The sequence below is a fragment of the Artemia sp. Qi Xiang Cuo genome, chromosome 2 (assembly GCF_049724085.1).
Source record: "Artemia sp. Qi Xiang Cuo chromosome 2, ASM4972408v1, whole genome shotgun sequence".
Taxonomy (NCBI): Eukaryota; Metazoa; Arthropoda; class Branchiopoda; order Anostraca; family Artemiidae; genus Artemia; species Artemia sp. Qi Xiang Cuo.
Genome location: NC_142795.1, coordinates 14,515,433 through 14,578,944, shown reverse-complemented (window position 1 = coordinate 14,578,944; position 63,512 = coordinate 14,515,433). Strand labels below are relative to the sequence as shown.

Here is a 63,512-nt window from a genome sequence, read left to right as displayed (position 1 = left end):
TTAGACTCAATAATCCATAAATGTGAGAAAGCTCCTGTTTTTCAAATTCTCACTGACAAAAACCACAAAACAGACGTAAAAGTGAGAAAGTTCCTGTTTTTCAAATTCTCACTGACAAAAACCATAAAAAACATCAATTAAAGTGAGAAAATTCCTGTTTTTCAAATTCTCACTGACAAAAACCATAAAACAGACATGAATTGCTGTTGACATCCATGAAAAACATCAAATAAATTGACCAACACACATAACCATCCAAGAAAACATCCATAAATGTGACAAAATTCCTGTTTTTTCAAGTGAGAAAAATACTGTTTTTCCATTCTCAGTGAGAAAACCATAAACCACGTGGTTCTATGCCCAAATAAGGAGTCCCGCCCGGAGTATAAGATAGCTCTCTACTTCCCTATAGCCAATCTCATTTCTGTTTCTCTTTTTCTAATATTACTTACTTTCAAAAAGCCATATGATTATATTATATTGTGTTGTTTTTGGCTCCATTTCGCAGATGGTGGAAAATTATGAAGATAGCCAAATTTGAACTGTATTTCTATTGACAAGAATAACGATAAAATATAATTAGAAAATAACCAAAAAAAATGAGGGCGATTTTGAGCCAGTGTGCAAAAGAACTGAAAAAAAGAACGATATTTCGGCAAGGACCTCCGATAAGCTGACCTCAGTGCTAAGAAAAAGAGTTTGAAGTGAATTCTAGTAAAGTAGAAGAAACACTGAATTAAAAAAGCAAAAAAAAAAACAAGCCAGAATGAATTTGAAACTATTCACAATTTAATAGTCTTTCATATATCTTTCACTTATTTTGGGTTTTTTTTTTTTTTTTATTTATTGTGTCATGCTTTGTTGGAGCTGACTACACAAAGGATTTTTTTTATAGCGCTGATGAAAGCTTGGCGGAGATCCTTGCCGAAATATCTGTTTTAGTCTTTTCGGTTCGTTTTGTTCACTGGCTGAAAATCCCCGTCGGATTCTTGGTTATTTTTTAGTGGTGTTTTCTCTTCTTTTCTTTTTTATCAAACGTCATGTGTAGCCAGTGTTGTCTTAGAAAGTATTTACTGCTTGCCTATTCTAGCATCAGTTAAATAAGCAGTTTTTTGGAAATTTCACTTTCCCCTTTTAGATCTTCTGTTACTAAAAAAAGAGACGGTTCACTTTTCTGCTTTTAAAATTTGTTTTTCCTCTTTTTTGTCAAATCTTCACAATGTTTCTTGCCCCTTTTTGTCGAAAGCGCATATCAAAATTTTATATTAATTGTTCTTATCTCATCCATCTTCATATTGGTCGTGGCAACGACGTGAATAAAAAATTAAGACAGTATTTTGTGTAAGAAAATACGCGACTTTGACCCTCTAAAGCCACAATCTCACTTCTGTTTCCTTTTTCTAATTAAATAAAAAAAAAAGTTTTTTTTAACTGAAAGTAAGGAACGACTTTAAAACTTAAAACAAACAGAAATTATTCGGTATATGAAAGGGGCTGCCACCTCCTCAACACCTCGCTCTTTACGCTAATGTTTTTTATTGTATAAAAAAACAGAGTTGTGAGTCAGTCAAACTTTAGCGTAAAGAGCAAGGCGTTGAGGAGGGGGCAGCCCCTTTCATATACGGAACAATTTCTGTTCGTTTTAAGTTTTAACGTCGTTCCTTACTTTCAGTTAAAAAAAACTTGTTTTTTTATTTAATTTTTGAACATTTTTGAATTAATGCAGGTTTTGATTTTAGCTCACCGTACATGAATAATTACAACAAAATTTTCATATTATTTTTGCTTTTATTTGGTTAAACGGCTTTCTCGAAAGTTGTTTAATTTTATTTACGAACGTTTTTATTAGTAATAAATATACGTAACTTACGAATTAACTTACGTAACGAACTTCTATATTCCAAGGCTGTATCCATGGGGGAGGTTACCCGGTTTGAACCCCCCCCCCCGAAATTTTTGACCGAGTCGAAAATTAGTCTAAAAAATACCTGTAAAGACAAAACCACGGGATGCTAAACAAAGTCCACGGGAAAAAATCGGGTACCCCCCCCCCCCCCGAGAAAAAATACTGGATCCGCTCTTGCTCTATTCATATATTTTTATACGTATGTTAGGGTGTTCGCCCCCTAGTCAATACCTTGCTATTTAAGCTAAAGTTCAAATTTTGTTCCAATTTTTAAAAAATGACCCCTTAATCACAAAGGTCGTTAATTAGAATAAATAGCTCTTATGAAAGTACTAAAATAATTTTTGTTTAAAGAGCGAGGTATTGACTAGCGGGTGAACCCCACCATATACGCAACAATTTCTGTTCGTTTTAAGTTTTGATGTTGCTCCTTACTTTCAGTTGAAAAACTTGTTTTTTTTTAATTTAATTTCTGATCTTTTTTTAAATAATGCTGGGAAATGCGGCACCCCCTTCATAGCAATGTCCCTTCCCCCATGAAAACTTCCTTCATGGAAAGATCCTCCCACATTTTTTTTGGTCACTTAAAAAGGGCACTAGAACTTTTAATCTCCCACGATATTCTAGGACCACTGTGTCGATACGATCACCCCTGGGAAAAAAAACAAAAAAAACAAAACAAAAAAACAAATAAACACGCATCCATGATCTTTCTTCTGGCAAAAAATGCAAAATTCCACATTTTTGTTGATAGGAGCTTGAAACCTCTACAGTAGGGTTCTCTGATACGCTGAATATGATGGTGTGATTTTCATCAAGGTTCTATAATTTTTAGGGGGTCTTCCCCCTTTTTTCTAAAATCAGTCAAATTTTCTCAGGTGCGTAACTTTTGATGGGTTAGACTAAACTTGATAAAACTTATATATTTGAAATCAACATAAAAATCTGATTCATTTGATGTATCTGTTGGTGTCAAATTCCGTTTTTTTAGTTTCGGTTACCATTGAGCCGGGTCGCTCCTTACTTGCAGTTCGTTACCACGAACTGTTTGATATTACTTGCTTTCAAAAATCCATGTAGCCTACTAATTGCAAATTCTTATAAATGCGAGTATAAGGATATTGTGTTGTTTTTGGCTCTTTTCCTAATGAAGGACAATCATAAACACTACCCTCATTCAAGCGCATGTTTAATGTAGTATCAATAAAAAAAAGTGGTGGGTGCAAGGTATACCCCCCGGAAATTCCTCCTCGCAAAATTTCCCCGCATGAAAAATTGAGTAGATTCAGAGAAAGTACAAATTATTTTTGTTTTGACTTGATATTTGTATTCCGTGACCACTTACAAGTTCTAAATAATTACAAACGACGTCAAACAGCCCCACACCTTATAGTCACCAATTCGTAATTAGTCGACGAGAAAAGCACCCTTATTTTAGTGGAATTTCATTGTCAATTAGTCTAAAGAGCCACTGAAAACGAAGGGAGTAAATTAGTATTGAATAAAAAAAAGGCAAGAAAGAAGACAATTAGAAGAGGTAAGAAATGAATAAATCAATGAAAAACTCCGTAGGATCAATTCCTGGAATTTTTGAAAACAGATTAAATTCAGGGAAGACTTTACTAAAGAGGTAGAAAAGTTACCATCTCTGCAAAAGGTTTATAGTTCTTAAAAGAGTAGATTCTAAGGAAGATTCCCAGGTATTAATAATTTTGTTTGCCTTTAGGGGCGATTATTTTCATATGTGGACACACATCGTCATCGACTCGGCGCAAATTACTTACAGCTTCCCGTGAACTGCCCGTATAGAACAAGGGTTTCAAACTACCAGAGAGATGGACCAATGACCTTTGCTTTTGAAGATGGGGCTCCAAATTATTTTCCTAACAGCTTTAGTGGACCTAAGGACCTTAAGATGTACCTAGAGTCCAAATTTCCCGTTTCTGGCGATGTTACAAGGTAAAAGTTATTAATTTCTCATTTACTTGCGTTCAATTGAACTTCAGCGGTTCGATTAAGCTATTATTATTTTTACCATAGTAGGCAACGCCGTCTATAAAATTTAGAACTTTGGCCTTGTTTATCCCCTTGTAATAAATAATGATGATAAATTAGATAATTGTATGTTATTTATAGTAGTATTAAATAAACAGAAACAAGTTTTTTTTTAATCAAAATTATATATTAAAAACGTATCAAAATTACTCCGCGTATAAGGGGGGCAGCTGTCTCTTTACCTCCCTCCCCCACCCCCCGCTATTTGAAAATGTGAAGCGACTTTATAGGTGCAAAAAATGTAGTTAATGAATGATTGCTAGGACTATATTTACCGGTTGCCTTTAAAATACTTGATTTGAAATATTCTTGTATAAAGCAAATGCGTGAAATATTGTAAAAAATACTTTTTATCCCATCCCAATTGCCCTTATAGTTGAGCAGTCGTCCTTAGAGTATTCAAGCTTTCAAACCTTACCGGAAGAAAAATTAAAATTTTAGCGTAAAGATTTAGGGGCTATGGAGAGGGAAGCCCACTCCCCTTGTATATGGAATAATTCGAGTAAAATGGCGGATTTTTGTAGATAGGGGCTTGAAACTTCCGCATCAGGGTTCTCCGATATACTGAATTTGATGATGTAATTTTAGTAAAGGCCAGTGGCGGTTTTGGGTGTGTTTGGTTCTTTTTCGAAAATCAGAGAAATCTTCGCAGGGCCTAACTTTTTTAGGTTAATTTTAAACTTGATGAATTTTGCATACTTAGAATCACGATAAAATTTAAAATTCTTTTAAAATTGAATTTTTTTGACGTATATATCGTTATCAAAGTAATTTTTTTTAGAGCTTCGGTTACGATTATCCCGAGTTGCTCGTTACTTACTGTTCGTTCCATGAATTTTTTTTATATTGATCTTTAGGATAATTGCTGGCTTTGTATTGCTGTATTGTTATCGTATCTTCTTCTAGGCATATTTTACGAGATTACCTCCCATTAGGTCTAGTTAAATATATATAATCATATATATGGAAATCTCCTCTCCCTAACACAAAAGTGGAATTCTTACAGAAAGACCGTTTCTTGGGCATATCCCATTGTACAGGGCATCCCATTGATAGAGGATAAGTCGTGGTTAGGTCTTAGGAGATTATGTATGGATTTCATCCTTATTACATACATACCGTTTTTAGCTGATATGAGGATATTTAGGCTTAAGTACGTATTTTATCTAACCCTGGTTTAACCCAATTTCCGGTGGCATTGCGAGCTAACAACATCTTATTTATTTTGTTTCGTAGCATCATATACCTGTGTAAAGAAAAGAAGGTAGGGGTAATCGCCCCCCTCCTATAAAGCCTGACAGACGACGATACTAAGATGTTTTAAGGAAAGTGTGTTGGAATTTGCGAAGATCTGAATAGTCGGTCTTGAAAATTGATTCTTTCATTATAAAAGGTCCTAAACAATCCGATGTCGCCGTCCTCCTGAAGCTGTGGTCATGGTTGACTTGTGTGCGTAATTTTACATTGGAGGAAGTTGCTTATCTTTTGTTTGAATTTACGTTTTAAGTTAGTTTTTTTTGTTGCCATATTTTCAGCACTTGTACTAGGGTGATAATTTTGTATTGTTTCGCGACTTACATTAGTTTTTACTAATCTTTTTCTTAATTTGCCAAGTAATTATACAGTATTCAGATATTGCGCATGTATCCACAAATGGAGAAAAAACAATATCTTTCATTGACTGTATCAATACATAGCCAAACTTCGCTAGGTCGATCTTAGGGATTGTTAGAAAACCGTGAGTTAAACACAGCAGAAGAATTTTCCTTTTTTTATAGTTATATTAAACCTGTAGCCTCTAACAACTCCTATGAAATACTTAGTTTCTTACTCGTATAAATTTTTATAGACTCATTTGAAATTAATGGGTGTTTTCTTATTTTGAATGAGTACAACAAAGAGATTTTTTCACGAGTATATTGTGAAAATTAGAGTTTCGGTTTCAAACAGTTCGTGGTAACGAACTGTAAGTAAGGAGCGACCCGGCTCAATGGTAACCGAAACTCTAGAAAACGGGTTTTTGATACCAATAGATGTATCAAAAGAATTAAATTTCAATGCTAATTTCAGATATATAACTTTCATCAAGTTTAATCCTACCCATCAAAAGTTACGCGCCTGAGAAAATTTGGCTGATTTTCAAAAAAAGGGGGAAAGACCCCCTAAATGTTATAGAACCTTAATGAAAATCACACCATCATATTCAGAGTATCAGAGAACCCTACCGTAGAGTTTTCAATCTCCTATCTAAAAAAATTTGGAATTTTGCATTTTTTTCAATAATAAAGATAACGGATGCGTTTTTATTTTTTTTTTTTTTTTTTTTTTTTTCCAGGGCTGTTCGTTTTGACCCAGTGGTACTAGAATATAGTGGGTGGGCTCATTCGAACGAAAATTAAAAGTTCTAGTGCCCCTTTAAGTGACCAAAAAAAATGGAGGGCAACTAGGCCCCCTCCCACGCTTATTTTTTCCCCAAAGTCACCCGATCAAAATTTTGAGAGAGCCATTTTGTTCAAAATGGTATGAAATATTATGAATCGGTCTTTGAAGGTGACGTAATCCCCCGAATGTCCCAGAGGGAGGGCTAAAAGTTATGAACTTTACCCAATGTTAACAGATAGTATTGGTTATTGGGAAGTATACAGAAGTTTTCAGGAGGTTTTTTTTCTGGTTGTGGTAGGAATGGGTGGGTCGGGGGTTATGTTGGAGGATCTGTTCATGAAGGAAGTTTTCATGGGGGAAGGGAAATTGCCATGAATGGGGTGCCGGACTTGCCAGCATTATTTATTGGTTATTTGGAAGTATACAACCATTTTCAGGAAGGATTTTTTCTGGAGGGGGGGCTAAAGGAGGGAGTAACTCTGGAGAATATTTCCGTAGAGGATGTTTCTTTGGGGTAAGGGACATTTCTATGAAGGGGGCGCCGGATTTCCACGCATTATTTAAAAAACGAGCAGAAATTAAAAAAAAAAACAAGTTTTTTCAACTGAAATGTAAGAAGGAATATTATAACTTAAAACGAACAGAAATTATAACGTATGTGAGGGGATTCTCCCCCAAGTTAATACCTCGCTCTTTACTCTACAGTTTTTTTTTAGTGCTTTCAAAAGAGCTATCTATTCTAATTAAACGGCCTTTGTGATTCAGGGGTTTGTGAATCAAAATTTTTTTAACTTTTAGCGTAAAGAGCGTGGTATTGATTAGGGGGCGAACCTCCTCATATACACAATAACATGTACGCAAAGAAAAAACAATGAAAAAACAAGCGATATGGCTCAATAGTAATCGAAACTTTTAAAAACGGAATTTTGCTGTCAATAAATGTATCAAAAGAATGTGTTTATAATGCTGATTCTAAATATATAAATTTTATTAAGTTTAGTATTACTCATCACAGGCTACGAGCCTGAGAAAATTTACTCGATTTTTTAAAGAGGGGCCCCTAAAAGTGAAAGGATTTTAATGAAAATCACACCGTCAGATTCAGCGTATCAGAAAACCTTATAACATAGGTTTCAAGCTCATATCTGCAAAAATCTGCAACTTTGTATTTTTTGCCAGAAGAAAAATATACGAATATAGAAGTTAGTTACGTAAGTTAATTTGTAAAGACATCCATTTAGCAAAAGAAAAAGTAAAATTTTTATGCAAATAAAAGCTGCATTAACTAAAAAACGATCAGAAATTAAATTAAAAAAATAAGTTTTTTAAACTGAAAGTAAGGAGTGACATTACAACTTAAAACGAACAGAAATTATTCCGTATATGAAAGGGGCTGTCCCCTCCTCAACGCTTCGCTCTTTACGCTAAAGTTTGACTCTGTCTCACAACTTTATTTTTTAAAGCACTAAAAAACTTTAGTATAAAGAGCGAGGTGTTGGGGAGGAACAGCCCCTCTCATATACGGAATAATTTCTGTTCGTTTTAAGTTTTAATGTCGCTCCTTACTTTCAGTTTAAAAAACTTGTTTTTTTTTTATTTAATTATTGACAAGGCCAGCTCTTTATCTTACATAAAAAAGGAATATGTGCCATTTACGCTTCACTTTCAACGTCTTATACAGTCTTACATAGACTGCTTATGTGCATAGGAACGAATGCACCGCCATGTTGCAGTATGACCTCTGACACTGGAAGACTGTACACTTAAATGCGGCACGATGTGAAATTGATGGGCCATGTCTATAGCTTACCAATAATTCTAAACTAATTGATTGTCTCAGAATTTTCTCTGGATAACATGTCAGCCTTATTTTTATAGGACATGACTTTTCTCCGTTATGATCTGTTACCTAATAAGGGCACTAGTGGTTTTAGTTTCCGTTTGAATGAGCCTTCTCCTGATATTTTCTAACCACTGGTTCGAGGCAACCGCTCATGGGAAAATAAAATAAAAAAATAAATGCGCACCTGTTGGGGCCCCGTGCCCCTTTTTATCTGATAAATGTCTCTTTTCCTTTTTACATAGATATAGAGATTTTATATAGAGATTTACATAGAGAACTACAAGATACTTTTTACATAGAGACGTACAAGATACATGGCAAATAGATATGACAATGTTTCATATGTCTTCAGTTCCGCTTATCGCTGTTTTAGCGTTATCTTTCGGTATTTGTAAGCAGGGCCTTATCTACTAACATTACTTGTTCTAGTTTAGTTTAGAGATGAGGGGGGGGGTCAAAACTGGTAGTTTTTATAACTAGTTTTTAAATCACATTGTTTGTCGAGAAACTAATGCACGTATTTTTAACCAGGTTCATACACAGGGGTAAGTCAGACCCGTTTCCAGTGTGTTTTTTATGCGCCTGTTTTTTTAAAGCTTTTTTGAATTTCTGTGTCCTATCCAAAATAAATTTCGGTACTTGTATGATATACCCCCTGCAGCTCAAGTTGTTCATCCATTGGCGCACTGTAAACTGGGTTCTTTCGCTAGTTTCTTTCAACTTAGCTTGAGAAAAGACAAAGAGAATTGATAGAATAGACTGGCAATATATAATTTTGGCTATATATTTGCACATTAGGGGGGATGGGGTAAAGTATTGGGACAGTGTGAAGTCAGAAAACAATTCTTACTTCATAATATCAGAATAATTGTAGTTAACACATTTTGCATGCAGACCCGCTGTACTTTACCCCCACCCCCCTAATGTGCATATAATGTGAAAATTAGATTTTTATCATACTATGGTATATTTTATTAAGATTAACCTAACTTCACTTTTTGAGCTGCAGGGAGTACCTAAATTTCAGTGCAAGTTCCTGTTTTCATCATGTGCTTTTGAATTTAATGGTTCACACTGTCCAAAATGCGTGACTGTAACCATGGTCTATTACCCAATCATATAGGCTAATATATGTTTGGGCTAGTATAGGCTGCAATAGGCTAGTGTGAGCTGCATCCTAGGGGTTCTGATGCTTGAAAAGCCTGCTGAGATTTTGTTAAGTCATTAAAACAAAACATGAACTTAGGAAATTAGGAACTTATGTTTATCCACTCAGCGTAAAACAAATATCTTAATTTCTGTATTTTCGATTAAGGACCTCAGCATGCTTGCTTTGATATTTGATCCAATATGCTCTGTCGAAAGAGAGGCTAAAATTATATTAGCCTACAAGCCTTATAATTTTTTCATCTAGCCCTGACTGCAGCCCTGGTGGGATTCGTGCATTATAGTATTCAAGGGATAAATGATGAATGGGAATTAAATAATTTTTATGAAATAAATACGTACACCCCCTGTTTCGTATATAAATCAGACAAATTCCCTATTTTCGCTACAATGTTACTTGGTACTTTTTAAGGCTTGTGATGCGGGCTTTTAATCATTTCCAGTTGAATATATTATTTATTCTGATTTTTTTTTTTTTGCCCTAATTTTATCAAAAATAGCAAGTGCCTTTGTATTGTTTTATTATGCTAGCTTCGTTTAACCACAAAATGTTTTGTCATGTTTACTTGAATCTGCGAGCTCCGCGGTCTTGAGTAGTTTTAAAATTGATCAATAATGTATTGTTGCCAACCGCGGAAGTTCCGCTTTGAGATTTGCTTATGCGCCGAAAAGGAGAGGAGACAACGATCGCGCTTGTGAATTTGCCAAACCTGTTTCCACGCGGTAGTTGTTGTTTGCTCGCGCTATTAGAAATTAAATTTTGTGAATTCTGTGATTTTAAATTTTACAAAATGGAATCCAAACGATTAAGTGAGGAGAATATAGATTTCCGTGTTAAAAGAGCAAGGAAAGTTTTGTCGCTTGATCAAAAAGTTGAGATATTGAACCTTATTGCAAAGGGTGAAAGTTATGCAGCCGTTGGAAGACTCATAGGAATAAATGAGTCGTCTGTGCGAACAATTAAAAAAAACGAGGCAAAAATTTTGGCATCGTACGCCGGTGATTTTGTGCACGTAGTTCAAGATTCGAATGTACAAACTATGGAGAAAACCGTTTCGTCATGGATAGGAGAACAGATGCAAAGTGGAATCGGTTTAACTAGTGATGACGTAATTGATAATGCAAAGCATGTATATGACCATATTGTCCAGACTGCAGGAGCTAGTCAATCTCCTAGTGGCTTTGAACCGAATCAAAACTGGTTTAAAAATTTTTTTAAGCGTATAAATTTGTCTAATACAGCTATCGCTAGTGACGGTGACTATGAAGTGGCAAAGGACTTCCCAGCTGAATTTAACAATTTTATAGCAGAGAAAGGCTTTCAACCGGAACAGGTTTTTAGTGCTAGTGCAACTAAGTTCTTTTGGAAGAAAATGCCCGCTAAAACTTATATATCTAAGGAAGAGCAGAAATCTTTTGGATATAGGGCGTCGAACAATCGTGTCTCACTTCTATTCTGTGGAAATGCTTCCGGTGATTATTTCATAAAACCAATGCTTGTTCATAAGTCTGCTAATCCTCCTGAATTGAGAGGCAAAAATAAAGCACATCTTCCTATTTATTGGTCTCACAATCGAAAAACTCTTGTTACAGCAGTTTCATTCATATCTTGGTTCAATAATTGCTTTGTACATGAAGTTGAACTGTATTTAAGGGCCAAAAATCTTCCATTTAAGATACTGTTAGTCCTTGATGATATTTCTGGCGTATCTAAAGACTTTGTATATGCACATCCTAATGTGGAACTGATATTTCTTCCATCGAATACTGGCTCTATTCTCCAGCCTATGAATCAAGGAATTATATCAGCATTCAAATGTCACTACATTCGTCATACTCTTACTGGAATTTTGGATTTGGTCGATAAAAATTCGGTCAACACTTTCGCAATGGAATGGGAGAGATACAATATAGCAGACGCAATTGTTAATATGAAGTTTGCTATTCAGGATATTCAACAGTCGATTCGAAATCGCTGCTGGAAAAAATTATGGCCTGAGGTTGTTAATAATTCGGATGAAGAATCGCAGTCCGATGAGATTTACAAGATTACTCGGTTGTTTCGGGCTGTGGGAGGGGATGGATTCGAGGGTATCGAGGAGTCTGAAGTTGAAGAGTATCTCGAGTCCCATGGAGAAGAAATAATCGAAGAATGTGTTGAAGGATTCATGGATGCACATTTTGACGACAGCGTAGAAGAAGATGACGCCCCTCTTCCCCAGTCAAAACTCACAACAGATGTTTTAGGCAAAATCCTACACACTGTAAAAGAATTGACCGATCTTGTGTTTGATTGTGACCCTTTTATGGAAAGAAGTTGTAAGTTCAAGCGGGAGTTACAACAAATAATTAGCCCATACAAGGATTTACTCAAAGATATGCAAATTCGACAAAGACAGTCGATTTTTAATTATGAAAAACCTAAAGTTTGTGTTCCTGTTATAACGACGATTGTAAGTACACCTGAGCCAGTTGCACATAGCTTCATTACTAAATATGAGCCAAGTGACCCTTCGCCAGAGCATCAGTGACTCTTATACTGTGCCTTTTCTTTCATTTTTTGTTGGTAAGTAGTTTTCTTACTTCCTTGTGTAGCCTACTTTTCTTAGTAAATTTTGGATAAAGGGCTCTTGGCTATGTCTGAAGCAACAGAGTTAGTTAAATTACTCGATGCCTTTTTTTATGCTCTTTCCAAATATAATAATCATTTTTGTAGGAAATGAATTTTACCCCCACCCCTATATACGAATTAAGGGTATACATTTGCACATTAGGGGGGTGTGGGTAAAGTTTCAACTTACCTCCCATTTAAATCAGAAATAAAATTTGCCCCCATCCCCCCTACTGTGCAAATATATACCCTGAATTGGTACATATAGGGGTGGGGGTAAATTCATTTCCGACAAAAATGATTATTATATTTAGAAAGAGCATAAAAAAGGCATCAAGTGGTATATTCACTTTATTTGTAAGTCAATAATTTGATTTGGTAAAAATTTACCGGTCCTTTTAAATAGCTACCTCTACCCCTTATCCCTCTAAGGAGCACAGATGTTCGAAGAACTTGGACAAACTATGAAACTTTCAGAAATTGGTCTACACCATACACAAGGACTAAGATTGTTTTGAGCCTCATAACTTGTCCAATCCTGGTTTATAAGGTTTTAATGAATTTGAAAAATATGTTTTAAATTTGGAAAAAAAAACCTAGTATGGCTTAAATTCTTATTCAAATGACTAAAATTGTGGTTGTAGGTCGGCTGCCAGACCAGGTCATCTTAAGTGATGAGGGGCGTACAGTTTAAGCCAGTTAAATTTCCTGTGACTGGTATTTGATATAAATTTGAGGGCATTAAAAATTTGTTTCCCATCTCTATCAAGAAGAGTGACTTGTAAGGATAAACTTGATGAAAAATTTTAAATTTAAGAGATCAAATTAAATTTGTAGTCAGTCTGACTAATAATATTTTGAACAAATTTAGTAAACTACTGGAATTTACCCAGAGAATTTTGGGGGATAGGTTGAGGGCCCCGGTAAATTTTTGATTATCTCACTAATTAGATAGCTAAGAATTTAACATACCTTTAGAATCATAATTTCCTTCTGGATCCAAATTTAACATTCATTTGCGTTGAAAATTAACTGTGTCTCGCCCACCTAATGTGCAAATATATGCCGAGAGTAGTATATATGCCCAGTAGTAATATATATATATTTTTTCATAAGCCACTCTTTCCTCCAAATTGATGTAATAGTTTGTCAAAATAATGAAAGATCCGTTGCATATATACAATCCAATGTATATATCTATCTTATGGGGTGGGGGTAAAGTTCATTTCCGACACAAATGAATTTTGTATGTGAGTTCAAAATGAAATCGGTATTATTTTAAATCACTAAAATCTAGTGTTTTTTTTTTTCACGGTGACAACCGTGCTTGTGTTGCTTAGTATTCTTGCTTCTTTTTTTTTGTTGGTTTTTTTTTTTTTTTTTTTTTGTTTTTTTTGTTTTTTTGTGTGTGTGTGTGTGTTGTTTTTCGTAGTTTCAGTGGGCTTTGACAGTTGATATCAACTGTTAGCCGTTTTGTAAGGAAAAGTACAGTTTATTGTTCAGTTATGCTATTTAGTAAGAACAGGCAAAAAGAAAATTCCTGTTATCTCAATATTCGGGATACTTGATAACACAAAAAGAAGACTTCTTCTTTTTTGCTATTGTTCAAGTAATGCAGGAACGATTCTAGGTGTATGAATAACGGCTGTACTGAAATAAAGGCAGTTTTTTTGCGAAAAATCGCATCTTACTTTAGTCCAGTCACTATTTACACTTGAAAAAAGGGTACTGTTCTTTTAGCTCGAAGCCACTCGAGAAGTGAAGTTTGGTTAATGTTAATGAAATAAAACAAAATATGATGAAAATATAATAGTTTCGAAACAAATTTCGGCTTTGGGGGGGTGGGGGGTAAAGCAAAGCATATATTAAATACGTAACCTAACATAACCTAGATACCTTTCCCCCCCTAAACCCTAAAAAACTAAAGTCTAAATATTTTAAACGCAATCAGAAACCAGTGTTTGCAATCCTCTGCATAAGAAATCTCCGTTGAAATTACCTGTTTGACTAGTTTCTTTTGTCATCTTCGCTGCGTGGATTCGAGCTAATAGAACAATACCAAAAAAAGAACTGGCACTATAAATTTCCACTCGAATGAGCCTCTTAAATTTTATGCCTTCCATACAAAATGGCAAAAAAAAACATATTGAAAGTATATTGTTCTTTACCAACAGCCCCAAAATTGGATAGGCCCTACTCTGTTTCCCTTGGTCGCTCCTCTGTTTATGCGACCTTTGTATTTGTCTGTGCTTCCAACATCTTTGCTTTTCTAGTTCTTACTTCCCATAAGCTTCCACTGGTCTGGCAACTGTCTAAATGACACAAATTACGAGACCACTTCGTCGCCAAAAGGCTAAAATGAGTAGCACCCCCTCCCTCATCAAAAAAAGAATAACTAGGGAATTTAGTTTTACTTCCAACTAGTTTTGGCTGAAATTCTGTAACCCCTTCTGCAATAGGTCCTGATGACATATATTTACGGGGTATCTCTCACTGACCTCTTCTACGTAAATCAGGTCGTGTTCTGATCCTCAAAAAGCCCAACAATTCCAAGAGCTCTTCATTATAAGAATTTATTCTAAAAAAATTGATCAAGTTTCTTTAAGGTTTGACAATCCAGTCAGGGAATGTCCTGATTACAAGAATTTATGAATTCCCCCTTCCCCAAAGGGGTTACAGAATGTCCACATACCAAAAGGCATGAATAAGACACCAGTTTTAACTTCTCAAAAAGCTTAATTAAGTTCGCTAAATTTTTCACACATTTTAAGTAATATTTCATCAAAGCTTTCTTATGTAGAGTTTATATATACTGATAACAAATCCGAGGTTAACACTGAAAAAAAGGGGCCAAGTACTTGTTTCAGAACAGAGATTATTTTATATCTTTATAAAAATAATGAGTAAACCATGAGTAATTTCCATAATTCGTGACACTTGCTCAAGGTACTGCATGGATGATATCAACACATATAATATCATCAAACCTAAAAACACTCCTTTATAAACAGATACTGCAGCATTGTGGCTTCAGGGAATCCTTACTTTAGGGAAGTTCAACCAGGACTGGTACATCAAGTGAGGTGAAAAAAGGCAATTCATTCGAGTGAAATAAAAATAATCAGCTAGGACTATCTTAGTGACTATCAGCTAGGCCTATCGAATGAAATAGTTTTAATGGTCGTATTTTAGTGTGAGTTTCTTTTATGTTTTCATTTGTTTTGCTGAGGACGGCCCATGGATATAGGGTCAAAATATTCATTTAGGGTTAAGGTTCCATTGTCTTAAGAAAAAAAAATTCCTGTTGTTTCTACTTGTTGTTTGTATTTATGCAACTTTTTCAATTGTCTGTAGGCTACTGGCTGCTGGCAGGCTATGTCAATTCCTGGTTCGGTCCTATTTTGGCCCAAGGGAATCCTTACTTGAGTGCAAGAACTAAGAGCAAACATTTTCACTCAAAATTTAAATTTATTTCAATGTTCTAAAATATATATATTAAAATCTGAATTATAACTGTTGACAGCCAAGCTGTTGGTAATTCAGCAACGTTTTCTCTTTACTGCCTGTTTGTGATCTGTCCAATTCCAATTTAGGTCAAACTAAAAAAAAGTCAAACAAATCAGTTTATATATATTTTCAAAAAGGAAAAAGGACTACACAGGGAAATTATTTCTTGAAAAGAGTATTCATTCAGATATTTTTTATTTCTTTTTGTTTGCAAGCACATAGTGTTGCCAATGCTCTTCCATGCTTACCTCATTTCTATGAAAATATCAATTTTCTCAGAAAAGGAAACAACTAGTTTCGGGACTTCACTATTGGTCATAAATAGTAATTATGACTTATGAGTTGTGACCAATTTGTTATGACCAATGAATCATGACCAATACAAAGTCCCGAAATTTGTATTATGACCAATTTTATTATGTATTATGAAAATGTATTATGACTAAAAAATGAAGTATGGCCAATATTGCCTATTGGTCATAAAGACTATTTGGCAAAAAAAAAAGATATTTGGCATCTACGTCAATTTGAGAGGCAATAGAAAAAAGTACACGGTTTGTAAGAAATTTGACACACCATGTTGACATATTTCTTAAATTTAAACACGAACACGAATAATTCCTTAGGATGATATCACTTTAGCAAATTGTGTGAATTTTTTTTAGTTAGATTATTTTGTGCAGCTTAAAAAACTGCATGTGAGGGTAGCCTTAACTGAATTTCAGTCAGAATAAGATCCCCTTATTTTTTTTTGTGTTGTTTTGTTTTCCTTCTTCGTTTTTGTGCTTAACCCGCATTAACACTAAGTAAAACCGCTTAAATTTCTAGTTGTTTCTAGGTATGAGTCAGGTGAGGAAGATAATTTCAGTCAAGCTCGGGTATTCTGGAGAAAAGTTCTCGGCCCTGAGGAAAAGAAACGTCTTGTTGCTAATATTGCTGTTCATTTAAAGAATGCACAACCCTTCATCCAGGTTTGTTTGTCTAAGTTTTTAATAAGTTTCTAATGTAAGTTCTAGTGTGTTTGTAAGGACCCCTCCCCCCTCAGGCTTAAGGGCATTCTGCTAATCACATGTTATTATAGGCTATTCGTAATGCGAGAGCAACTGTAACAATAACAGATCTCGCAATTTTTTGAAGTATCAATTTGTACCTAATTTATCATTTGCAGAAATGCAAAAATATTTGTAGAGGTGGCGGAAGTCTGAAAAAGGTGTTTTTTTTAGAGCGGTGGTATATTTTTTTGTGAATCACAATTGTGCTAGCTTATGATATTTTTTATTTTACATGGGGATGGTGGGAGCTTCCCTGCGACTTAATACCCAGAATACTGAAATAACTAATATGGATATTCCCAACACTTTATTTTAAGTCATTTTTCATCTAATTCTTCTGTTCCTCTTTCGGAAGAAATAGAACGTTTTGCTGCTAATATAGCTGGTCATCTAAAAAATTATAATACATTGGCCTGCTGTACACAAGAAAAAAGCGGCGTAATAAAAAAAATGGCACTATACACATTTAAGCTATATAGACAGAGCACACGCTCACACACAGTGTTGACAGCATCGATTCTAGATAGTAATACGAGTTGATAGACTCGCAAAAAAATTTGCTTATTTTACGGACTACAAATTTTTGATTCAGTAACATCTAGGAGGTCGAGTACATCAAACCCTATGTAGCAGAGTCGCTTTTTTTCTAAGAGTTAGCTACAAAAGGAAATTAAGATGTTGCATAATACCAATCTTACTTTTTGCTTATCATTTGCTCCCATTCAATCCCACAAGTGGAATATATACCTAATATGAGGTAAAGCACCAAAAGAATACAGATTAGCGAATAGACGCTTGTCAAAACAAACTTCAAACAAACAAGTTTCGCATATCTTGTGCGGATAATACCCGTGATCTGATCACAAGTAAGTGGACGCGTGCTTTTTAAAATTTATAACGTAAATGAACGCCTTGGCACCGAAGTGCAAGACTGAAAATTCTCTATTAAAGAACATTTACGGAAATTAAATGCATGAAACTGAGTTTTTGGGGTAGTTGCTTGGAAGCCCTGACACGTACGAAAATTCACGGAAATTAAATGCAAGAAACTGTGATTTTGGTGCAGCTGATCTTTGCCCAATCACTTAAGAAAATTTGCAGAAATAAAATGCAATAAACTGTGTTTTTGGTGCAGTTGTTTGTATGACCAGACTCTTACGAAAATTCACGGAAAGTAAATGCAAGAAACTGTGTTTTTGGTGCAGCTGCTCTTTGCCCAATCACTTACGAAAAATTTACTGAAATTAAAGGCAAGAAACTGAGTTTTTGGCGCAGTTGCTTGTATGCCCTGACTCTTACGAAAATTCACGGAAATTAAATGCAAGAAACTGTGTTTTTGGTGCAGCTGCTCTTTGCCCAATCACTTACGAAAATTTACAGAAATTAAATGCAAGAAACTGTGTTTTTGGGGTAGTTGCTTGTATGCCCAGACTCTTACGAAAATTCACGGAAATTAAATGCAAGAAACTGTGTTTTTGGTGCAGCTGCTCTTTGCCCAATCACTTACGAAAATTTGCAGAAATTAAAAGCAATAAACTGTGTGTTTGGTGCAGTTGCTTGTATGCCCTGACTCTTACGAAAATTCACGGAAATTAAATGCAAGAAACTGTGTTTTTGGTGCAGCTGCTCTTTGCCCAATCACTTACGAAAATTTACAGAAATTAAATGCAATAAACTGTGTTTTTGGTGCAGTTGCTTGTATGTCCAGACTCTTGTAATCAGAAATAAGGTAGTCTAGGTTCGATTGCTGTGTAAATAAATTGTAGTTTATCAGTAATAGGTCATCAGCGTAAGACATAAAGCTAAAATCTTAACCATCAACATGCACAGCCATTTATCCAGGTTTATTTTATCCTAAGATTTTTCTAAACTTCTAATGAAGGCAATTATTTCTAGTCGCATCGAGCATCATTATTTTCTACTTCTTGCTCATTTATGCCTAACTAAGAGCAGTAGTATTAATTTCTGTTCGCTTTTAGTTTTAATGTCGCTCTAGTTTCGATCGAAAACATTTTTTTTTTGTTTTTTTTTTTCATTTATTTTGTATTTGATTCTAAATATCATATTTCGGGAATGCTCATACCGGGAACAAAATGTTGACGCGTGATCCCGATTGGATCTATGACTTTCAGTGACAATGAAGTCTCATGTTTGAATCGGTTAAGTGAATGGAGACTTACACAGCCATATATAATTTGAAAAATTGGGAAAATTGGAAATTCTAATTTTTAGTGAAATTTTTAGCCCTCAGCATGTAGTTATGCAGTTTTGGTTGTAACGGGTGTCAATTTAAAAAATAAGAAACATGTCTGAAAAATCAATAAAAAAATTACTAGCAACATATTACACCAAACAACTTAAAAATGGGCACCTGCTCTTTGAAGGTGTACTTGTCGTTAGAAATTAGCTTATGGTTAATGTTTGAAATTTTGCGAACGTAAGGCGTTGTAAAATTTAACTAATTAGTTTTGCTTGTTAATTTTCATGGTTCATCGTGACGATAATGACGAAAATGTGATGCTGCCCTAAAAATGTCATAATTTTTCAATTTTTCAAAAATTTCAAAATCTGAAAGAGTCAAAAAGAATGATTGAGAATTTGAAAGAAAATGACCTTAGAAAAACGTGGTTTTTAGGTATGAATAAACCAAATATATGTCTAGGGGCCCAAAACAGTTTCTATTCTGATGTCCTTTGTTTTTTAAGGACATTCAAGTTTACGCTTCTTAATTGGTGATTTCTACTGAATGCCAGAAGTCTTTCCATCTTTTGTCATTTCTCTTCGTCCCTTGTTTGTAGTTTTCAAGGTGTGTTTTTGTTTCTGTCGTTTCTTTTTTGTTTTTCTTGACTTTTACTCTGTCTTTTTCTGGGCTCTGCCCAGATTTTTGTGATGGGTTATAAATAAAATGATGATGACGATGATTAATAACATAATTTCCTTGAAAACAGAAATTTTTTTCTGTAGAAGAGGTTCATTACTCGAGATTAGCCACCTTTGAGAATGACCATTAGGCTGGACCTAGCTGTTCTTGTAACCAGGAGATTCTCTGACTCCCGACCAAATAGATGTATTTGCCAAGACAAAATATTTGGTGATAAAGTCGTTTGTACAGGGCAATTTCATGGAATGAGAGCCACAAATAGCAGTAGTCTTAAAGTCGGGGACCGAAGATTTCAGCAATTCGAAGTGGTTGAATTTACTTTGATTTGTGAGCATGCCCTAAAATTGATTGATAGCCCTGTCAAATTCATGTCAAGATTCAGAAAAAATTTGGCTTTTTGTTTGTCCAAAATATTTACAATGCTTGACCCTTCAGCAATAAGTGTTTAAGATTCTCCGTGGGGTTCAAAAAGCTGTTTTCAAGTTTTTATCTTTAACCTCTCTATCTATCCAAAACTGATTAAGGGGTTATATTAGTGGCAAAAGTAAATTGCTAAGACTTTTCACTAAGAACTTGTACAACTTCCATGAATGTCATGGTGCTGGTAGGTCTTTTCATGATCCCACCACCGCACTGTTCCCACTTTCAAGGTCTGGAAAATCTTGTGAAGGCTGGTTTTAATAAAAAAAAAAAAAAAAATCATGGCTGGCACTTGAATTTTAGTCAGGTTTAACTTTTTAGAAAGATTCTTGGCCCCGGGAAAAATAAGTGTATTGTTGCTAATATTGCTGGACATCCCAAAAAATACACAGGCATTCATCCAGGTTTCTAAGTTTCTAATGAAGGCAGTTATTTCTACTCGGCCGAACATCATTATTTTCTACTTCATGCTCATTTATTCCAAAATGAGAGCAAAAGACTTTCTTAAGGAATAAAGAGAAAAGCTTCGTGCTTCTTCTTTTTTTCATCTGCTAGTATCTTAATTTAGGTTTGTTGTAGTCTCTACTGTAGGTTTCTGGGCCTTTATTATGAAAGCTTTAATAATTTTTAAGTCTACTTGAGCATTCTTTGTTCAGAATCAGGGGGTAAAAAAAAAAAAAAAAAAAAAAAAAAAAAAAAAAAATTCTTGAACTCGAGCCAAATCCTAAGCGTATCCTTTCTTAAAGTTAAAAGTGGTGATCTTCCAAACCTTAAAATTAGGCTAGGAATGAAGGTAGGAGCTTTAAACGAATAACTGGAAACTTTTTTCTTAAGCCAAAATGGGGGCCAAGGTGTCAGAAGTTTCCATTGGACTAAAAAAAAATGTATTGGAGTCCAAAAATATTAAACGGGTTTGTCAAATCGCTTTTATGGATTATTTTTTTAATCTATTTTTTTAACTTGTTTCAATTCGGATGGTAGGTTTTGGTAATGAATTAGGATATTTCTCTTGATTGTGGTCATATGGCTATTGCACTTATTCGTGCAAAAAAATAAACTTTGTATTTTGAGGATAACGAATTGAAGTTTGACAAAATGCGCGTTGCTAATGCCAGAAAATTGGAAAATCTATGCTGCTTAAAAAGAAGAAGAAATATTGGCTTAGAATTTCAACTTAGTTCTTGCCCCTATTATTTTATATTTGTTTTCTGTCCTTCAGAACTCGAGAACGCCAGAACCCTAAGCATTCTAAGACTGACATGCTTGCGAATAATCCTTTTCCATCTTAGCTTGCCAATAACTGCTGCTTTTGTACCCTCTTAAGAAATACCCAAATATTTTGCGTCATTATTTCATAGTATTTTTCTGGGAAAAGTTGGGATGTCTGGCTTTTCTCTTGTCCCCTTGTAGGTTGTTTATATATTCTATAGTTTGCATTTTTCTGTTCGTTTTGAGGTTCAACAACAACCTTTTTTTTGCATTAGCTCATTTTGTGTAATTAGAAATAATAAGATAGAAAAAAAGTGGAGATTGTAATCAAAACTATAATTTAAATGAAGAGCTCAGTCCAAAAATTCAGTAATTTGTATGAATGACAGACGGAGAGAATCACATTTGAAGTTTCTTGCTGATATTCAAAAGCAGACTAGTACGCAGATGAACAGAAGATTGAAAACATCCTGTGTTGTAACACAATAATGAAAATTGCTGACTTGAGTGCCTCCTACGCCTACTAGAGCAATAATTTCTTCTAATGGATATAATTTTGAACCTTTTTTCTTGGAGAGACTCTTAGACTTCTAGACAACGAAAAAAAATTATAATAAAAAGCCTACCAAAATTGAAAAATAAGATACGATAAAAACATTTAAGCTTTTCATAACCAAGTATTTCGAAGCACTAAAGAACAAACTTAAGTAGTTTTTGTGTCATCAAGGTTTTCGTGGTTTCAGGCAGTAAACGTTATTGAATTAGCTATAGCGTTGTAGCTAGAAATAGCTAGTTATAATAACAACTAACTTGAAATAGCTAGTTATAATAACAATGTTTTCTTCTGTTCCTTATTCATCAACCCCCATGAGTCCCATCACGCTCGGCTAGCTGTTTCAGGGCTTTTCCAGTTAAAAGATTTTTTTTTTTTTTTTTGCATCGGTAGGCATTTGTCTTTTGCAAGATATTGCAGGCTGATGATGTTATGGATTATAAACGCTGTCTGTACACTGTTGCAGTGGGAAACCATGTCATCATAACACGTGTGTTCAGCCATTGAAGATTTGAGTTGAGAAGCTGGGAAGTTTTCATGTATTGGAGGTGACTGGTTGAAGGTCTATTTTTTATTGAATTTTGGTTTATATTCCTGCCTTTCCGGTAATATCTCGGTATGTTCTACTAAGGATGGGGTGAACTGCTTTGCAGAAACTAGCAGAAGAAGTAAAGCTGGAGTTAGACATATTCTCTGTGCTATGGTTAGAGAATGCCTTACGTTGTCTGACGACGCAATTTGGATGATCAGTGTGCCGCAAGTTTTTACTTTAATTTGGGTAGAGATATGCTTCTGTTTCCGTATTTGGGACCGGGACTTCAAATTAGTACTGGCTCAGCTCAGATGTCGTTTTGCATTATTTAAGGTGATTTCCAGAGGTGGTGTGACTTCCAAGTAAAGGAAGTTGCCATCCACTCTGTTTTCTCTGTTAATTTTCATTGGCTGGAATAAAGGCTAATTTCTTTCTGTACCATTGCGTTAGTTTGGAAGGTGCTGTGCATATTCCCCCATTTCTACCTGTCATTGAGCAGGTCTTATGTAGTAGAATTATCACAGCTGTTTCTTATGGTTCCGGAAAATGAGATGCGCTGACTGCAATTTATGAAAGAGGTTATCGACTATCTCGTATTCTACTTTGAGGAATATCGCCGGTATTCCGTCAGGGTCAAGAGCTTTATTAGATTTGAAAGCTTTTATGGTTGTCTCTGTTTCAGATCCTATAGGGATCTAGTCTAGTAATGGGTTTACATTTTTGCTGAAACGAGCAGTCCATCTTTGAAAAATGACAACCTTTTATAGTAGTACTATGTATCCAGGATAGCAAAAGTCTTGATATGTTTTCATTTAGCAAGTTTGCCCATCTGTTTTTATAGGCATTGGAAGTTGCTGTTTCGTTGGATCAAAGAGCTTGGCGTATTTTCTTCTCAGTAACTTTTTTTTTGTAGTTGGAATTTTCTTTGCTAATTTTGTCTGTTTTTTTGTATTGGATGCACGTCTCATTGCACAGCCTTTTTATTTCATCAGTTTTCCATTTTCCTTTTTTTTTTTATTTTGGTAACCAATCACTTCAACTGTCACTACATTAACAATGCCCATGCTGTTCTGCGCTAATAGGCTATAGTATGTTTTTTTTTTCAGGCTGTTTTAGCCTGTTTGACCTGCGCTCTTTTAATGGAAGAAGCGTTGACTAATTCTTAGACATCACACGAATTGAGAGTTCTTAACCTTGCAGTTGTTGAGGCACGTCCGAGGTAAAAACTCAAAACGCTGTGTTTAGCTGGTGGTCTTTGAAACGCATATACTTCCGCATGCGTTAAAGGTAAAGGTAGGATGCGGACTAGACCCAGGTCCAACGGCGGTGCTGATCTCCGTTTCGTGGCCCTTCAGCCAGGAAGTGCATGGGGGGGGGGCCAGCCAACCTATGCTCAACCCTTCCTGTTTACCTTCCCCAGATTTCTCCAGGTACCCATTTAGAGCTGGGTTGAGCATGCGTTACCAGCCGCAAGATTCATAATAAACTAATTTTTAAGAATTCTTAAGTTGATTTTTCCAAAGACATTGAAATAACAACATGTTTTATCCCTGGACTCATCTTACTGCTACTACTAAAAACTCACTGCAGTAACTATCCGCTTGAGGCCAATACAGCAAGTACGATTGTGAAATAAATAAGCAAAACTAATTTGTTAAATTTAACAGTGGTTTTTTCCGTTATTATTAAAAAATTAGCAATATTTTGATTCCAAAAGACAACTAAAACTTCAAAGGAAAGTTATATCTTCAAGTTATTTGGTGCCATATGTTTCTGGCTTATTCTTGGCTTTTTTTTTCATATTCCCTTTTTTTGTAAGTTTGGTGGCCGTTACTACCAAAAAATGCACAACCGCATATGATGATTCAATGTTTGCTGAAAATTCATTTGGAACATCAGTTTGAACAGTTTTTGGTACAGCCCAAGCGAAAAGGAGAGATTACAGTCCGATAATTCCATATTAAAGTGTGTGCCTCAATTTCATTGGTTTATTTTGCTGTGGTCGACTTTCACTTTTTAGCAGATCAAACTATTCTTTAAGTGTATATCAGGAAGGGAAGACAAAGAACCCGATCTTTCCATCTATTATTGTTTAGTCCATATTTTTTCGAAAACCGGCGGACACATTTTTCCCGAGCAAAATCGATGTATTGCCTTGAGTGCTCCTCTGGCTGACCGAATTTCAAACAGTAAGCTGTACCAAAAATGGAGTTAATTCCGCTTTCTAGGACTATAATTTGAAAAGGGTTAAAATAGCTAGGACATGTTCTGCGGATGAAGGATAACGGATTGCGAAAGATCGTCCTTTTTCGTTAAATATTGAATTCCTTCCTCTTCCTAATTTTTAATGTATATAGTTGTTTTGGTTTACACTTAACCAATTCAAAATAATTCGAGTTCATTTTCACCCAACCCAGCTTAAAAAGCTGGGTTCATAAAGCCGGGTATATGTTCTTACTGATTCTAACATACAGCCAGTATTCAGGCTATATCTGTTCATTCGCCATTCAATCAATTCTTCTTTACAGGAAAGAGCCATCAAGAATTTTAGTGAAGTTGATCCAGCCTTTGGAGGAGGAATTAGGGATGTCATGGGAGCAAAGTTCATTGCCAGCCTTTAAGTTTTGTTTTTATTTTTCTCTGGCGCCGCTTTTGGGAGTGTCTTTTGCCACTTACCTCAAAGCTACTCAGTCGCTTGCAGTTCAGATGATTGTTTATGCTGCCGTGGGAACTTGTCATGTATAATTATCGGTAGGGATAACGTGGTTTTAACAATCAGAGAGGCTACAGTAACCGAAAAGACCTCTTTGATTTTGAGTTATTACTGTCTTTGGGGAGTTTTGTTACTAAATCTTTTATTGAAGGCACAGTGGAAGTGTATGATACCCTATTATAATTCAGGTTTAGTTTAGGCTTCATATATAAATATGCTTTTAAGTTATTTTGGTTAAATTTTGGTGTATTATTTTAAAATAAAGTTATGTCGCATAATTTTTTTTTCGTTTCATTAGCGCTAAAATAATGGTTGTCATTCCTGTATACAGAGAAAAATATTGCTTATTTATGTCCTTTTTTGTCAAGAGTTCTGAATTTTTTTTTGTATATTCCTCGACCGCCTATTTGTTTATTAAGTGACTGAATAGAATTTTAAAACACCGAAAATATATTTAGCTTTCAGTAGACTGTAAATGACATTCTAGTCTTGAGGGTGGATCATTAAAGCAGAATGAGGAATGAAGAATGAGAATGTTTAAGGGGGAGGGGCTGCCCCCTCCCCCTTAAACACTGTAAAGGTTAGAGTATCATTTGTGCTTCACTGTAAACGATTCATGTTTCCAAGAGTGTGGTTTTTATTTGTCATAACGTAAAAAAAAGAACCCATAATGTTAGTCAAGAAGAAAAAAAAATCAAGCAAAAAAATGTTAATCAAGCTTTCCTTGAAACAATGCATTTGTGGCTTTCAATTTACTTCCTTCGCAAAATACTCTTCACAAAAGACAAGCGAAATTAATTGTTTGGGCTTTTCCACTTGTGAAATTAGTTGACTTGTGAAATTAGTGAATAACTTGTTTTGCGCAGTAGTATTACTTTGGAAAAGAAGAATGAATTAATTAAAATTCAAACGATTTGTTACTTTTTAAGTATGTTTTAACACTGTACATACAGAAAGGTAAAACTGACCTGCAGAATAAATACCACTGCCAAGAGATTGGGTCCCACCCCCCATATCGGGGGAGTTCGTAACAGAGGGGCTCAGGCCCCTGTATACCTTTAGTTCAGGGTTATTAATGCATCCAACTGATAGTATCATGGTATTGTGGGATCAGCAAGATCAAATGACTGTCACATGAGTATAGTAAAATTTCCAAAATATCTTACATTTGGAGTTGCAAATAAAGTACACATTGCTAGAATGGATAATTCATAACACCAAAACTCTGCTGAATCTTTATTTACCCTTATTTGACAGCACGTGTTTATTGATTATTAATCTTATTTGACATTATTTTCATTTATTTTTTATTTTTAACATTATTTTATTAATAATAAATAAATAATAAATTTCATTTATTTTTAACATTATCATGATTCTGTACTGCTGTACTGAATCAGTACTGGCAGCGACTAAAATTTTCTTGTTACTCTTCCCCCCAGAAAATCTTTAAAAACGTAAAGTTTTGGTAGAAAAAAGTAGATTCGTTCCCCATCCCCTCCCTAATTGACAAGTAGTATGATAAGAAATGTTAAAGTCTTTACGAGAGATAGAAAAAACGCCGGATAGTTTGTGACTGAAATGAGTGCCTGGGTAGAGAATGATGCCAAAATAAAAGACAGATGCGACATAGCGAAGGTCCTTACCTCCCTCTTCTCCAAAGTTTGTCCAAAGGTTTTCTTGGAAAATAGAAAATGGTTTTCTAAAAATGCACTTTTTTATCTTTCTATGGTTAAATGGCCAAAAACATTTACTCAAGTCTGCGTCAAGCAACGCTGAACGTAGAACGCCTACCAACCCCTTCAGCTGTTTTAAAGGAGTCGATTGTATGAATAGTGAGCAGTCATATTGCAAACATAAAAGTGAAAATTATTCGTCTATTATTTACTATACACTTCTTATTTTTATTGCTTGTAAGAATTAATTTCAATTTTTATTTATCTTTCTTGTTTTGAATAGTGCTTTGACAGTATACAGTTTCGTTATACATTTGAGCGTCTTAAACCCCCCAAAAAATACCTCATACCCCTGGGTATGATTTAAACTCCTGGCCCACAAAAAGGCTGGTGTTGCTTGATGAGCCATATAATCATTTTTTTCCCTTTTATTTATGATTTAGGCTTCTTGTGTTTCCTATTAGCCAGATTTTTTTCTTTCATAGACTATTAGACTATTTTTGTTGTTTTTACTGTTTACACAACCTTGCTTCGTCATGGCTCCTTGTTTTACACCTGTGACGCAACTTGGAAGTACACCTTCCGCTGGAATGTCTATGGCTCCACACGCATCCATTTCAAAATGTTGCACCATTGCCTACTTATAGCACCACACATCAAATATTACCGAATGCTCCACAAAGAAACAGGATATTTGAAAGCAGATCTTTCTCTCTCTCTCTTTTCCTCATACACACACACTCAATCTCTCACATAATTTATCCTTCCCTCCCTCTCTCTCTCTCTCTCTCTCTCTCTCTCTCTCTCTCTCTCTCTCTCTCTCTCTCTCTCTCTCTCCTTGTTATTTTTTATTTATTTTTATTCCTTAAATCCCGGAAGACCTTGCTTTCCTTCCGTTTATTTGACCGATTTACATTGTTTCGTTTTATATAATTCAAACAGGTTGTAAAGACACAAAATCTAAATATTTTTATTAGTGAGTTTCCATGGCTAGAGTACACAAATGAGTTTTCTTTTTCAAGCAGTCTCTTTGAAACTGTTGCAGGGAGGTACGCAAGAGTGGGTAAGAAACCCTAAATATTCCTTAATTTCATTGCAGTTCTTATTAAAAGTATCAGTTAAATTAGGTTTTTCATTATTGCCCCCCCTCCTGAAAAGATTCGTATGTACGTGCCTGAGCTGTTGCTATTGGTTTTTCTTAAGATTATACAGAAGAAACATTGGTCATCTATGACTTTTTAGCCTCCTTCTAGTTTTTTGGTAACTCAACCGAATAAATCAACCCAACGTACCCCAGTCCCCTATTTGTTTATTTAATGATTGAATAAAAGTTTTTACAAGGCCAAAAATATACTAGAATTCAGTAGACTGTAAGTGACACTAGTGCTAAGGGCAGAGCATTAAAGCGGAACGAAAAAAAGAAAAACAGACATTTAAATGAACAGTCAAGCCGTAAGACGAGCAGGTATTTCCTCAAATATGAGTGGGATTCTCGCCCCCTCCCCCTCAAACACTCTAAAAGTCGTAATGTCCTTTGGGCTTTATAGTCAACGATACGTATTTCGAACAGTGTTTTTTTTATGTATATGTTTGTCATAAAGCAAAAAAATAAATCTCGATGCCAATCAAGTTTCTAAAAAACAAAACTATTTCCTTCGAATAATGCATTTTTGACTTTAATTTTACTTCTACTTCTTTTAGGGGCTCTTTTTTTCTCTATAATTTTTCTTTTGCTCCATTCTATTTTGGTTTGGTTATACATTTTAGATTCTATTTCTCTTAGGTTTTACTCTATTATTCATTATATCTGATATTTTAAATTTTCACTTGATTCATTTTAAATTCTGTTCATTTTAAGTTTTATTTATTTATTAATGGCGTATTCGATTTGTTTTAAGTTTGATTTATTATTTGACTTTATTCCTGGTCGTTTTAGGTTGAAATATTGCATTTTGCTTTTTCTTTTTTCCGAATTAATCAAACAGTTCATGGTAACGAACTGTAAGTAAGGAGCAACGTGCTCAATAGTAACCGGAACTCTTAAAAACGGAATTCTGATATCAATAGATATATAAAAAGAATCAGCTTATTATGCTCATTCCAAATATACAAGATTCATTCAGCTCAGTGTTACCCAACAAAGGCTATGAGCCTGAGAAAATTTGCCTGATTTTCGAAAATGGGAGAAAGTACCCCCTAAAAGTAAAAGAACCTTAATGAAAGCCACACCATCAGATTCAGCGTATAATAGAACCCTACTGTAGAGGTTTTCAAGCTCCTCTCTGCAAAAATATGGTATTTAGTAATTTTTGCCAGAAGAAAGACCACGGATGCGTGTTTAATTGTTTTCTTTTTTCCCAGGGGTGATCGTGTTGAACCAATGCTCCTAGAACATCGGGAGAGGGCTCATTGAACGGAAATTAAAAGTTCGAGTGCCCATTTTAAGTAACCAAAAACAGGTAGCCTCCAACGCCACTTTTTCCCAAAATCATCCGATCAAAATTATGAGATAGTCATTTTGTTCAGCATAATTGAAAGGTCCAAATATGGCTTTGGAGATAATTTGACCCCCCACAGCCCCTTGGGGAAGGTCCTTAAGTTATAAAAATTTGCCCATTGTTTACGTATAGTATTTGTTACCGGGAAGTTCGCATATATTTCTCGGGTGCGGGAGGGGTGGTGAACATATGCTGAGGGGGTTTCATTGGGAAAGAAGTTTCCGGGGGGTTAATTTTTCAGGGGAAATTTTGCACTGGTGCAATATGCCAGAATTCCTATACGGAATTCTTTTTATTTGCGTTACTTTCTCTTTGCCGACTCAATTTTACATGTGGAGATCGTAAGGGTAATCGTCCGGGGTAAATTTTCATCGGGATTGAATTGTCTTGAGGATCTTTCCGTGGGGAAAGGGGGCAGTTTTCAGTGGAGGTGGACCTGGATTTTTCGGTATTATTTAAAAAATCGTAAAAAATTAAATTAAAAAAAACAATTTTTTCAACTGAAAGTAAGGAGAAACATCGAAACTTAAAACAAATAGAAATTATTACGTATATGAAGGGGGTTAACCCCTCCTCAACACATCGCTCTTTACGCTAATGTCTGAATTGTGTCCCAATTCTTTAACTCCTGAATCGCAAGAGTCGTTTAATAAGAACAAAAATAATATTTTTTTAAAGTACTAACAAACTTAAGTGTGTAGAACGAGGTGTTGAGGAGAGGGCAACCCCCTTCATATACCGGAAAGGGCTGTAAGTTTTAATATTTGCCCATATTGTTTACACATAGTATTTGTTATCGAAGTGTACTGAGATCGCGAGACCATTGGTTCAAACGTGGTTATATTTTAAGTAAGTAATAAAAAACTTTAGTGTAAAGAGCGGGGTGTTGAAGAGGGGACAGTCCCTTTGGTATACGGAATAATTTCTGTCCGTTTTAAGTTTTAATCTCCATCCTTACTAAACTTGTTTTTTACTTAATATGGTAAAGAGATGGAATTTCTTCTTGACTAACTTATGCAATAAAATTCCTTTTGAATGACTGCTTTTGAGTGCCCTTAGTAAGTACTTCTCTACAGTCATTATTTTAAAGTTTTACCGATCTTTTCTATCTTATTAAGAGTTATTTTTGTCAAGACTGCATTGACGTTTCTCAAATTATGTTGTTTTTTTTTATCGGGCACAAACCCAGACAATTTTTCTATATTAAAAGAATTAGTAGACTGCTTTGCTTTTTAATTCCGTCATCCAAAGAACAATTTATTTTCTTGTCAAAAGAAAAAGAAAATTCTTTAACTGGGCTATAAAAGAAAAGCAAGACTGCTTTATTACAGTTTATCAATGCAGTTGTCCGTTTTTTGTTTATCCCATGTGAAAACGTAAAAAAAAAGTTAGAGAGAAATAATCCTTTTGTTAGCGTCCAATTCAGTTTTTCGTTTCGATTTTTATTTTATTTCCCTCGCTGATTTTGCGTGACCAAATTACGATGTTTGACATTAGACTCATTTAAAAAAAAATAACATTATAGATTGAATCAATATTGAGAATACCGAGTATTTCTGTTAATTGTCAAATCTGCAAAAATATGTTTCTATTTTATTTCTAGGCCTTCCCAATCCAATGCAAAAGACCTAAATCATTAAAGATAGCTCTCACTTCCTCGAGCTATGCAAAATGGTCAATGTGAACATAAATATGCCCTGCCAAAGCAAAACAAAAGTTTCAGTAGGCTTTCTAAATCTGAGTGCTCTATTTACGGAATTGTGGTGCTCAATAAATAGTTAAAATGGTGAGTTCGGCGCGACCGGCTCAATGGTATGGAGCGACCCGGCTCAATGGTAACCGAAACTGTAGAAAACGGAATTTTGATACCAATATATACATCAAAAGAATCAGATTTTAATGCTGATTTCAAATATATATGTTTCATCAAGTTTAGTCCTATCAAAAGTCCTATCTACCTATCAAAAGTTACGCGCCTGAGAAAATTTTGCTGATTTTCGAAAAAAGGGGGAAAGACCCCCTAAAAGTTATAGCACCTTAATGAGAAAATCACACCATCATATTCAGCGTATCAGAGAACCCTACTGCAGAGGTTTCAAGCTCCTATCTAAAAAAATTTGGAATTTTGCATTTTTTGCCAGAAGAAAGATCACGGATGCGTGTTTATTTGTTTGTTTTGTTGTTTTTTTTTCCAGGGGTGATCGTATCGACCCAGTGGTCCTAGAATATCGTAGGAGGTCTCGTTCAAACGGAAATTAAAAGTTCTAGTGCCCTATTTAAGTGACCAAAAAAATGGAGGGCAACTAGGCCCCCTCCCGCGCTCTTTTTTCCCAAAGTTACCCGATCAAAATTTTGAGATAGCCATTTTGTTCAGCATGATCGAAAATATGATAACTAAACTATGTCTTTTAGGATGACTTAATCCCCCGAAGTCCCCGGGGGGAGGGATGAAAGTTATGAAGTTTACCAAATGTTAACATATAGTATTAGTTATTGGGGAGTATACAGACGTTTTCAGGGGTAATTTTTTCTTGTAGGGGGGTGAGGGGTGGGGAGTGGGTCGGGGGTTATGTGGGAGGATATTTCCATGAAGGAAGTTTTCATGGGGGAAGGAACATTCCTATGAAGGGGGCGCCGGATTTCCCAGCATTATTTAAAAAAATATCAGATATTATATATATATAAAAAAACAAGTTATTTAACTGAAAGTAAGGAGCAACATCAAAACTTAAAACGACAGAAAACATTACGTATATGATTGGGTTCACCCCCCTAGTCAATACCTCGCTCTTTAAGCCAAAGATTATTTAGTACTTTCATAAGAGCTATTTATTCTAATTAACGGCATTTGTGATTAAGGGGTCATTTTTAAAGAATTGGAACGAAATTCGAACTTTAGCTTAAAGAGCAAAGTATTGACTAGGGAGCGAACCCTCTAATATACGTGTTAAAATATATGAATATAAAAGTTTGTTACGTAAGTTAATTCGTAAGTTACGTATATTTATTACTAATAAAAACGTTCGTAAATAAAATTAAACAGGTTTCGAGAAAGCCATTTAACCAAATAAAAGTAAAATTAATATTCAAATTTTTTGTTTTAATTATTCATGTACGGTGAGCCAAAATCAAAACCTCCATTAATTCAAAAACGTTCAAAAATTAAATAAAAAAAACAAGTTTTTTTAACTGAAAGTAAGGAACGACGTTTAAACTTAAAACGAACAGAAATTATTCCGTACATGAAAGGGGCTGTCCCCTCCGCAACACCTCGCTCTTTACGCTAAAGTTTGACTTTCTCACAACTCTTTTTTTTTTAAACAATGAGAAACTTTAGCGTAAAGAGCAAGGCTTTGAGGAGGGGACAGCCCCTTTCATGCACGGAATAATTTCTGTTCGTTTTAAGTTTTAACGTTGTTTCTTACTTTCAGTTAAAAAAAACCTTGTTTTTTTTATTTAATTCAAAATAAGAATCGGAATTCAAAGTAGCTGCGTAGGAATTTGTTTTGAGGAATAGGTACAAATCTGAAAAAATGGCGAATTAATTATAACTAGGGTACCACGGTCACGTGAGAATTGATTACTTTGATTAGTTTTGGACCATAAGTTAGTGTGTATAGTCACCTCTACTCCTGAAAACGTTCTTTTTAAAACATAAGATCTCAACCTTCCATGGAACAAGTCTTTAGACCCTCCTCAAGTTATGGTTGTGTATCTCTGCCACTAAATGATTTGCTTTACGTTTGATGTCCTTTAATATATCCTAAGCCTTTTCAAATATTCTCTCTTTCAATGCAAAGACACATAGCATGTCCCTAAGAACACACATTGTTGATAATATTATTTTATTTCCAAGTTTATGGGGCAAAATCTGTCACTTTTGGCTCTTAACTGGATCAGTGCTCACAGCCTGGTTATTTGATGAAGGTTGTCTGGTGAAGGTGTATGGAAGGTCTTCAAAGAGAATGCTCTTGCAGCTGCAAATAGCGTTGCTAGAATGAAGCAGCGTAAGAAAATAGACTGGACAAGCCACGGGTCCCTCGCCATTATTGATCGCAGAGAGGAAGCCCGCTTTCGCGGGGACATGACAGCGTATAGGCAATTAAATAAAAGAGTGTAACATCATGCTGCACAAAGACCGTAAGACCAAGGACAAAAAAGCACACGAGCTCCCAGATGCCGCCAATAAAAAGGACATTAAGGCCACATATAAGATCCTCCGTGAGCTCTCAGCTCAATACACTCAAACTACATCGTATCTCCGTAACGCCAGGGGCGAGAATTTTTACGACCAATCAGAGTGCCTCTGCCAGTGGGAACACAACTTCGAGAAGCTACTGAACTCAGACCCACCTGAACAAATTGACGACCATATTACTGCTGCTGCTGACAGTGCTACACCTGCCCCCGGTGGCACTGAATTTACAGCAGAAGTAATTAAAGCAGCAGTACGAAAGCTGAAGAACAACAAAGTGCCCGGAGTATGTGGCCTGACATCAGAACTCCTGAAAAATGAAGATCCATCCATGGCCCTCTGGCTACAATTGCTGTTTAATGCTGTGTGGCGCTCTGAAATGATACCATCACACTGGAAGACAGGCTTACTTGTGCCGGTCTACAAGAGGAAAGGAAGTGAAGCAGAATGTAATAACGTGGAATAACACTGCTCTCGGTACCCGGAAAACTCTTCGCCATGCTGCTCCTCAAGTGAGTAACAAAGTACCTCCATCCCTGTCGTCGCCACAAGCAAACTGGGTTCATGCCGGTTAGGTCCACTACTGAGCAAATCCATACGATTAGACAGCTGATAGAGAAAACTCTAGAATATAGAAGGAAGGCATACATTGCCTTCGTCGATTTTCGATCTGCTTTCGACACTGTCGGCAGACAGTCACTGTGGCTGATCCTTCAATGTGCTGGTGTACCTAAGAAAACTGTTAATCTGTTCATAGAACTATACAATAAGATCGAAAGTGCTGTCATTGTAAATGGCCAGCTCTGATCACATTTTCAAATTAGAAACGGTGTTCGGCAAGGCTGCGCTGCTGCTCCCGTACTCTTCAACTGTATTATGGACCATGCTCTCAACAAAACACTGCTGGTGCATCCGTTTGGCATCGATTTTGCTGGAAGAGTTCTGTCGGATGTTGACTTCGTCGACGATGTTGCATTGATGTGCGAAAATCTCACCAACATCAAAACTGCCCTGGAAACGCTAGTATCTGCTGCAGAAAAACTTGGTTTAAATGTAAACTGGACCAAGACCAAAATATTGCCTGTGGACCAGACACCATACAGCCCCCTGACAACTATAGAAGTATGTGGCCAAGATGTTGAGATAGTTAAGCAGTTCACCTACTTTGGTTCAATTGTTTGCTCAAACGGAAGTCTAGATGCAGAGATATCAGCAAGGGTGGCAAAGGTGAACGCCGTTTTCGGCCGCCTAAAGAGAACAATATTCCACAAACCCCAGATCAGCCGTCTCACGTAAGTAGTATCTACTCTGCCTAGGTAGCAAGTGTTGTGTTGTACTCGTCAAGTATTTGCCTTCGACTCAGTCGCAGATGATGAAGGTAGGCTGTCTAGACAAAACACCTCCGCAAAATCGAACACGTTAGTTGGCTCGACAGGGTACGGAACATGGATATCCTCCGCTCTTTTAAATTACCATCCCTGTCCGAACAGCTTGAGTCCCGCTCGCTGCGTTGGTACGGTCATTTACTTTCCCATACCCAATGAAACACCTGCCCAATTTATATTTGACTTTGATCCAACTTTAAACGGCTGGAAACGCCCCAAATGTAGACCACATATGAGATGAGCGGATATCATCCGCGATCGACTCACAGCGTGGGGCATTGACCCCAGCGAAGCTCCTACCCTCGCCCAAAACAGGCCACTTTGGAGACGACCAGCGGCGCTGCCGTCTGGTTGCCACTACGCTGGTGACGCTGCCGAACAAGAGCTTTAAGTCAAATAAGTCAAGTCAAGTAGAACGAGAATGCTATTATTATTGTCAATTTGTCATGGCTGATTTGGTGTGTGAGGATTCATAGGAGCTGAATTGTGTCGGAAAGGGTTGCGTGGGGTTGAGTTGTGTGGTAGCTTTTCTAAACTGTCCGTTTGTTACACTCTGCGTCTGTGAAATGCAGGTAAGCAGATATAAGAAAAACTACAAGTAGTGCCCAAAAATTTGGTCAAATTTATGATTTCGGGGAGGCGTGCCCCGAAATCTGCCCCCTCCTATTGCTTATGCCCCTGCTTTATCTTCTTGAAACTGGGATGATTGTTGTGATTTTTCTATTATTTTTCACTATTATTTTATCACTATTGCCAACGCTTTGAGATAAATTGTACCACTTTCCTGATCAAATTGTGCCACAAAATACTTTTGTGGCACTAATATAGAATTCTACGTCAGTTTTCATTTCTCCGGAAAAAAAAATAATACTAGAATAAACTGAAAAGCAAGATATCTTTTTTATTTTCGCTTTTAAGGCGCACTTGAGGAGTGGCGCCCCTCGAGGAATTATAGCCTAGTAAACGACACAGGATTCTGACTAATGGAAAATTCTTCTGGGCTTGGTATGTTTTGACGGACGTCTTCGGGCTGAAAAACCACTTCCTAGCTAATTTATCTATTATGGGCTGCCTCCCCGTAGTAGCATAATATTTGTAGGCATGAATATATAATGAGTCGGAGATAATAGGCTTGAGGGTTGATATTGTCTGTGCAGGATTTCGACTCTTGTTGATAGAAGAGCATCGCCAAGTGCTGAAAACCATGTTGTGACCAAGATAGGCCCAGGATTGCACAATGCCTCCATTAATGGAGGTCCCAGGGACTTCTTGCTGTCCGGTTCTAAGCCGCCGTCTTAAGCACTTCGGTGTAGACTTGAGAAGATATGTGATCCCTGTCCTGCACTGGTATCCGGGATCATTGCTTTTCCTGAGGCGAAAATAATTTCAATGATTTAAAGAACATGAAAATTGGAACTTGGAATGTTACGACGTTAAAAAATGACATATCGTATCGACATTTTGACTGAAGAATTCAGACGACTCGAACTGGACTTATTAGTAGTTTCAGAAACTCATATCCCACGGGTAGAAAGCCTGAAATTAGGTGATATAGAATTTGTTTACTCAGGCAGGAAGGATGGTGTACATAGACAGGGAGTAGGGCTCATGATGAATAAGGAAGCTGCTAAGTCTTGTTTAGGCTGGGAAGGTATTAATAATAGAATACTAATTGCTCATTTTATGACTAAAAAGTTCAGGGTATCAGTTATAGTAGTATACGCCCCTGTAGAACCGACTGACGGAGATACAAGTGACTCAGCTGAATTTTACTTACAGTTACAGGAGCAAATAGACAGGGTCCCAGGTAGAAATATGATGTTATTACTGGGAGATTTTAACGCCCAGGTTGTTTTTTTTTTTTTTTGAAAAAAAATACTAAAAAGAGATGGGCCGAATATTTTGAGAATTTGCTTAACCGAGATAGAGTTGCAGGAAAAGATATAGAAAATGTAAAAGTTTGTGATACCTTGGATATGAAGGAAAATTTGTTTTGTGAGGAAAAGTAAGCGACAGTACTAAAAGGATAAAAAAATAATAAGACTCCCGGTGCTGATAGGGTGGTAAATGAATTTCTTAAATATGGTGGCTCGGAGGTTAGAAATAAGCTACTGAAGATTATGAATACGATTTTTGAAAAAGGGGAAGTACCTGATGATTTTAGGAAAACCTAAATTAAGCCACTTTTTAAGAAAGGTGATAACAACAAGCGTAGTTATTATTGAGGCATTAGTCTCGTGCCTTTAGTGAGTAAGTTACTTAGTAATATGATTCACTTTAGAATGAGAGATACCACTGGCAAAGTTTTATGGGGAGAGTATTACAGGTCTAAAAAGGACTGAGGGTGTGTTTACCTAATTTTAACTCTTAGGCTAATAATTGAGAAGTGCCTGAGTTTTCAAACACCTTTGTCCTCAGTTTTATAGATTATGAACAAGCGTTCGATTCTGTTGATAGAACAGCTTTAGTAAAGGTTTTATCCTTGTATGGTATACCAGACAAATACATTAAAGTGATTAGTGCTATGTACGAGAATGACACTGCTGCGGTTAAGGTAGGAAATGAGGTTAGCAGCTGGTTTTGTATTAAATCAGGAGTTAAGCAGGGTTGTGTTCTATCCCTCTTTCTATCGATTATTTTGATGGACTTTGTCTTAAGGAGCACAGGAAAGGCAATGGAGAACCACGGAATCAAATGGGGAGAAAAACTCTCCTGGACTTAGATTATGCTGAGGATTTAAGCATCCTAGATGAAAGTGTGAGCAAAATGAATGGAGTTTTAGAGGTTTTGCGAGTTCATGGTCCTAGAATAGGTTTGAAAACTAATGTTAAGAAGACTAAGTCACTAAGGCCAGGAATAAGTGAAAATGAAAAGGTGACGTTGCGTAATGAAAAGATTGATCAGGTGGGCAGCTTCACTTACCTTGGTAGTATTATTAGTAAAGATGGTGGGAGCAGTCAAGATGTTAAACGTAGAATAGCCAAGACTCAGGTTTTTTTTCACAGTTAAAAAAGTTTTGGAAGAATAGGAAGATAAGTCTGCAAACCAAGATTAGAATATTAGAAGCTACAGTGATGACAGTGGTCAAATATGGCTCTGAAGCATGGACGCCTCCGAAAAGCGGATGAAGATTTGCTAGATCTTTTCCAGAGAAATTGCTTAAGGATTGTTCTGGATACCCGGCTGACTGACCGTATTTCAAACAATAGGCTATACGAAAAATGTGGGTCAATACCGCTCTCTATGGCTATAATGAAAGAAAGGTTGAGGTGGCTAGGGCACGTAGTGCGGATGAAGGATGACAGATTTGCGAAGATTGTTCTTTTCGGCCAACCGTCTACGGCTAAACGGAAAGCAGGTCGTCCTCGTTTGGGGTGGGAAGACGTCACAAGAAGGATTTAAAGGAAATGGGAACTTCGTGGGCGGGTGTAAAAACGAAGCTTTGAATAGATTGGGGTGAAGGAGGAGCGTACGTTGCTATGTTGGCCTCAGGTGGCTTGGTGCTGGAGTGAGTTGTGAGTAGTAGTAGTAGTTATGTTCATCCTCTCTCAGAAACCAAGTTTAAAGGCTCTTTCCTCGTATGATGATTAGCTTGAAATTGTGGAGAATTATTTTTGTGTCGAGTTTGTGCTAGAAGGAATATCTCTTTTCTATTTCTTACATCTTTAAGAGCTTACTGGAGGACAAGTTCGAAAAAGGTGAAACTCGACTTCGCAAATATAATCACAATGTAGCGAAGTGTGCAAGAAATTTTCGGTTGCACTATAAAATCTCTGAAGTTACCGCATTGTACCAGGATCACTAATGTGGGGCTCCCACAGCGTCAATAAAGCTAATAAAGGTTTTTTGTATTTATGAAATTGCGAACCATAAAGTTTATCTTACTTACACAAGAATTTTACCTTTTTGACTTTACAGCAATTTTTCATAGAAAATAACTGAAATAATCAGACGCGAAGCTGAGAAAACCATCTTTTTAAGCATTTCTTCCTATAAGAACTAAGGGTTAAATGAAAATGTTTTTTTGTCTAACCCTTATTCTTTTAACAATCAAAATATTTAAACAAGTGTACATTATTATATATGTAGAGACTAATTTGTGTCTGGTTTATTTGAAATTTTCCACAAATCTTCTGCTATTGACTGGACATTGCGGTTTCATGAAAAAATTAAATAAAGTTCAACTTTTTTTCGACTGCAATGAAGTCAACAAAGTTATGCGAGGTAAACGGTTTATTAACTTTGTAGATAACTTTATTAACGCCGTGGGTGCCCCGCATAAATTGTACCAAAACTTTACAATTGTACCGCGTTGGTATGCTAAAACGGCATACCGAGCCTCTTATTATGCTTATGCTTACCATACATAAGCTAAAACGGCATTAATAAACCAAATAATATCTTCCATCGCAAGAATCCTAAGTCTGTTCCTGAGAGGGTGGTCATGTCTTGATTTACAAAGACTATTTATTCCACAAACAGAAGTGATGAATTTTCCATTAGTGAACGACTAATTAAAAAATAGCTAAACTCTGAATAAGCCAATCTGGGTAATACTGCCATACGTTTATCAGATATCAGTCATTACAAGAGAGAAGGAAACGATGTATAAGATACGTTTACGAAACAATAATTAAAAGTAATTAAGAGACTAATATGAGCTATATGAATAGCTAAACATTAATTAGGGTCGTATTTACAGAAATGACAAACAATCTCTCCAGAAAGAAGCTTTCTAATACAGAGCGTAAATTAGGTGAAAATCCCAAGGGAAAATCAAGACATATTTCCGTTGATATCAGAAAAACAGCCAGACAAGGGGAGGGGTAATCAAGACATTTGTTCATCCAGAAGCCTCCTTCCACTAGAATAAAAGTTGTTGGACAGATTTTCTTAGTTGTATCTGAGACGGAACAAAGCACCATAACAAGGTTTATTGGATATTGAGTCACTATCTGAAAAGGTCACTCTGCAGTTGTAATTATTCGAGTATCATCAAATTCTTACTGTAAGGTATTCCGAGAAAGAAGTAAATAGAAAAAGTTAACGAAAAAAAAAACGATTCTTTTGAGGAACAGATCTAAAGTCAGTGAAAAAGAAAAACAAAGACAAGATAAACTAGGTGTCATTGGTGCGACAGCTAGAAACTAAAAAATTAGAGGAACAGAAACAAGAAGAGAAGATAAATACCACAAAAATAGAAATAATCAAGACCAATATAAAATAAACAGAGCGGCCCATTGTCCCCGAAGATTCTTAAAAATACCTTTCTTGTGTATTTTCATTGACAAAATCGAAAAAAGAGAAATTTCACAGACAGATCTCCAAGAATACCTTTTTTGTATGTTTATTAAATAAATTATAAATCCTTGCCCACTTCTTCATCTTTGTTAATTGTTACTTCTGGAAACAAATCAAATATACAGTTGTTTACTCCTATAAAAATCTAAATAGTAACAAATATGCAAATTGCTCTTTATGTCAAAGTTTGAATTTTGTCACAATTCTTTAAGGAATATCCCCCTCCCTCCTTCAGATTTTGAATAACACCTCTTGTCAGTGTTTTCGTTGAAAATGGCTTTTTTGGTATTTCTATTGAAAAAAAAAACATTTCCCCGCTAGATTTTAAAAAAAATTTCGCCTCCCTGTTTTTTGAAAAATACTAACACCACATAGATGGTAGCACAAAACTGTAAATATAATTTACAAGAACAAAATGAACAAATTCAGATGGGTGTTGACAGATTGTCAAATATTTCGATCTCATAACACTAAAAGTAAAATCGTCATACATCTAAAAAGAAGACGAAAAATATAAAAAAGACGAAATATGTGAAGCCTCTGGAAACCGAATAAATACGGAGATGAACAACTGTAATGGATGCGGAGATGAAAAAACCTAAAAGAGTTGGACCAAATTCTCATCATTTTGAAGGTTTGAATTACCGTTTGGTTTCTTACTCCCAAACACAGTTGCCAAGCAGGCCGCGGCAGCAAGACTATCGTTTTTTTCCAACAGGAGTACCAATTCAGGAGAATTTAGGGGACAAAATGTATGTCCGAAATTGAGGGGGAAGGGAATTTCGTTGATTTTTCTATCTATGTTTCCAAAACCTCGGTGGGGATAATCTGCGAAGGGGCAACCACTTCTCTGCTCCCTCTCCCAATTGGCAACCCTTGCCTTGATGTCAATATCCTTAATGCCTTGCAGATACCGTGCAGAATATTCAACATGACTACCCGACATATAAATTTTTAAATCTATCCCTAGGCTCACACAGACGCTGACTCAGAAGGACCATTCTCCCATGAAATCGGTGTGAAAGACATCTTCTCTCCCTAGAGCGATATTAAGTATTGGCCTACATTTCGAGTTGTCTCCCCCACGGAAAATATTCATCATGAATTTGTGTTGCTTTGTTAAAAAATTAATGGAATTGGAAAGCTTCAAATCTTTACGACTTTTTGAGAAAAAAGAAAACCTATGGACAATCAGAATAAAATTGTTTTTTGAAAATCCAATCATTGCTGAAAAATAAACCGTGTATAAATCCTGTGCGAACATAACGCTAATTTAAATTAAATTTACATTGTCAGGGTGACGTGAAGCGTTGCAACAACTTTAGGTTGGCTTAACTGGAAAGAGTATTGTTTGAGGAACATTTTTACTGCTGCAAAAGTGTTTTGCGGGATATGCATGTTGTACCCTTCAAACATGGCACAACATAGGCTATATATATTTTGCTAAAATGTGTGCAGTGAGAGGGAGGGATTCTCTAGGGGGTGAAGGGCCAAATTTATGCCTCACATCCAACAGCAAATTACTGCACATTGTCATTATAAATTAGGTACAACGTGCCTACCTTTTAATTAAAAGTTGAAATGGGAATGTGTGGGGGGAATGTTGAAGGGGCAACTCCCTTACTTTGGTTCTCGAATCACACAGATTTAAACAAGGTGTATCCTGCCTACATTTCTGCTAATAAGTTGGAGGTGGGAGGGGTCGGTGGGGATGGGGCCAAATTTGATCTTATAATTACACTGATTTCAACATTTTTACATGATTCTGGCTCAAGAATGATGCAACAGGCCTAGAGTTCTACTAAAAAGCTGATGGAAGGAGTAAGGAGCGTTGTCGAAAGAGCATCCAATTGAAACATCCATGCATGGAGATTGAAGATCCTTTCATGATTAGGTTAAAAAATGTGTAACTTGCCTTGGGAAGGATGGGTTGGCATTAGTGGGCCTCTTATCCACTCTAGTCATTCAATGGTACCAGTGAAAATCCTTGCTGAATTCTGGCTCAAGTAAGACGCCACGTGTGTACGTTTCTTCTGAGAATTTGCAATGGGAAGGGGAGGGGAAGGACCTTGAGCCTGTTTTATGCCTCAAGTCATACTGATTCCAAAATAATAGTATGCTTCTGGTTAAAACAATTTAAATTGAAAATCTTTGCGTGATTCCACTTTACACAAGGTGCAGCACGTATACTTTTCTTCTAAAAAAATGTGTGGTTAGAGGGGAGATTCATTTAAGGGGCCACGGGTACATTTATGTTCAATGTCGTGGGGTTGAAATCATAGCACTTTTTTATTTAAACAAGGTGTAGCACACCTGCCTCTCCGCTAACGATTTCGAGCTGGGAGGGGCCGGGATCATTGAGCTATCACAATATTCTGGTTCAAACAGGATAGAACAAGCCAACCTCTGTGCTAAAACTTTGGTGAGCTTATTAGAGGGACTTATGAGTGACTTTGGTACCCCCCCAGTCATAACGGTTAAAAATCCTTTTGTAGTTTTAGTTGAAACAAGGTACAAGATACCCACGCGTTAACAAAAATAATGAGGGAGGAGGGAAATGCCTATTTTTTACCTCTGCTAACATACATTAAAAATCTTGCACGATTCGTGCTTCAAACAAAATGAAACATGTTTGTCTTTGTGCAAGTAAAATTGTGAGGAGGGAGAGGAAGGCATGTTAGGGGTACATTGCGCCACTTGTTGCCTCCAGTCACGCTGATTTTGTAATCCTTATATGATGTTGATCAAAACAATCAAGAAAATTGATCTGTCTACACTTCAGCTTAATAGTCGGGGATGGGAGGGGTGGATATTTCGGACGGCAGAGGGTCTGCCTTATGCCTCCAACAATGTGTATTGTAGAACCTTGAAGTAATTCGCTTCTAACAAGGAGCAACTTGCCTATCTTTCTTCAAAACAAAAACAAAATAGGGCGGGAGATATCGGAGAGGCCGTGAGACCCCTGTATTCTTCCTAATAAAAATAATTACTAATTACAAAAATATGCATGACTTTGGCTTAAACAAGATAAAACATACCAAACTTTCTACTCACAAGATGACGGAGGGACCAAGGGCCCGCCTCTTTCTTCCAGCTTGTTTTTGTAGAGAATCACGTCTTAGCTCGTCTTTGTCACATCCAATAATTCAGTGTGCACCATAACAAAAAAGTTGTCAGCCCCCTCGAATTTCCTAATGCAATTTTTTTTAAAGAATATTTTATGCATTATACATTCATTAGCTTTTCAAGTAGCATTGATCAGTTTGAAAAATAAAATTTTATTTCTTATCAGCACTTGTCTTTCATACCATGGGCTGACTTTCTAATGTCACTACTAGGAAAGGAGTAAAAGTATACCAATTTCTTTTGCGATAAGAACATTACTTTAGTCTTAGAAGCGCGAAGGGTACCATTTCTTTGTCTCGACCCCAATAACAAAAACTAAAATAGTAAAGTTAAAATTACAAAAAGAAATGGCCTTTAAAAGATGGCAATACTTTCAAAACCGTGAGAGAGTGTTCCTTTTTAGGGTCTATAAATTTTCCGCTTATTTTCCTAAGGAAAAAAGTAGCAAAGGGGCAAGGGAGGCCCCCCACACACACATCTAGACTACTTTCAGATTTCGGTCTATCCTCAGTTCGAAACTGCTGCCTGCTTTGTTTGCCCGCTCGGAGAGAGGTTTGCACTCGAAAGCAGGTATGTGACTAGAAGAAACAAAAACAGAGTTGAACAAAATCAGACAGTCCTCTCTGACATAGACTGTAAGACTCAACTTCAACCGAATACTGTAGGCTCTAGCTAAAAAGTAACCGAAAATCATCCATTTTTGCACCGGGGAAGATGTATACGCAGCCTTCCAAAATACAATTAAGTATTCATCAATCCAGCCAGAGGTCCACGCGTTCTATAAAAACCGCGAAGGTCAGATCCTCGTCCTTTTTTTGCAATTATTTAAAAAAAAATCCAAAAAAGAAGTTAGCAAAGAATAATAAAGAGCTACACCTAACCAAAGATGAGCAGATATAAAGTCAAATAATTTTTCAAGCGTAAAACTACAATAAATCACAATCAATAAAAAAATGAAATCCAAAATGAACAGAAATAACAATAAATATCCAAGTAAAACTCGAAACGAGCAGAAACTATCACAAAGAGGAGTAGAGCTAACGCTCACTGTGACAGACCAGAACAAAACTCACACTTTACTGAAAACAGTCTTTATGTTGATCTATGTGTTTTATTTTTCCTAACATCAAAAAAGACAGGCAAAAATAATGATCTTAACCAAGATTACTAAAAAAAAGAAAATAATTAACGTTGATTCACAGTTCAATAATTATACTGATATTCAATTCTGAAACTCTTGATAATTTTGTACTTATTTAAGTTTGAAAATAGATAACTTTAAAATGCACTTTCTTTTATTAATTGAATTGTATCTTCATTTGTGATTAACTTTTTAATATATCCATTTCTTCATCGGTGTCAAGCTGTCACAACTTTTGCATCATGTGGGTTAAAAATAACTTATTATTATTATCGTTATTAGTACTATTTTTCAAGCTGGAGAATTTCACATATCCGGCATCCGGACAAACATTCGGTTGATATAGGCCTATACATTGTTATCAAACTTCCCCTGCTTAATGTTTCGGTTATCATCCCTAACTTACCATTTATTCCCTTAAACCCTTTGAAAGCCAAAAGCTTGGCCATAACTGCTGCTGATACGTCGTTCGTAAAACTACGAAAAAGAGAAATTTACTACTTTCATTATGAACTGATTGTATTAAACGCCTGGTAACACATTGGTGAAATGGAGACAAATAGTTGATGACTCGGATGGATCGACTATCGAAAGTTGATAGTTTCTGTATTAACGAGCGCTTAGATATAAACATTCTTAGAAATCCTAAGCTTTTGTTTACAGTGAACATATTTACAAGTAAGAATGTTGTATCGGAGTGAATGTCTTGTCCCGATTGTTGACACATTATAGACGGCTCTGACGACTTGTTTTTTGGAGCCTTGTCCTGGCTACTCCCTATTAATTTTCCAAGGCCTTTAAAAACAATAGAAAGTTTTCATCCGATTTACGTCATAAGATACAAAGACAATAACTAAAGATTGCATTTTATTTCAAGATGATACTTTTAAAGCATTATTTTGGATATGATATAGAGGAGATTAAGACTATGAATTTTCTTTCTCTCTTTTTTTTGTTTAGTTCACGGTTGAATTTCAGAGAGCTACACAACAACGTTAGTTACGACTGTCTAGGAGGCCTGTCATGATTTTTTTCCATTCGAGTGGTAACCCAGCACGTAGCCTAAGTATTTCTCCCAAAATTTTGTAACCCTCAAAAAACTTCTTGCACCCGTATCTGATCAAATATGAACACAGAAAGACTTGGGCCCCTTCCTAAACATAAAAAAAAATCTCCATATGATATTATTTATTTTTCATAAAATTTGCCAGTATTTTGTGCTTTCGTTTAAATCCGCCCCTCTTCCCACCTCTATTCCGAATTTGAGCCTTCCTGTATACGGTCCTGATAGACCTAACGATTCAAGTCCTTATTTAATAGCAGCAGTGGTGACAAAACTTGAGGCAAAAAATTTCTTCATGCCACAAACGTTATCTAAAAAGAGGTGAATCACAACTTATCTTCTTGTGGCCAAGGTATTGAGGCTAAAAAGCCTCTAGATTCTAATAATTTTCTATTCATCAGTATTCTGTTTTTTTTATTTTTTTTTGTCAAATAAAATCATGCAAAGACAATTACTAAAAATATTTTAGAACTAGGCAAGACTCCTTTCTCATACCAACCAGTGGATTAGATTAAGGGGGCTAGGGTCCAATCCAATAATTACTTGTAGATAATTTATTATATTTGGAACTAGTGGCGTAGCAAGGTCTTGTGACACCCGTGGAGAAATTTCAACTTGCCATCCCCCCACCCCCACAAACATTTAAACATTGTTGAGTCATATTTGTTTATGGTGGACAACTTTAGTGTTGGCAGTATAATACATAAGTACCCTTTAGTCTGTCACGCACTCACTTATTATGTTTTTAGGATTAATATATTATGCCCAAAACCTAAAGTAAAAGAAAATAAGACTCAAAATAAATTGTAGAAAATAAGAGAAAAAGGTATCATATTAGAGGGCCTGTTTAATTTCTGAGTTAATCGACGGTTATATTTTAAAAGAGAATAAAAAAAGGTCTCAAGTACTCTCAAGTGGTATGTTCATCTAATTTATAGCTCGATGGTAAAAATATCTCCAAATTTATCCAGAAACCCCTCCCCCTCTCTGCATAGGTACCAAGTACCATGCTTTACCTTCTTCATCTTAGAATAATTTTTCAATCTAACTCTCTCATGTTTTCAGACTTTTGAAAATTAAACAGATTAGCAAAAGAAAAAAAAAATTAAACTCATGTCCAACTGTCCAAAATAGCTCTCTTTGCATTGATGCTCAGAATTAGGCCTACACTGAGCGTAAACGTGTTCAAACAAATTTCCTAACCACAAGTCACAAGAGAATCTTCAATGAAATTATATAGTCTTATCAACATTTTACTTTTGCTAGCATATGAAAAAAGGTCAGTAATCCAATTATCTATGTCTGTTTTTGAGGTGTAGTAGATAATTGGGACAAAACTTTGGAAAGCTGTTAAAAAATTATGTTAAGTTAATTCAAAGTGATAGTTATTAGGGGTAGATTCTCACTATTGATAAATCACTAGAGTGCCAACCCTGAACGAAAGGGGATTTTTGGGGAACCGATCTTTTTCTGAAAAGACAGATTTTGGGGAAATCCTTAAAAATTCAGGGATAGTGGAAGCACTGGTATTTTCAGACAAAATCTGTCAACAAATTTTACTAGGCCATGCAAACTGCCAAGTAGCATTGCTAGTATGCTACCCGACTTTTTGCACGGTGGAGCACAACTTGTTTTTTGACAGCTTTTCTTTGAGCAAAAATTATTTTCTATATATAAAAATGGTATTTTCAGACAAAATCTGTCAACAAATTTGAAAATTGCCGAGTAGCATTGCTACTTTGCTCCCTCACTTTTTGCACGGCAGGCCCTCATCAATCATAAGTCCTTTTAGACCAATTTTTGTCACCCCTCAAGGGCAGGCACACGGGGCGGCCCGCCCCCTCCCCTCACCCCCCTTCCTACGCTATTGTTTGGACCATAGTTCAAACTTTTTTTTTGTTATATTTAAGTAATTCCAGGTTTTACAATCTTGGGATGCAACGAACATTTTCACATAAAATTCGCTAGCATATTTGTCCTGAGTATTTATCTAGATTAGAGGAAATGAACTCTCCATCGAGAGCATCCGACTTATTTTTCTATATCGTTTTTCAATTTAAACTAAGACTTTCCTTATCCGGTTAGAGAGGTCAATCTATTGCTAAGAGCTATTGGGGAGAACATCTTTTTCTAGTAATCTAACCTAAATCTGTGTTACCCTACAGAAATATCAGGTTGTTACAAGAGAAAGACCTTATTTATTTTCTTTTTCTTTGGCTGTTGTCTAATATAAATCAAATCCTTGCTAGAAAATAAAGGGCGGATGGGATCTTGTTTCGCTTTGCAATTTTCTGTAACTTCATATCATAGCGGTAGTTGGAAGCGTGAACTTTCTGAAGGAGAAGGGTAAAATATGATTACTCTTCAAAGAGATATAATATGCTGAAACGCTCGGAATCCCAAATGTATCTTTATTTCAGAAAGTATGACAGGATAGATCAGCATTGTTGTATTTCCTTTCCCTCTTTCTAAATTGAGTTTCATACATCTTCATGGAGTACAATTCCTACTTAATCAAATAAAAAGATGCAAGTTGAAATGGAAGAGTTTTAGAAACGAAAAACTCTGCGCGTATTTTAAGAAATTTATGTTTGTGAGTATAAATGCTGATGACAGGGAAGACATTATATTAACCTATTGCTGTTATTCTGGATTCAGTATGGAAGGTTTTTTGTTCCTTGCTTCCTAGCCATGAAAAGCTGACATCCTTTTCCAAAAGTAGAATTTATGTTCCCTTGTTTTGCAGAATTAACCCAAGGAAACTTGAATAGCACAATTTCAAGAAATGGCGCTTTTTCCCTACGAAGATAGTAAAAGTCAAACTCTTAAACACGGATATTTTGGCTAGTACAGGGCCGGATAAAGGGCGATTGGAACAATTGGGTGCAATCGGACCCCGTGTTTGAACAGGCCCCGCCCTGCCATCAAAATGAAAAAAAAAATTGAGATTGTGAAATATTCTTAACAATTCCAGTAGCGTTTCTGTTGGAGAAATATCATTTTCCTGGCCAAAATCAATAAAAATTTATCTGAATATCAATAATGAATGAGGAAAGACTAAAAAATTTAGCAATGAGGTCGATTGAAAGTGGAGACGCAAGTAAATTAGATTTTAGAAAAGTTTTAATAGAATTTATAGAACAAAACATAGAAATATGTAAATTCATGTATTCTTATTCGGTGATGTAAGTTTAAAAAGGCATTTGCAGTGGTTTCATCATATCCAGAAGAAAAAACGTAAAATTAATGTAAGCTCTAAACGAGGACTAAAAAGGACAAAAAGAGGACAAAAATGTGAGCTCAAAATGAACAAACTGGACCATAAAATGAGACAAGATAAAGAGAACGACCTGAGAAATGTAAATGCACGGGCGAAAATGAATAACCTAGAGCATCAAAAAATGACAAGACCATTCTGAGCAGCTAAGACATGTCTGAAACAATGATTAACCAAAATGAAGAACAAAGAAATATTTGGTAAAAAGATAGGTGGCAGCGATAATTACAACGACTCAGAAAAGAAAGTAAAGAACAAAGAATTGTAGGATTACAAGTGAGGATCAGAACGTGTTAAAAATGGCATTGAAAAACAAAAAAATTATGCTGTTAGAAGGAAAGCGACAGTGAGAATCAAAATAAGTCAAAGATGGACGTGAAAAAGAAAGAAATGTTACGTTAGAAGAATAGTGCAATCGAAATCTTCGACACCAACAAGCAATTGTGCAAAACTCAGTAAAAACCTACAAAGATGCCGTAAACTATGCAAGTGTTAATTACAAGTCATTGGGACCCTTCAACGTTGTGTATATTCACTGTGAAGTCTTCCATTTTCCTGCAAGAAAAGTAGCCAATAAAGGTGAATTATTTGAGGGTTGCTGCCTATTTGGTCGATTTGCATTGCTACCTCCACAATTTCCAAATAAATTGGTTTGGACTGTTATTGGACATGACTTCCTCTCTAAAGAGCTTCAAAAACAAATACAAAACTTGAACTCATGTTTTGCTTTAGCTTCATTCATAATTACGAAACCATCAGAAGTCATAATGTTTTCAGCTTCAAAGAAGCTGGGCAAATTTATCACAAAATTAATTTTGTGACACATCCAGTATAGACCCCTGAAGGTGATTCTGAACCACATTCATTTGGCCAAATGTACTTTTTAGAACCACATGAAGCTGTTAAAGAACACCTTGCGCATTCTTTAAATTATGTGCTACAGGTTAGATGAAATTTCGAGAAGAGGAGGGTGATTTAAATAAAGTTTTTACTTTATTCAGGCAACAGCCTCGCTTAGCCATTGAGAGAGGGCCCCGCAAAAACAATTCCAATCGGGCCCCACACCTAGTCAATCCGGGCTGGCTAGTCAAGCTTTATAAAAAAAATGATAACCTTGAAAAAAAAACTTCTAATCAAATGCCATACGGCGGTCAAATTAAATTAGAAGTGGAAGTTTAAACAACTGTATATATATATATATATATATATATATATATATATATATATATATATATATATATATATATATATATATATATATATATATATATATATATATATATATATATATATATATATATATATATATAAAATGGGAAAACATGGAAATTAGATTTTTAATAAAAAACCTTCATATGCAGCAAATTAAAAAACAAAACAAAAAAACGTGGATGAAAAATCAGCAAAAAAATCCCTCAATAACCTATGGCACTGGAAGGCTTAAGAGAGTGTAGCTTTCTTATGAAAGTGATGTTATCTCTAAGAATCAGCTGATTGTTAATATAGGGGTTTGTGCGGATTAAAAGTATTGTCAAATTTCACTGCTTAGTTGACGAAAATGCAATGCTGCCCCAAAAACCTTAGAGCTTTGAATCAAAAAAAGGAAAATCTTAGAAAATTGTGGTACTCAGGTATAATTAGACCTTGATTGGGTTTAGGGGGAGGGGACATGTTTTAATTTTGGTTCTTTGGTACTTAAAAGAATCATAAAATTATTATTTCATGGTTATCATGATTACAAACTAGCATTAAAAAAATACACATGGATTGAAAAAAAAACTAGAATTAAAAGTAACGAAACATGTCGCTTTGGGAAATATCATCTATCTTTCAAGATCAAAACGTAGGTAAGAATATGAATCAGACCACCTCATTTAAAAACATTGAATAAATGTCACCTCACATAAAAACATTAAAATTTGATTTGTATTTTTTTTTTTACTTTTATCAATGCTTAAAATATTACATTAGCATGTTTTGAACGTTCACATCTCATATAAAAAGCTCGTCCAAATCTCATTTAAGATCATCTTCACTTTTAATGTAAAAAGTACCAAATCCGTTTTGTCACGTGGGTTTTTCTGCATCGTACCGAACAATTATTTCAATTGCTCTTGAAAAACCTTATTCTCGCTTTTTTGTCAATTATTCGTGCTCCATCTTATTGTCAACATTTTATCTCTTACTCTTCTGTATTTATTTCCATTAAGAGTGGTCTCTCATTAATCAAACACTCATTTTAGCTGCCAGATATCAAAATATAACATGGAGAGATGATTATACCAACGATGGCTATCACCGTTAAAAAAAAATGAAGCAGGCGAAACGTTTTAGCGCCAAGAACATGAAATGAAAGCAAAATTTTGTCTCCTGGACTAATCCTAGGTCTCTTTGTGCCCGAAAACTGTGATTTTCTAAGATTTTTCTTTTGATTTTTTCAAAATTATTAGGTTTTTAGGGGAAATGCAACATTTTCGCCAATGTTGCCACGTTGGACCGTGAAGATAAACAAGCAAAACTAATTAGTCTAATGTGACAACGCTTTTTGTCCGTTATATATTAATAGCCTGTTGATTCCCAAAGACAAATACACCTCCTAATGAAAGCTAAAATATCTTAAGGTGGTCGATGCCATAGGTTTTCAACTTATTTCCTACGTTGATTTTTCACCCACGTTTCATTATTTTTAAATTTTACGCCTCCTATTACTGAAACTTTATAACTGCACAAAGAATTATTTTCTTATCAAAATTGAATTGTTTATTCTCGTAACTTTCTAAGACATATATGGTTGTTTAAGTTTCCAAATCGGATTTTAATTTCTCTGCCCTAAAATTTAATTTTATTATTTTCATTTGTTTTCTAGAACCTTAAATATTTATATGGTAGCATACCACTAATCTTCAAATCCCATTTAAGTGTCACATTGTCAAGCATGATATAAAATTGTGGCATTCTTAAGCAATTAACAACTCTTATCTTAAAAACGTCCAGCTATCCCCTTGGAATAGACTATAATTCATTCGCGACTTTAAGCGTTAAAGTAGAATTAATTCTAGCCACGAAAAGGAACTGAGAAGCCTGATGTATACATATGCAAAAGAACTTGATAAGGGTTCTTCTCTAGAGTTGTTTAATCTATCTTTCAAGGATTTTCAACGGGTTTTCCGGATAGGAAGTTTATTTCCTAGTCCCATTCTTTTGTAAAGAATTTGTGTTTATTTCCAAGATTCAGATTAAGTAGAACTACTTTGAAGCGGTAAGCCAAGTGAAAGATAGTGTTTTTCAGTAGATTACTTTTTTGCACGTATTCCCTGCAACGCGCTTTATGAGAAGATTATACAAACGGAAATATATTCTAGAATCCTCAGAAAGACATAAAAAGGTTTCATGTTGCTTATATCATTGAAAGGGAGAGATTGCTATTGTAAAGGAATGCTATTAGCACGTGTGCTGATTTTTACCACTTGTCTGGAAATTGACCTAGTCCTTGTAATATGAACTTTATTTGAATTGCGTGACAAAGTTTTTTAATTATATTTCCAAAAGGTTCTTCAGGTACACTTCAGCTTTTAAAACAGTCGTTTTAGGTTATAAAGCTAGTAACTGAAGCCGAGTGAGCATTTCTTATTAATTATAATAGTCCGTAAGATTTATTTAAATCATTAAAGTTTTGATAAATTTTAAAGTCTTTCCAGTTTTATCTTGCGGCTGGGAACTAACTAGAGAGTGAAAGGAGAAGGTTTTTATGTGGGGAGGGAAAGGAAACTTCGAACTTTCTGTTGGGGAAAGGGGAAAGCTATATCTTCCATACTAGATTTTCCAGACCTAATGTGTGGAACTCTGTTCCTGAGAGCATTTGGGTGGCTGAGCACCTGGATTTATTTAAAAATAAATTATTTTTTTTTTTGTTATGTCAAGGTTCATAGTTTTTTTATTATTACTTGTTGTTCCTTTGTTTATAGTTAATTATTTTAGTTAGTAGATGAGTTGTATGTACCCCCCCCTAGTTGCAAGTGCTTTTTTTATTATTATTATTTGTTGCACCCTTTATGTATAGTTAATTAATAGTTAGTAGATGAGTTGTATGTACCCGCCCTGTCGCCAGTGCTTTTTGTATCTTTCTTCGGGCAGGTATTGGAATATAAGTTAAATGTGTTTTTGATGTTAAAAAAATGAACTGAACTGAACTGATTATAAGAGTCATCAAAGGTATAATACCTTGAGCGAGGAGACCTTAGGAGAGGGGAAATAAGTGGAGGTAATTACTTTAATATACCTTCCCGTGGAATCATTCAGGCTCTTGATTCAGTCCTGGGAGTTTCATCTACCCTCCTCAACTACTCTCCAAAGATAGACAAAAACCCCTCGACTAGAATTTGACCGAAAACCGTATACTCTTATGTGAAAAACCTGACAAAAATAGTTTTTTAACAATTTTTTTTTATAGAACTTGCATCCGTCTCGGCAGCAATAATGGTAAGAGCTATCTGATCGAAGGTCAGTACTGGAGTTGCACCGTATCTGGAACACTATTCGCAAACGAAGTTGATTGCGGAGTAGATACAAATGAGATAACTCAGCATCATGTCTATCGTGGGTGTGAAGAGAATAAAGGCTTTCCCTGTGTAAGGGCCTGGACTGCGTATCAACATACAGCTCGCTCATAGCTCTCTGCCAGCTAGGCAAGGGTACAGGAAACAATCTGAACATCTTCCATAGTAATTCGCAATATTTTGAGAGATCCAGAATGGAAGCTCGTGGTAGCGATCGTACAGAAAATTAGGTTGTCCTAGTGTCTGTCTAAGATACTTAATGGGAATTCGGTTCAGTTCAGTTATCTGCCTTGAAGTAACAAACTTTCTCCTCTCAAGTACTGTTGAAGACCTCAACAGCAACGTCAGAGAAACAATTATGCCCATGCCGTGAAAAGTGTCGCTACCATCAAGGGTTCGGACGTTGTAATCGACGTTACTAGCTATGTGCTGCATGCGAAAAGTTCATTACAGTCCTTCAATGTCTGTGCTGCTAGAAACCGAAGCATTACACTCGAATAGTTTCGTCTCGTGATACGATGAGCTGGCACCCATAGCACTGAGCATGTCAATTAGAAAGTGGCTGCTTAAACTGATGATGCAAGTGGACAGCCAATCCAATCTGAAGAGGTGGGCTGATTGCCTTTATCCGACAGGCTTGTAACATACACTGGCCTATTGACACAACCTTCCTGTTTTATCTCCTACGAAAAGAGTGTTGAGAAAAAGCCACAAGGTTGAGGGTAGGTGTTCGATGTTGTTTTTTATATCCCAAGGTTTTCAGAATTGGGATGCACATATATTTGTTGTTTGATACCTTTGGTATCAATTTTGATTATAGCTGCTGCAGCTCGGACGATAACTTCCTTCTTCAGTTCTACGTCGACATTTTTTGGCTTTAGGTAATACTCGTGGAGAATGGCATGAGCTGTGGCTATTAGAGTAATGACATTGTGTCTGCCGTTTATCTCTGCAAATACAGCGCTTTCACCATATCTTTCTTGCATCTTCATTTTTATGTATCTTTCACTATATCCAGAATCCGCTGAATTACTCACGAGCTCGTTCATCATACTAACGAGATCATTCAGTGTTAGTTGCTCATCATCGTTAGCCTGAAGAAACTCGACAACTTTCTCGAACGCCTAGTTCTGATTCAAGTTCTGTGGTCGACCAGATTTTCGTTTTCCAGACTGTGAAGGAATTTCGTTATACTTGTTGGGGATATTAGTTCTGTTAGAAACATTGAGAAACAGGATTTGTGGTTAAATACATCAGCAGCGTGTAGATTGGCAGTGGTAGCAAGAATTCTAGTCATCACTGCTCCTGACCAGTCATCATTTCTCTTTCCATAAACCTCTCATAGTGTATTTTCAAAGTCTCTTGTTCTAATTTTGAAACAGTATTCTTTCTTCTTCGTTCTTTCAAAGGTAACTGGCGTAGAGCAAAACAGACAATCGGATTTGAAGTTGAAGTTTGCAGATAAACGGGGAGATTCTCGCCTCTGACTTTGTTCCACCTGCGACAGCAACAGGATCCCCAATAACTATTGTGAAATCTTCATGCTTCCTTGATCGACTAGCTTCATTTTGCTGATACTGAGCCTTTTTCTCCCAAAACAACCTTTCATGACTCTTCTACTTTTTCTTCTTTGCAAGTGATACAATTTATATCGAAAATTTAAAGTTTAAGAGTAGTTGGCTATATATTCATCATTCAACCTAAAAAGGTAAATGACATTTTTAATTTTCCGTTCAAATAAAGGTGATTTTCATAATCACCGTGATCTAGTACCCTATTCTAGACGTCAGTTCTGTTGCTGTACGCCTTTCTATGGAAACACGAATTTCACCTCCTCAAAATCAATTTAAAACTCATAAGACCTAAGTTTTAATTTTACGTTCAAATAAAACTGATTTTCATAATCACCGTGATCTATTACCTTATCTTAGACATAAATATTGTTGTTGTACGCCTTTATATGGAAATACGAATTTTACATGCACAACATCAACCTCAACCTAAAAATAATATATTTATGAAACAGCTAGATGAGCAATCTTTGCATATTCGGAATCATCCTATTTTTCATTCCAGCGAGTCGAGTAGTCGGGTAGTCATTTCTCTTGGAATTTGTTCCGGGCGTTCCCTTCATGGACTAGAAATCCATTTCACTCTCAAAAACATGATTTTGAATAATACAGTAGGAACTTGCTGAAAGCTAAAACCTTTCAGTATATACACGATTTTTGCTTTGCTTTTCACTAAAAAAATTTATCCTCTTTGTAGTTCTAAAATTAATTTTAAGTTTTATTTCTGTTAGTTTAACATAATTCTCATTAAAACAATTATTAATTCTATTAATTCTAATTTTGAATTTCAAGCTGGTACAAGTCATCGATTGGTTTATAAATGATGACCTAATTAAACAAAATGCACAGCTGAATAACTTCATATTCCAAAAATAACATTCTCTTAATTATTTTGGCGAACAACCCAGCTTTCATTTCACCTTTTTTATTTTTACGGTTTTATTTCTACTTCATTATAAGTATCTACTGTCAAATTAGGGAAATACAAACTTCTTGTTTATATCCTGGCTGATACGACTTACTAATTTCTCTGAAGGAAAGCAATAAATCGGAAAAGGAACATGGAAACAGCTTGTCTTTTGATTTGCAAAGCACAACATTCTTTTCAGAAAGTTAAAGAAACCTGTATGTAATCAAACAGTTCGTGGAAACGGGTTCGTCACCTTACTCAGAGTTCGTGAACTGTGTGTAGGGAGCGACGCTGGTCAATAGTAATCGAAACTGCAAAAATAAGGGGATTTTGATACCAATAGATACATCAAAATAATCGGCTCATTATACTGATTTCAAAAATATTAGTTTCATTAAGTTTAGTGATACCCATCAAAGGCTATGAACCAGAAAAAATGTGTTGGTTTCTCGAAAAAGGAAGGAAACACCCCCTAACTATTTGAATATCAGATCATCAGATTCTGCGTATCAGAGAACCCTGCTGTAGAGGTTCGAGCTCCCATCTGCAAAAATGTGGAGTTTTGTATTTTGCAGAAGAATAATTACGGAGGCTTGTTTGTTGGTTTTGTTTACTCTTTTTCTCCCAGAGTGATCGCATTGACCAAGTGGACCTGGATTATCGAGAGCGGGCTCACATGACAACCCAAATCTTCCAGTGCCCCTTTTTGAGTGACCAAAAAGGTCGGAGCAACTATGTCCTCCCACGCCCCTTTTTTCCCACAATCTTGAGATAGCTAGTTTGTTTAGCTTAGTTGAAAAGGCAAATAACTATGCCTTTGGAAATAACAAAGACCCTCCACAGCCCCTGGGGAAAGGTGTTTAAGTTATAAAATTTGGCCATTGTTTACGTACAGTAGGCTACTTGTTATTGGGAAGTATGGACACATTTTTCGGGTGGGGGAAAGGACGAATATTTGGCTGGGGATATTTTGCACGAGGAGAATTTTCCATGGGAAGGGAAGTTTCTAGGGAGCGAACTTTTCAGGGTAAATTTTTCACAGGGAGAATTGGCCAGAATTCCTATACAAAATTCTTTTCATATGTCTTGCTTTTTCTTTGCCGACTCAATTTTACGCGTAGAGATGTTGAGGGTAACTGTCCGGAGTAAATTTCCACCGTGATTGAATGGTTTAGGGGATGTTTCCGCGGGGAGGAGGAATTTCTCAGTGGAGGTGGAGCCATATATCCTGGCATTATTTAAGCAGCGATCTGAAATTAAATAAAAAAAACAAGTTTTTTTTTCAACTGAAAGTAAGGAGCAACATTAAAATATAAAACAAACGGAAATTATTACGTATATGAAGGGTGTTGTCCTCTCCTCAACACATCGCTCTTTACGATAAAGTCTGAATTTTGTACCAATTCCTTAAGAACGACTCCTGAAACAAAAGGGTCATTTCATTAGAAAAATATGACGTTTTTTTAAAAGTACTAAAAAATTTAGTGTTGAAAGCGAGGTGTTTCATAGGTGGCAACAGCCCTCATTTACGTAATAGTTTCGGTTCGTTTTAAGTTTTAATGTTGCCCGTTGTTTTCAGTTAAAGGAACCTGTTTTTTCTTTACTTAATTAGGGACAGAGCGCGGAGATAATATGAACACAGGTAATTTCGGAAGAAGCGGCTTATATTTTATCTTTGGATCGCTACTTCTATTCTAGATGACAGAAATCGCTGCAACCCAGAATAGAACGAAGTTCAGCGCATAGTAACCGAAAATTAAAAAACTAAAACTAATAAAAGCTGTCAAATGAGAAAAAATAACTGTTTGAAGCTGATTCAGGAATAGTAACTATGATTTTGATTACTTATAACAGTAGAAGGCTAACTTATACTTCTATAGAGGCCCTAGGAATTACCATGCTATTCTATAGAGGCCATAGGAACCACGTTCTATAGAGGCCCTAGGAATCACAGTGCTATTCTACGGGACCTCTACACCTTTTCAAAGAGAGTGAGTATCCTCTCACACCTATGTTCCATGGTACCTTTCCAAGCAAAGTGATCAAACACGTCTTTAGCAACTTCGTTCATCATAACGAGCTTCTTCTTTTTTTTTTTTTTTTTTTTTTTTTCTTTTTTTTGTAACTAAAACCTAGAAATTGTCAGACGGGTTTCTGAGGCAACACCTATTTTTTGGACAATTGCCTTAACTCGAGACTAGTTTCTTAGGAATGGCTCGTTACTCTCGTAGCTAATTACAAAATCGGATGCTACACTCAGAATTGTTTGATTGACATATGCTGTTAAAAGCTAACTCTATTTGCAAAAAGGGATAAGGGATTCGCGAATTGGACTGTACGAACGATCTTATTTGAATAATAGGGAAAAACAGAACTAGATAATATTTGCGAATTGGATCATATGAAGGTGGAGAAAAACGGTTAAACTGATTAGCAGTTAGGGTAGCCCCGAAGGGCTTGTTAACTCAGACAATTTGCTATAAATTTGGGACAACATCAATCTATGAAAATGGCTAACGATGATAGAATGACATTGTGAGTTGACCTAGCTTCACCTCTCCGATGTGTTCTGCATAATACACAAGGGCTGTTTGAACAGTGTTGTCAATTTAAAATAGGGTCTAACATTACAGTATACTAAAAAGTTGATACTAAGAGGGATGTAGATGGGAAGAAAAGAATTCTAATAATGAAATTCAGAACAATCCATAGAAAAACTTGCAAATCAAGTAGTAAGGCAGTATCTGAGTACGAACCGTCAAAGGTCATAAGCACCAACGACCCTAACCACCAGAGACCTCAAAACCCAAAGGTCCCCTATCCCCAAACTCCAAGGGGGGCACCTCCCCTCCGACTTTTGCCCCCCCCCAATTTTTTTATAAGTTTTTTTTTAATTTTATTATTTTTTTAACATAGTATATTTTTTCAACTTTTTTTTTACATCTCTTAGAATGACATGTAACATACTTAAAACATAACAAAATCACATTTAATATTTTACAAATTCAAAATGAGAGTGATATAGAAATATTAGTAGCAACTTTACTATTAAAAAAATATTGTTTGTAGTAGCACTTTTTTTTTATTGGACTAAATATTTTTTGGGACTTCGAGATTATTCAACTTTTTTTTCACGTATCTTAAAACGACATGAAATATGCTTATGGCTCTAACAATTGTACTCTATGCTTGCTCAGAGACACGATACGGCTTTCCCAATGGTGCTCTATGTCCGTTTATCGACACTACCTAGTTTACTGGATGTATTAAATCAGTATTTTTTACACAGTGGAACAATAAACACAACTCATATCTCTAAGAAGTGAAGATGAAGCATTTTAAGAATGTATGTTCACATGATAGTGGTATTGTAGCATTGAATGCTGACAAGAAGAAGTATTTAAATTATGAAATAAGTAAAAGTGGTAGCAGCATCGGAAATGTATGCTTGCATTGTCATGATACTAAGGAATTAAATTTCTTTGGAGTACCAAAAAAATTCACCTCTTATAACGGTGAATATGCGATATTGAGATCTCCGGAAGGGATTGTACTCAAAGAGAATGACAACATAAAAATAACACTTCATGAAGAGGGGCATCTTCTTGCTAGTGCTTGTGGTAACATGTTACCCAGAGTTAAACCATATCGTCAGCTTTCGGGTATTAGCATTCAAATGAAAGCAAAGAAGAAAAGAAAGGCTTACTCTTCTACTAATATCATAAACCATATCTTGTCTACGTGCCGGAACTGTTACCTGTGTAAAAATATTGTTATAATAGAAAGTGAAATTGCCAGAAAAATAAAAAGGGTATTGGCAGAAAATATCGCTAAGGAATATAAAGATGAAACGATGAAATACAAAGTACCAGAAAACGTTACTGCCATTGATCAAACAGTCAATGAACGAAATAATACCAAAGACGAAAAGCATATTGAGCCTGTCGATGACACACCTGTAAAAATTGTGTATGAATCAAAATGGAATAATGATTATTCTACTGATCACGAACTAAGAGAAGGCAATAGCTATAGTGTCAAGAGAGAACATGGTGAACCATTTTATGGAACAGATTCAAAATGTACAAAGTTGTTCATTGATATTAATTATGTATAATAATAATATATTTTTTGTATTAATATTCTACATGACATTGTTTCATTAAAAATATGATATGTATTACATTGTTATGTGTTCATTATTTTTAAAGAAAGCCAGCATATCAAACGTTTAGAATGTCTATTAAAACATCGGAGATGTAAGAAAAGGAATTTGCATGCATCATATGTCGGATAGATGGGTTAACATAGAGAAAATCTAAGTATAAGAATGAATAAATTCTCTATCAACATCTATTGACAGATACTTGGGATAGCTTTGACGGAACCTAAGTATTAGAGTGAATAAATTCTGTATCAATGTCTTTTGACAGATACGATTGATAACACTGACATAATTTAAGTATCAAATTGAACAAATTCTTTATTAAAATTCTTTATCGATATCATTTATCGGGTACGTCAGATAACATTGACAAAATCTATGTATTAGAATGAATCAATTATTTATCATCAGCCGTTGTCGGATTTGTCATTATGAAAAAATTGTAAGTAAGTAACAAACTCTTTCTTGAATTCACTTCTTGCATACACAATACAGAAATTAAAAAAAAATAATTGTAGTTTCCAGCCTTCATTTGCATGCAATAGATATGGAGAGTTCTATGACTCCTCCCCACAATGAATTCTAAGGGTTTTATGACTCCTCTCCACAATGAATTCAGATGGTTTGAGGACTCATCCCCCTATTAATAACTCTGTTCAACCTTGAGAAAAGGTATTAAAGCGTGATGAAGTTCATTTCTAAGTAACAACAACATTAATAGCTTCCAATATGATAGGACTGTATGCCACAGAATTTATCAGTTTGAAAAAATCTTCTTGTAGTGTTATATTTGAATGTGCATTTTTATTTTTGTCTATGGAACTCGAAGAAATTGACTGTTAACATTGGATAGTGAACTATAATATGTTCGGGTATGATAAAAGCTTATGGAGTACTACATTACGTTATACAAACTGGCTGGGATTCTGCGATAGAGTGATTACGCCACTTAATAATAGTGGTCAGGAACTGAGAAATGTTCAGGAGGAAGTCAGTAAAATTTGCAGCTTTTTGGGGGTTGAAGCACTCTATTTAAAGGTTAATTTACCTACAGATAAAGTTTTAATTCAAAAGTGTGACCCTAGGATTCCACTTTTCAATCTAGAAGAATTTAAGTGTCCTAAATTTGAAGAGGCTGATCACAGTCCTGAAGACGAGGTTAGGTTCTTTGCGTAGTGGATACTTAAGGACATACCCGATCGCGATAAATGCATGAGCCACGGTGAACTTTAAATACTATTTTTATGTAAATATGTGTTTTTTCTCAAAAAATCTATTAATGTGTTTAAGCAATAAATATCTTTAAGCTTAACCCTTCTTTATTCTTTAGAATAGTTCTATTCATTTCATTAAATTATGAAGAAATTGTAAGTAACAATTTCTTTCTTGAACTCACCACTTGGATACACAATGCAGAAATTCCCTTCAAGAAATTATCAAAAAATTGTAAGCAAGTAGCAACTTCTTTCTAGAATCCCACAGGCATACAAAAAAACATATAAATATATGGAATCAGGCATACAAACCGACAGAGACAGGCATTGAGATAGGCAAACAACCGCCCAGACACATAAGCATAGGAAGTGAGGGAGACAAAAACACATATAATTGTAAGGATTCTGACATACAAACCGACAAAGACAGGCATTGAGATAGGCAAACATCCACCCAGACACATAAGCAGAGGAAGTGAGAGAGACAAAAACACGTATAAATGTAAGGATTCAAGCATACAAACCGACAGAGACAGGTACTGAGATAAGCAAACACCCACCCAGACACAAAAGTAGAGGAAGTGAAAGAGACAAAAACACAAATAAATATATAGATTCTGACACACAAATCGACAATGACAGTCACTGAGATTAGCAAACATCCGCCAAGACACATAGGCAAGGAGAGTGAGAGAGACAAAAACACATACAAACATATTGATTCAGACATACAAACCGACAGAGACAGGCATTGAGATAGGCAAACACCCACCCGGACACACAAGCAGAGGAAGTGAGGGAGACAAAAACACATATAAATATATGGATTCTGACATACAAGCCGACGGAAAATAGCACTAAGAAAGTCAAACACTCACCCCGTAACATAAGCAAAAGAAGTAGGAGATACAAAAATGCACGAAAATGAACAGAGTCTGTCAAAAACGAAAACAATAAACACCTTTGAGATAGGCCAACTACTGCCACGACGCATAAGCAGAGGAGATGAGGGAGACAAAAACACATATAAATATATGGATTCAGGCATACAAACCGACAGAGACAGGTACTGAGATAAGCAAACCCCCGCCTAGACATATAAGCAGAGGAAGTGAGAGAGACAAAAACACATATAAATGTAAGGATTCTGACACACAAAACAACAATTACAGGCATTGAGAAAGCCCTTTGAATTTCCCATCGAATGAGCCTGTTTTGAAGTTTCTGCGACAACGCCTTCTATAAAAACCTTATATGCCCCCAGGGCATAACTTAAAAACCTTGCCGTGAGGGTTGTGGGGGAGTGTCCTCCTCAAAAACATATTTTCTATCTGGAAATCAACGACGCTGAAAAAATGGCTATCTCATAATTTTGATTAGATTTTTTTGGGGGAATGATGGGCGTGGGGAGGGCTAGTTGCCCTCCAATCACTTTCGACTATTAAAAAGGTTACTAGCCCTTTGAATTTCCAATCGAATGACCCTGTTTTGAAGTTTCTACGACAATACCTTCTATAAAAACCTTATATGACCTCAGAGCATAACTTAAAACTCTAGCCCAGAGGTTTTTGTAGGATTTACAACCTAAAGATCATAGCTTCTATCTGGAAATCAGCTATGCTTAACAAAATGGATATCTAAGAGTTTTGACTGGATGTATTTGTGGAAAAGATGGGTGTGGGGGGGGGCTAGTTGCCCTCCAATCACCTTCGACTATTAAAAACGGTACTAACCCTTTCAATTTCCAATCGAATGAGCCTGTTTTGAAGTTTCTACGGCAATGCCTTCTATAAAAACCTTATATATCCCCAGGGCAAAACTTAAAACCCTTGCCCTGAGGGTTGTGGGGGAGTGTTTTCCTCAAAAATATATTTTCTATTTGGAAATCAACTACGCTGAACAAAATGACCATCTCAAAATTTTGAATGGATGTTTTTTGGGGAATGATGGGCGTGGGGGGGCTAGTTGCCCTCCAATCACTTTCGACTATTAAAAAGGGCACTAGCCACTCCAATTTCCAATCGAACGAGCGCTTTTCGAAGTTTCTACTACAACTCATTCGATACAAAATGCCTGGGTGGAGAAAAAAAACACATTGTGCCCACATCGTTCTTTACTTAGGCAGCGCTAGCGCGTGCCTATGATAGGAAGAAACCGAAGACGGCGGTGACGGCAACGTTCTTCTGTTCCGAAGACACAATCGCGATGAAATTTCCTACGTCGCCGCACTTGCCAATCAAACTATTGTCTATTCCTGCAACTAGTGTGACCACAGAAAGACTATTTTTGGTGATAGGCCTGATAGTGACTATGATGGTGACTTAGAAAAGAAATGGCCTCAGTCCACACAGAGTGGATAAATTGATTTTCATTCGCCGTAACTATAGTCACATCCCGAAGTTCTCATATACTTCTGAAGTTTGCCTGAAGGAGTTTCTTTTTCGACGCACTAATATTCAAAGATAAATGATGAATTCTGTGATACGGTATTCGAAGTTTCGTATACAGTAATTTTCGAGGAATAAAAATAATACTAATTTTGATTGTTAATTCTGTTGGAAAAATATAGTTCTTAGATATTTCAACTATTCTGCAAGGATTCT

General features: G+C 35.8%; 2 protein-coding genes across 2 annotated transcripts; both read left to right on the top strand.

Annotated features, from left to right (window-relative positions):
- Window positions 1-3,627: 3,627 nt before the first annotated feature.
- LOC148954929 (catalase-like) lies at window positions 3,628-25,109 on the top strand. The gene is made up of 3 exons (XM_089099191.1): window positions 3,628-3,865; window positions 16,310-16,442; window positions 24,647-25,109. The coding sequence occupies exons 1-3, from the start codon at window positions 3,750-3,752 to the stop codon at window positions 24,737-24,739; spliced, it is 342 nt and encodes a 113-aa protein (XP_088955317.1). The 5' UTR covers window positions 3,628-3,749; the 3' UTR covers window positions 24,740-25,109.
- Window positions 25,110-33,129: 8,020 nt separating this feature from the next.
- Window positions 33,130-33,666, top strand: LOC148954928 (uncharacterized). The gene has a single exon (XM_089105666.1). It carries the CDS (start codon window positions 33,130-33,132, stop codon window positions 33,664-33,666), a length of 537 nt encoding a protein of 178 aa, XP_088961792.1.
- Window positions 33,667-63,512: the final 29,846 nt, after the last annotated feature.

What these genes read in the sequence shown, in the direction of transcription:
- LOC148954929 (XM_089099191.1), top strand. Translation starts at nt 3,750, where the DNA reads ATGACCTTTGCTTTTGAAGATGGGGCTCCAAATTATTTTCCTAACAGC. An exon ending in GTTTCTGGCGATGTTACAAG is followed by an intron (nt 3,866 to 16,309) that starts GTAAAAGTTATT and finishes AGTTGTTTCTAG; the next exon opens with GTATGAGTCAGGTGAGGAAG. An exon ending in ATGCACAACCCTTCATCCAG is followed by an intron (nt 16,443 to 24,646) that starts GTTTGTTTGTCT and finishes TCTTCTTTACAG; the next exon opens with GAAAGAGCCATCAAGAATTT.
- LOC148954928 (XM_089105666.1), top strand. Translation starts at nt 33,130, where the DNA reads ATGCTGCACAAAGACCGTAAGACCAAGGACAAAAAAGCACACGAGCTC.